Source organism: Cannabis sativa, chromosome 8, assembly GCF_029168945.1.
Source record: "Cannabis sativa cultivar Pink pepper isolate KNU-18-1 chromosome 8, ASM2916894v1, whole genome shotgun sequence".
In the NCBI taxonomy this organism is placed as follows: Eukaryota; Viridiplantae; Streptophyta; class Magnoliopsida; order Rosales; family Cannabaceae; genus Cannabis; species Cannabis sativa.
Genome location: NC_083608.1, coordinates 19027860 through 19099948, shown reverse-complemented (window position 1 = coordinate 19099948; position 72089 = coordinate 19027860). Strand labels below are relative to the sequence as shown.

General features: G+C 32.2%; 2 protein-coding genes and 1 long non-coding RNA gene across 3 annotated transcripts; all 3 read left to right on the top strand.

Moving 5' to 3' along the window:
• The first annotated feature begins 53199 nt into the window (after positions 1 to 53199).
• On the top strand, positions 53200 to 55030 carry LOC115699872 (uncharacterized). The gene has a single exon (XM_061103204.1). It carries the CDS (start codon positions 53720 to 53722, stop codon positions 55028 to 55030), a length of 1311 nt encoding a protein of 436 aa, XP_060959187.1. The 5' UTR covers positions 53200 to 53719.
• A 286-nt stretch (positions 55031 to 55316) lies between these two features.
• On the top strand, positions 55317 to 57104 carry LOC115699871 (uncharacterized). Its single transcript, XM_030627413.2, has one exon. The coding sequence runs from the start codon at positions 55317 to 55319 to the stop codon at positions 57102 to 57104; it is 1788 nt and encodes a 595-aa protein (XP_030483273.2).
• A 1411-nt stretch (positions 57105 to 58515) lies between these two features.
• On the top strand, positions 58516 to 59510 carry LOC133030042 (uncharacterized). Its single transcript, XR_009683944.1, has 3 exons — positions 58516 to 58789; positions 58872 to 59038; positions 59122 to 59510. It is a non-coding gene; the product is annotated as an uncharacterized LOC133030042 (long non-coding RNA).
• Positions 59511 to 72089: the final 12579 nt, after the last annotated feature.

Below are 72089 nucleotides of genomic sequence, written 5' to 3'. Positions count from 1 at the left end.
GTTTGCCCCATTGGTGTTGTTCATGGAGAATCTCTCTAAAACTTTGTCAATATAGGTTGTTTGAGAGAGAGCAAGAGATGTGTTCTTCCGGTTTCTGATAATCTGAATACCAAGAACATAGGCTGCTTCACCCAAATCTTTCATATCTAATTGAGTGTTGAGCCATTCCTTGATGTGAGTCATTTTCTTGACATTGTTTCCAATAATCAAAATCTCATCAACATAAAGGACCAGGAATACTACTATTTGGTCTTCCTTGAGTTGGTAAACACAAGGTTCATCTTCATTCTGAAGAAAGCCGTAGGTCTTGATGATTTCATCAAACCTTTTGTTCCATGAGCGAGAAGCTTGCTTAAGTCCATAGATAGACCTATTTAATTTGCAAACTTTCTTTTCCGCCTGTGGAAGAACATAACCTTCTGGTTGCTCCATATAGATAGTTTCTTCAAGTACCCCATTAAGGAAGGCAGTCTTGACATCCATTTGCCAGATTTCATAATCGAAAGCAGCAGCTATGGAGAGAAGAATTCGGATGGATTTGAGCATGGCAACAGGACTAAAAGTTTCGTCACCGTCCACGCCTTCTCTTTGGGTATAACCCTTGGCTACAAGTCTAGCTTTAAAAGTTTCGACTTCGCCTCCAGCTCCTCTTTTCTTCTTGTAAACCCACTTGCATCCTATCGGATGATAGTCATCAGGTGCGTCCACATATTCCCAGACTTTGTTCTTTTTCATGGAATCCATTTCTGAATCCATGCCACCGGCTGACCATCGTTTTTCTTTGCGGACTAGCCATTGCCTGTTTATAGGTTAATGGGTCGTCATCAATTCCGTCACCAACGACCATATTGATTTCACCATTCAAGCCATAACGAGCTGGTTTTGTTGAAACCCTCCCACTACGACGAGGTGCGGTGATCTTCTGAACAGAAACTTTAGTAATAGATTTCTCAGTTTGTTCAACTGAAGGAGTGGGATTGTCCTCTTCACGAGTTGAAGAGGACGGAACATTGGAAGGACTTAAATCTGATAGCAATTCCTCTAGAACAACTTTACTTTTCGGTTTGTAGTCTTTAATATAGTTCTCTTCAAGGAAAGTAACATTTGTAGAAACAAACACTTTGTTATCCTTGTGACTATAAAATAGTCCACCCCTAATCTCTTTAGAATTTCCGACAAACATGCATACTTCGGTACGTGATTCAAGTTTGCCTTCTTTCTTTTTTAAGACATGAGCAGGGCACCCCCAAATTCTGTAATGGCGTAAACTAGGTGTACGACCATTCCAAAGTTCGACGGGTGTCTTAGGGACTGCTTTTGATGGAACAACATTTAGAATGTCATTTGCCATCTGAATAGCATATCCCCAGAAGGACGTAGACAGAGTTGAATAACTCAGCATAGACCTAACCATTTCCAAAAGAGTGCGATTTCTTCTTTCTGCAACTCCATTTTGTTGTGGAGTGGCTGGGGCAGTGTATTGGGATTCAATTCCAAGTGCAATTAAATGATCTTTGAACTGCATATCCATATATTCTCCACCCCTATCAGTTCGCAAGATCTTTAATGATTTACCTAATTGGTTTTGGGCCAAAGCATGAAACTCCTGAAATTTTTCAAACGTTTCAGATTTCTTTTGCATTAGGTAAAGAAAACTGTATCTAAAGAAATCGTCAATGAAAGTGAAAAAATACTCATAACCACCTCGGGCTTGGACATTCAAAGGTCCGCAGACATCGGAATGTACTAACCCTAGAGGGATTTTGGCACGCTCTCCCTTTGCAGAGAAAGAACGTTTAGTCCTTTTTCCTTCTAGGCAGGACTCGCATACTGGCAGTTCACTTAAGACGACATTTTTCAATGGACCGTCTTTGGTGAGCCTATTGAGTCTATCAATGCCTATATGACCTAAACGTAAATGCCATAGATAAGTTTGATCATCATTATCAATCTCTTTTCTTTTGAGGTTTCTAGGTCTAGCTACACTGAAAAGTTCACTATTTAGTGAGATTTGAGTATTCGGTCTTAAAACATAAAGCCCTTGTTCCATTATAGCAACACATATTTGAAATCCATTACGAGAAATTGTACAATTTGTACTCGAAAAATTCAATATATAAGATTGTGTTTGCAAACATGAGACACTAATCAAGTTTCTACTAAAGTTTGGAATAAATAAAACATTTTCTAAAATTAAAAATCTTTGTTGAAACTTGATGCGGGCTTTTCCTCTAGCTTTGACCGATACTAATTCGCCATTGCCAACTTTAAGCTTTAACTCTCCTGGAAGCAGATTTTCCCAAGTTTCAAGCAACTGCAGTGAAGAACATACATGGTTAGTAGACCCAGAATCAACAATCCAGACAGATTTGTCGTTCTCTAAAACACATGATTCAAAGACAAAAGCATTACCTTCGTTTGAATTGTTTAGAAGCCTGGGACATCGTTCTTCATGATGTCCCTTTTCATTACAATTCGAACATAGAAGATTATGTCTGATAATTGTACTTGAAGAAGCAGCTTTGCTAGATCCTTCATACTTAGTCCTTTTCCTTCGATTATGAATTGCAAACCCAGGGGGACCTATTGCAATCAGATTCCGTTCATGGGCTCGTAATTCTGCTTCGAGCTTGTCCATGTCAGAGGAGTTAGAATTGTTGATCATGTAAGAGATAACAAATTCATTATACTCTGGAGGAAGACTATTAAGGATGAGTTGGACCCATTGTTCTCTTGATAAATCAATTCCCAGTAGATTTGCCTTTTGGAACTTCAGATTCATCATCAACAGGTGCGAGTTTATGCAACTACCAGAATGCATTTTCACACCATAGAGTTCTTTTGCTAAGATATTAACTAGGAGAGGATCGGGGTGAGGGTTATTCATAATGACACTACAACACATCAATAAAACAGAAGTAAGGTTTTGGCTCATAAATTCATACACAGTTCAGAAAATAACAAGTAATGACATATGTTATAGAAATACTAAATCTAACATAGTTTATTTTCCAAGGTCTTTCAACAAACTGATACAGTGTCCCGTTTAGGCGAGAGTCAAAGCATCATCCATTGAATAGAGTTGTCAGCTCATCTAAAATGATAACCATTCTAGCAACCTTTTATTCGATCAAGATTGGAATTCAGCGTTGTCCCGTTTAGGCGAGAGTCAAGGCAATTCTATCTTGTGAGCTTCCACCATTGTTTCATAATTTGCAAGTCAAGTATGGTCGCCACCATTAGGGTGATCTATACCATACAAAACACTTACAAACTACTTATCTTTCGAGATTAAACGGTGTGAAATTGCTAATGAACGTTCCTCCATTAGGGAGGATTACTCACTAAAACAAACGCGGTGTAAAACCAACAATGGAGATCGAATGTCTCTTGATTTAAAGCTCATTATTTAAAATAATATATGTATTTTGTATAATCATTTTATTCGATATTATAATAATGAAAAATTACAAACTAAAGTTGGTTTAATAAAAAAAAATCAACTTCAATTAATTTTCAATTATTATTTAATTCGAAAAATAAAATCGAATAAATATCGAACAAGTTCCATAATATAATAATGAAAAATTACAAATCAAAATTGATTTAAATAAAAAATCAACTTTAATTAAATTTCAATTATTATTTAAATTCGAAAAATAAATTCGAATAATAAATGGAACAAATTTGAAAATATCTTGTTTAAGTTGTTTTAGAATAATCTAAAAAATCAACTTAAATATCTTTCAAATCAGATTTAATTAAATTAAAATTAAATTATAACCACTTAATTTGAAGATATTCCATTTTAAGTTAATATTCGAAAAGATATTAACCTAAAAAAAATATCTAAATATTCCATTTTAAGTTAATATTCGAAAAGATATTAACTTAAAAAATATCTAAAGAATCTTAATAACCAATGTCTAAAATTCCTCAACTTAATTTTGAAATTTTAAATCCAAAAGATATTCAGATTTAAGTTGGTTAGTTGTAGATAACTAAATTTCAACTTAAATAGGAATATTTAATGAAAAATTTAAATTAAGCTTCAGAAAGAATCTAGATGGTTATAATTCTATATTTAATTAAATACAAGAAAATACATATAGTTTAGCTTAGAATATAAAGTTCTTTAAACTATGGTTTTCTTAAATTAATTTAAAAAAGAAATGAAATTAATTATGTTGCTAATCAATTTTAATAGGTTAAACTATTGTAATTAGCCTAGTACAGTTATTCAAATCAGGCAAATGGGCCTTCACAATTGGGGTGGTTCATGTGAGGGTGTGCTGGGTTCAGTATGTCGTACCCACTTCTATGGCTCCCAACTCTCACACAAGGCCCAAAAGAGAGGAATTTAACCTTAAAATGAACAACTGTTATTAATTGAATAGGCCCAAAAACTAAATGAGCCTAAATAAAATCTATCAAGAACTATGATAATTTATTTAGCAACAGCAACCTATATGCATCTATAATGAAATTAAACACATAGGCTCACACAGGCACACTTTGGATGGGTCCTATCATGTTGCTAGGTCATACACAGATGAAAGAAGATTGTAAATTTACCTGTTACAAATTATTTACTTGACCAAGGGAGCCATCAGATCATTAGATTTGGCAAAAAGTAACCATGGCTATTTGAAATCAAGTAATAATAGGTTTTGAAAACTTACACACAAGCTAAAACACATACTCCTGCAACAAGGTTAGTTGGATAGTTGGATGTAGGATTTATTTAATTTTAAATTAAATAATTAATTTCGAAATAATTAATTAAATAAAAAAAAATATTTTCGAAAATTTAAATAAAAAAATTTGAAAAAATTCGAAATTAAAAAAATTTAAATTTAAAATTAAACCTACAATTTTGAAAAATTAGGTTTCAACCAACCTAAATATCATTTCAAAATTTGCTAACTACTTTTAAAATTTAAATGTTATTTTATAAATAAAAAATTAAAAAAGATAAATGAATATCTTTTTCAGATTTTAAATGTAATTTAAATAAATAAAATAACAAAATTTAAAAGTTAGCAAAATATCTTACATCTATTTAAAATTATATGATTATAGTTATCTTATTTTAAATTTAAATAAGGTCAAATTATTTTAAAAAAAAAATAATTTAAAATTTAAAATCTGACCTTAAATTTAAAGATAAGATAAGATATAATCAAATTTAAAAATAAGATAGATTATTAAGCAAAAAAAGATAGATACTAACTATTTTTAAATTCAAATTACACTAATATCTTGAATTAAATTTAAAAAATATCAAATTAATTCATTATGATAATTAGAGTTGAATTAGGAATAGTAATAGTATAAATACAGAACTACACAAAAAATTGGAAGTTAATTCCATGAAAAAGCATGAAAAAACGAAGAAAAACGAAAAAAAATTGCAAGCTGTACGGACGGGATGCAGTGCATACCCGTCCGCGCACGTATGCAGGGTGCTGGGCCGAGTTTGCTCGGCGGATGCGTGTCGCGCATGATTTCCGCACGCGCAAGTGGGTTTCAGCACAACCCCGATTTTTTCGAATCTTCAAAAAATCATAACTAATTCAAATTAAATCGAAATTGAGTTCTGTAAAAAAGTAACTTGCTTAATTTTTTCCATACTATCCAATAAAAATAATTCCAGAAACAGATATTCAATTATTTTTCACGAAAATTCACAAACATCAATCAATCATCAAATAACACTCAATACAACATGATACCATCCAAAACATCAAACAATCGTTTTAAGTCCAAATTTCTTGCAAGCAAATCAATTACCATGGCTCTGATACCAGTTGTTGGAATTTATTTTACCAGGATCTTAGATCTACTCACAAGTATGTTTATTAACACCCTAAATATGAACTTTATAAAACGATGAAATAAACACGTATAAAGTTTAAGAAACCTTACATTGGGTGCAGCAGAATTAAATGACTCCTTCCGTTCAGATCTCTAACCCTTGTATCCTTTCTGTAGCAAAGTATTATCAAGATCTGAACCTGGATCTCTTTCTCTGAATCTTTGATGCTGAAACTCCTTTGCTGATGATCTTTCTTCACGATCTTCCTCACTATGATTGAGGTATTGCTTGCTATGTGTGGGCACTACTCTAATCACTAAAGGAATTTTGAAATATTAAGGAAGAAGAGAGAGAGAGAGAGCGTGGCGGCCAAGGTAGAGAGAGAAAGGCTCAGGTTTTTCTGATTCAGAAGTGTAATTTTCTTGAAGCCTTCACTATCTATTTATAGCATTCCACTAGGGTTAGGTTTGAATTATTTGGCATTAAAATAATGAAAATATCAGTTTAAAATGCCTACAAAAGTGGCCGGCCATGGCTTATTGGGTTTGGGCCTTGCTTTTTGCAATTTTGCAATTTTAACACTTTTTGTATCTGATTTTTTCAAAAATGCCAATTTTCTAATTCAACCATTTAAATGCCAATTCTAACTATTTAATAACTATAAATAATTATTAAATAATATTGTCATTTATCATATTTATTAATTGAACCATACAAAGTATCATAATTAACAAATATGCCCCTAACAAGTCTTTCTTTACAATTTCGCCCTTACTTAGTGAAAATTTCACAAATAAACATAGTCTAATTTGATCTAGGATCAACTAGGCGATATTAACTTGGATAGATTTTACGGTAAGTTTAATAAATCTAAGTCAAATCTCAATATCGGTCCCTTTCGATGCATACTCCATGCATCCAACCTGAGCTTTACTTTAACCAATGTTCTAGAAAGAACATAGCATTTCTCCAAATGCAAGTAAACTCTTGTTGTAGATTATCATATCAGTAAAACCCTCTGTCTGATAAATCTAGGAAACTTTATTCACATAGTCATGTTTACTTTCCAATGTGATGACAACATAATAAACAGGATCAAGTATGTGAAAAGGGTTTAAGATGAATTTATAAATCAAATAGACAAACAATCGATAGAGTGAACCAAAACATACACAAATGAATGAAAAATACCTCTGTTTCTTTATTGATGTTGAATAAAATAGATTACATTGAAATGGAGTTTTATTTAGGGCATAAAACCTAACAATTCTTTCCTGGGTTAAGTCGTTACAATTAAGTTCATGGCCATTCTCTGTACCAGTGAAAATTCCTGTAAAGAACTCCATGAATTCATTGACAATTAGCTCTCTTTTGGTGATCCACATATTGCCTTTATTCAGGATGCTCTGAATGGCATTCCTTCTACCTCTGGTAGATGCGGAGAGGAAGAAAAACTTGGAACACTTATCACCTTCCTTCAGCCAAGAGACCCTGGCCCTTTGTTTCTAATACAAATCTTTCCTCACCCGTGCCTCATTAACAGAGCGACGTAAGTCCCTTTCAGTCGCCCACTCTCTCGATCTCACAATAAATTTTTGAATGAGATTAAGTCTCCTTTCCAAATCGTTGATAAGAGTGTCAATTTTACTAAATTGGGTTATATTCCAATGCATGAGAGTAACCCGAGTAGCCCCAATTTTCTTAAAGATCCTGGCCGGGGCCCAAGAGTGAATTACAGACTTCCAAGCAGATTTGACCACTAATTTTCTCCTCTCATCCCTAGTCCAGGCTTCCTCAAACTTAAAACATCTTCTAATTTTTTCTTCCAAACCACCAGAAAACAGACACAAAGGACGATGATCCGAGTTGGAGGTCTGGGAAGAGCAAAGAACAGCCTTCGGCTAGCATGTAAATTCAATTAATTTCTTTTCTTTTTGTCATTTTTTAAATTCAGCTAGCATGTGCAGTGTTATTTACAATATATTATTATATATATTTATAGAATAACGACCCACGAATATGATTACTGGTCATTCAATAATTGTATAATATTAATATTCTTAGACATGTCACATGTGAGAATACATATATATAGAGTAGCACACACATAGATTATTTATAAAAATACTACTCTTATTACTACTTGTTAGTATACTACTTGTTTATATCTTTTCTTTCATTTTGAAATAGGGAGAAATTAAACTCATTTGAGTCATACATAGCTCGACTATATATGCCTTAGTCTTTGTAGCTTACACATTGCATCCATTCTTCAAAGGTTAATTGTTATAATATATATAGCTTGGATAGCCAAACTTCCACTCTAAACTTTCTTGGAGTCTTCCATAGTATAGTATTAGTGTATTGCTATTTCAAGTTTGATCCGATCATTTTAGTAACAGTGGGTCATAGATATTAAAGTATCATAGGTTAAATGTATAAATACATTAAAGGATATTTCTAAATTATTGAGGGGTTAAATTAGAAATACTTAAAATTAATAACCTAGCTATGAGGTTATATATTGGTAGTGGTCCCCAAGAAACAAGAGCCAATCTAATCTCTTCTTCCCCCATTAAGAGAGAAAATTAAAAAACCCAAGTCTTATGGAAAATCATTACTCAAAATTACCACATAAATCACCTATATCAATAGATTGAGGTATACTTCTGCTATTTGAGTTATTTTCTTTGAATCAACAAAAATTTCATTTAGATCTATGCTTATAATAACATGTGATATGTTTGTCCATGAAATCAATTTTGATATTGCATATTTTTATGAGTGATAAAAAATTTTAACAAATGATGTCAGTGCCACCTTTAGTTGATTTTTAGAAAATTGAAAGTTAATGTTAAAAAAAATAGGAATTTTGATAGATAGAGTTTTAATTTTTCATTTTATTCTTGAGTTGTGATTTTTCAGCACAACTTTTATTTAGATAGAATAAAGAAAATATTTACTCTGTTCACTTTGATTGGACTATTTACAATTTCTTTCATAATAGGATTCAAGGTGAAAGTATTATTGATTGATAGATATGTTGTACTTATAGATAATTTCTTGTCCATTTACAAGCCTTACACAAGCCATAACATAGCTGGGACTACATATAAATATTAGGGGTGAACATTCAAACCGCAAAACCGACACCGACCAGTAAACCGACTGTTAAAAAATCGAGAAAATAGCGCCACGTCATAACCGAAACCGTTTAAAAAAAAACCGACCACACCGCTGTAACTGGCGGTCGGTTACGGTTTGGCCAATAAGTTGGCGGTTATAACCGTAACCGACCATTTATTTCACATTCCTTTACAACATATTATATCTTCAATATATATATTACATAATATTAATATATATTAAAGGTTTTCATTTATAATTATGTATATATATAGGGATATTATTTTGTCCCGTTATTGTACTTTCACGGATTGTAATCCGTGATGTACGTCAGCCGTCAGATGAGAGAATTATTTGATCTGACAGCTGAGATTGATCTAGGAATAGTTAAGGTTAAAAAGTGAAAACGTACTCTAACACTCATTTAATGTACCCTGAGACCCATTTAATGTACCACGAAATACATTCCGTGAAAGTACATCACGGGACAAAATCATATCCCTATATATATATATAAAAATAGTTTTACTTTTTTCTTTGTCAGGAGGAATCTTTTCCTTTTTTCAAAAATATTACTTTATTTATATTATTATTATATATCACACATTCACATCACTCACCTCACTCACTCCACCCACCCACGCACCCCACCAAACCAAAGCCAAATTAATTACTCCTCCTCAACTCAATATTTATCTCTCTATTAGGTTACCACTTACCACAAACCAAAAGAAAGAAAAAGGAAAGAGCAGCCAGAGGAGGAGCGGCTGGACGCTGGAGTGGGAAGAAAAAAGAGGGTTTTTTCACCTAAATTTTTTTAGCAACCCCCGAGGCCCAACAAACTGGTATGTGATCTATCAAATGATTCAAATCTAATGTATTTTTTTTTTCCTCTTTCTTTTTTTTTCTGTAAATTTTTTTCCTTATTTTTAAATTTAAATTAGAGTATGATATGTATTATTTTTTGTATTTTCTTGTATATTTTTATTTGTTTGAAAGATTTATTGAAAAATATTAATTAGTTTAAATCCAAGCTTGGTATGTATAATTGATTTGAACTCTTTAATTTTGAGGATTTTTAGTTGATTAGCAAAAATTAGTAGTTTTGGCTATACATGATAATGATGCTAATTAATTAGCTTATTAGAAACTAGAGGAAGTGTTGAAATGAGAGTTTCTAATGTAGGCTCGGAGAACAGAGGTGTAGGAAGGGTTGGCTTCGTTATAGATTATGTCCTTCACATTAATGCTTTTTGTGCCATTTTGCATGCATTGAAGGAATGGTAAGTAATATGATTCATTTGTTGGTGTTGATCCTTCTAACAATGAAGATGAATAAAAAATGTTAAGAAGAAGAAAAATCAAAGTTAGAGGAATCATTTTGATAATCTGTATATGATAATTAGGTGGAGGACAAGCCAACCCAACCCCTTAATATTGGACAGTCAATAGTTTCATGATTTTACAAGTTTATATTTAAAGATAAATTTTTTCTTATTTTTGGTAAGGATTACAGATACACAAGCTATATAAAGTAAAGGGTGAGATACTTGTGGACCTTTCCTCACAAACTGCCAGGGATATATAAATGTATATATATTTATGGTGTACTAAATTTGTGTAATATACCAAATTTGGTACAAAAGATTTATTGTGTCAAATTTAATACACAATTAATACATATCTTTTTATATAATATTGTTATTTTATATAATGGGTCCCTTAAATACACTTTTTCTAATTAACATATTTAATAATAATCAATAATAATTACTTTTTATGTGTATATTTAAAGCACAATTATATGCTAAATATAGTATTTACCCAATTTTTTTATACCAAATTTATCACATCTTTTATAACAAATTAGTATATGTAATGTGTTTTGTTATTTTATTTTGTTTGTTTAGTATGCTTTATTGTTTGTTTAGTATGCTTTATTGTATGAATTTTTAGTAAAGTTTTTTTTTTAGAATAGGTCATGATGAGTTTAAATAGAATAGAAGAGCATGTTGAAGGTGATTCAAGTACTGACAATGGGTGTAGTAGAAATGATGATGATAATAGTAGTGATAACTCTGTTGATTCTGGAGTTGGAAGAACAAAGAGACAAAGAAATGAGAGAAGTAGGAGTAAGAGTATGAGTAAGAGTAAGACAAGCAAGGGGAAGATGAGGGAGAAGGGGAAGATAGAAAAAAATGAGAGAGTTGAGTCAAGAAAAAAACGATTGACATCAGATGTGTGGGATCATTTTAAGATGATACCAAAGAAACATCCCAATGACAAACCAAGAGCTGCTTGTAATTATTGTGGGATAGATTATGCAGCAGACACAAAATTAAATGGGACTAGCACACTGCGTAATCACATAGAAAATCAGTGTAAGAAGTACCCACTAAGTGTAAGAGTGGAAGATAAGAAACAAAAACTCTTATCACTCACTAAAAAATCTGGTGGGGAAGATACTGAGGAGTGTGCTAGTAGCTTAGTTGCAGTTTCATGGAGCAAAGAAGGAGCTAGACAATCCTTAGCTAAGTATATTATTCTAGATGAGTTGCCCTTTATACATGTTGAAGGGGAAGGGTTTCGACAATTTGTGAAGTATATGCAACCAAAGTTCGACCCTCCTTCTAGGATAACAGTTGCAAGGGACATTTATCAAATGTTCTTATCTGAAAAAGAGAAGTTGAGGAAGGTTTTGAAAGGCCAAAGGATATGTGTTACCACTGATACATGGACATCAATCCAAAACATTTGTTATATGTGTGTAACAGCACATTAAATTGATCGAAATTGGGTCTTACAAAAGAGAATAATAAGCTTTGTTCAAGTTCCTAACCATAAGGGTGACACTATTGCAGTAGAGTTGGTTAATTGCTTCAAAGATTGGGGAGGGTTAAAACTTTTCAGTGTAACTGTTGATAACGCTTCTTCAAATGATGTGGTCATAGATAAGTTGAGAAAGAAAATATAAGAAGAAGAAAGACGTCATGGTTTTAAATGGGAAGATGCTACACATGAGGTGTGTTTGTCATATTATAAATTTGATAGTGGGGGATGGGTTGAAAGACGTGCATACATCAATTTCAAGTATTAGAAATGCTGTTAGGTATGTTAGGTCCTCACCTGCAAGGTTACAAAAGTTTAAGGAGTATGTTGCCGAGGAAAATATTGAGTCTAAATCTCTTCTATGCTTAGATGTGCAAACGAGGTGGAACTCCACTTATTTGATGTTGGAAGCTGCGTTGAAGTTTCAAAAAGCCTTTGAGAGATTGGAAGATGATGAGAGCTACTCCAATTACTTTAGTGATGGATTTAATGAAAAAAGAATAGATGGTCCACCAAGTGATGATGATTGGACAAATGCCAAGGTCTTTGTGAGGTTCTTGAATACATTTTACACATTGACACTAAAGTTTAGTGGATCTTTGTATTCTACTTCAAACTTGTATTTGGATCGAATATCTGATGTTCATAGACAATTGAAACGTCTAGTTAATTCTCAAGATCCCATACTGAGTAAGATGGCTGGTAATATGCATAAAAAGTTTAACAAGTATTGGGGGAAAAGTGAGAGAATGAATCATGTGTTGATACTTGGTATGGTGTTAGATCCAAGATACAAGTTGGCATATTCAAGACATTGTTTATTAAATATATATATGTTTGGAAACAAAAACCTTCCTTTGTTGATGAGGTTCATGTATTGGCATTTACAACTCTTGATCATTGGAGAAAAGCTCAAGATAAAACTTCTTTATCATCTACGCTTCTTAGAAATGTAGATAATCAAATTGAGCTCTGGGTTCTACTGACTACAGAAAAAATCAAGATCAATATCAATCCAGCCTTGTTCGAGAAGGAAAACTCATATGGGTTTGGTATTGTGGCTCGTGACCATCTTGCTCGCCCCATTCACATCAAGGCAAGTACCATGGAGGCCTTTACCCAACAAAAGTTGTTGAAGCAATGGGTATCAAAGAAGCTCTTAGTTGGACCAGTTCTAAGCAGTGGAAAGGTGTTGAGATTGAGACTGATAGTATGCTCGCTGTTCAACATATTCGTTCTACCCAACAATTGTCTTCTGTCTTTAGTTTGATTGTTAACGATTGTAGAACTCTTTTGTCTTCTCTTTCTAATGTTCAATTACGTTTTGTTAGACGATCAGTAAATTGAATTTCTCACTATGTTGTTAGGCACGCTCGATATTTATCTGATCATAGCATTCTTAGGCATAATATTCCCTATGATATTTAGACTATTATGTATTCAGAATGCTAATTTAATGAAGTTGCAATTTCACGTAAAAAAAACTTAGAACCAAATTAAATTTCACGTGAGGCGACCCACTTAATTTGCATGTGGCTTCGCCGGTGATGACATGCCATGTGCTATTGTAACAATCCATATGTTTGAGTGGCCTTTTGTCTTGTACTCGAGTTGTTAGACTTTATCTTTAGTTTCTAAACTTTTGTTTAATTTCTTGTCCATTTACAAGCCTTACACAAGCCATAACATAGCTGGGACTACATATGAATATATATATATACTAGGCACCGAAAACGTGTCATAGGCACGTAATCCCTGTTAAAATTTGTAAGTTGTAATTATATTTGTTATTTTCACTAATTATGTTTAAATAATTATTAAAAAAAGAGGAGTGCTACCGTCAACCCAGAGTCGACCATAGACATAGGGGGGCTAGGCCAGTGCCTAGGGCCCACCCCTTTTGGGGGTCCAAAATAAAAAAAAAAATATTAGGCTTTTATTTAAGTAAAATTAAGTGTATTGTGAACAACAAATATTCATAGCTTAGTTGGTTAAGGTGTATGACATATTATACAATGTCATGGGTTCAAATCCCATAATACTCTTTTTCAATATTTTTTTTATATATATATTTTGGAGGGCCCCAAAATCAAATTTACCTCAGGCCCATATATTCTCAGAGCCAGCCCTAAGTCAACCTCCACGCTTAAAGGCACATGCTGGAATATTTTTTTCACGATGGTGTTCGTTATGCTTACAACATCATCCTTGTAAATTGTTGAAAAATTTCGAATAGTTTACAGTGTTAAAAATACGTTTGAAGTTTTTTGAACACGAGTCGTAAACTGGAATATTAGGAACTCTGTTTTCGGCACTGTAAACTATTCAAAAAATTTCAAAAATTTATAAGGATGATACTGTAACTATTACGAATATCGCTATGAAAAAAATATTCCGACATGTGATTTCGAACGTAGAGGTTGACTAAGGAGGTTGTAATTAACACTCCTCTTAAAAAAATAATGTTTAAATAAAAATATAGTGTAGTATAAGTTCATTTATTGAAGCTAATATCATCATTCTTGTATATATGTAAGCCCATGTGATTTGTTATATATGTAAAAAAAATTTACACCAAGTTTTGTAATTATATATTGGAGCATAATGCTAAAAGTTGATGCAAATGTATCACAAGTCATTTTTTTTGCCAAATGCAATACAATTTTTACATATTCCATTAAAGATGTTCTTCCAACTTTCATATAATACTAACAAAAAATTGAATTCTAATCGAAATTAATAAAAATATGTATATAATAATAACAAAAATATTAAAGATACATTAAGGTACGAAGCACTACAAAAAATACCATCATTTTATATTAATTTGATGTTATCAATTATTAAAGCACTAAAAATATCTAATTTAATAATAAAAAAATATGTAGCAATATTGCATATTACAAGAGTGTAGGCATCCGATAACATCATTTTATTTTTATCAATTATATTTAAATAAAGATAAATAAAATATCTAATTAAATTAGCAAATTAAATGTAAAAAAAAAATTAAAATTCTAATTACAATTACTAAAAATATGTACATATTAATAATAAAAATATTAAGATAGCATATCGTTATTGGTCACAAATTTTAATTTAGTAAATAATTTAGAAAAATGCTAACTAATTATTGGTTACCACGTCAGTATGGTATTGAGCATCTTAAAATTTCACATAGCTATGATAGACAAAAAAATCATTTACCAAAAAAATAAAACAAAAATTATTCATAAAAAATAATTAAAAAAATTACTAATCAATTATTGGGTACCACACTCATATAGCAGTACATTAAGAGTACCAATAGCAAGTACAAAAAAGCATTGTAAAAAAATAAAATTAAAAAAAACATAAAAGATTAAAAAAATAATAAATAGTAATTAAATATTATAAAAAATTACTAACTAATTAGTAATTATTTACAAAAAATAATAGTAAATAGTAAAAAAATTATTCATACAAAAGAAAAAAACACAAAAGACAAAAAATATAAACTAATTAATTATCGAGTATCATACCGATATGACATTTAGTACATTAAGAGTACCAATAGTAAGTAAAAAAAACCATATACTAAAAAATAGAATTAAAATAATTTTAAAAATATACGAAAAAAATGGTACTATATCGACATAGCATTAAGCACATTTTTGATGACATTAAACACATTAAAAGTATACCAGTAACAAGTATAAACAATTATTTATCGAAAAATAAAATTAAAATAAAAGAAAATATAATTAAAAAAAGATAATTATAAAAAAAATATTAAAATATAAAAAACAAACTTTAAATTAAAAAAAAAATCACAAAAGAACAAGTCATATTCATCCTTGTTATAGATATAAAAATAATATTATAATAATATAATAATATAATATTAATAATAATATTAATAAAAACTTTATTATTAATAGTTATCTCATTATTTTTTAACCACTAAGAAACTTTTACTTTTAAGGTATTTGGCCAACTTCGAGTACCCTTAAATATCCCAGTACTTCTAAAATTAACTTATCTCAATAATCTCATCAATATTTTTAACTAAAACCATTGTGACATTTTTGGCCTCCAATCGGATTTCCAGGGTCGTCGAACTTGAAAATATTTTTATTTCACAAATAACTCATATTATATCGACGTATTTCAAATAAATCTCCGTAATTAACAAATTACGCTTATTTATCCACTTATCAGGTTTTCAGGGTCGTCGAACCTGAAAATATTTTTATTCCATATATAGCTCATATTGCATTCACACATGTTATATAAATCTCCGTAATTTATAAATTACGCTTATTTACTCACTTATAGCAAAATTTAAATTTTATGCTTAAATAAATTAGTAGGATCATAATCCTACTTACTACCTGATTAATCCATAATATAAATATAAACCCTAATTATTTACCATTGGGCTTATTAGGATATTACATTTCCCATGGGTACTAGAGTAGTCTCGTTGAATCCCATGAGTTATGAACCACTCGGGGAGAGGTCGTGATCAGTGAGTCTGATGGCAATAAAAGCATCTTTAAACAGGAGGTTCACTGAACTCCCATTGTCTACCAAGATCTGGTCGACAATCTTGTTGGCGATGGGAGTTTCAATTACCAAGGGGTTGTGATGAGGAAAAGGTACCATCTTGGCATATGTTGTGAAAATTGTACACGCAAGTGCACACAATTGTCAACAAGTAATAAAGTGATAAATCAAGTATCGTCTCCACAAGGATTGAAAATTAAAAATTAATTTACAAAACTAATTACTCACAAATTGGTTTCAACAAAAAAAAAAGGGTAATATTCATGCATCATTTAAGAATATCAATTTAAGAATATCAATTTAACATATTCATCTAAGTCATACAAGGTAAATAACATATTCCTATGTATTTACACATCACACTTTTTCAATGTAATATTCATGCATCATTCAAGCAATTCCACTGATTTATTTTTTTCAAAATCAAGATTTGCTAGTACTTACTAATGGTGATCAAGCAAAAGTAAGCAATTACACAAAATACTCTTGAATGAACAAAATCAATTCACTAAACATAGCAATAAAATATCAAATCATAATTTTTAGTCAACAAAATAACTCTAACAAAAAGAAAATTAACTCATAATAAATTGTGCAAAAATTATAAAGTTAAAAAAGAAAAAAGAGATAGAAAAAAAAAATCCATATGGAATTTGTCAGTTGTCACAATAATCTAAGTTTTTTTTTTGCCAAAATCCTCTTCTTCTTCCTTTGAAAATTTGTCAATCTCCAAAATAAAAATAATAAGCTAAGACTTAACACTCAAATAACACTATTTCTTTTTTCTTTTTTTTTCTTCATTTTGTTTGTTTTTTCTTATGCCTGGAGTAGCAGCCACCCCTTCTTTTTTTCTTTCTTATTCACGCCTCCGTTTCTTTGATTATATAATATACGTAAACTCTTTCATATTGATTTCCTTGCCAAGAAAAATCCTCCTCATGTGGCCCATGTTATGTGGTCTCTTTGCTTTTTTTTTTTTTTTTTTTTTACTTTTCAACTAGTAAAGTAAAGGCCCAACAAACATAGCCAATTAGTGAATAAAGTGTAGAATATTTGAGTTTAAGTCTATTCTACTTTACACAAAATATTGGTGGTCATTAGTGAGTCCATCCATGAACATTAATGTTCTCCATTTTGATACATGTGACAAGTCCAAAATGCGCATTTAAACATTCTATAAAATATACAACATTGAGACTAACACTTATAAAATGAGAAACTAAATAAAATTGATAAAATATTACAAAATTAATTACCATTAATCTAAAAATACTAAAATTAATATTTTGTAAAACTAAATAAAACTAAGTAAAAGTAATTTTAATAAGCTAAAAATACTTGAGAACAAAGCTAATTTAATGCACAAAAGAGCTAAATAACTCTATTTTCATAGAGTTATCATCATCCTCTTCCGCAAAGGTAATAGGTTGATTCATAAGTCGGGGCCTTTGCGTCGGGAGTTAGTCAACTTCTCATATTTCTTCATCATGATCTAGAGCTTTAGCATAACACTTTAACTCATTCTGTGTAGTTCCTCCAATATGTGGCCCTCCAAAAATAATGGCCACCCTCCCATTTGGTCTAATAGGTTGTCTGGGCACTGGATGATGTGGAGGGAGGACTCCTGGAAGGACTGGCTTATCCGAGACTTGGGCTGGTACTTTGGGAGGCGCTGGTGCTCCGACTTGTCCATTCATGTGTGGTAACCTATCTTTGATCTATTCGTACAAGTGACCTAACTTTATTAGGCTCTCAATTTCATCTTTCGAATTCTAGCACTCATTGGTGGTGTGGTCAATATCAGTATGATATTCACATCTTTTGTTAAGGTCTCTTCGCGAGCTATCCCGATATAAAGGAGGCGATCTCCGATAGTGGGTGTTTTGCCTTGTGGCTAAGTACATGCGTTCGTGGGTGTCCACTAAATCAATATACTGGGTATACTGAGAGGTGTAACCTTTCTTTTGCCTCTTGTTCGTTGTCCGCGTGCTTCCTTTTAAATATCTCTTGCTTTGGGAGGTCTCAGGAGCATCTACTGCACTTGCCGCGGGAGGTGCGAATTAAGAGGGATATTGCGAACTTACTCCAGGAGTCAGGTTACCCCCTAGTGCTCCAAAACTGGATTGAACTGGGATAAGAGCAAGGTTGTGGGTGTACCCCAGTGTTGCTGAGAATTTCAAACTAGGCATTCCACTGGCATGTGATGCAACTAGAAGGGTAATTTCCAAAAACTGCATTCCGGGAACATACCACGGTCTGCCAAAAAGGGTAATTCCCGGATAATACCCTCCAAAAGCAGTTATTTGCGCTTCCTCTAGGTTGATGTATTTTTTAGCCTTTTTCTTAAAAGTCTTGAAGACTAGCAGCTCCTTCCTACTAGAGCTCATTCCAAAAAAAGGTTCCCGTTCAAATTCCCGCTTGAAGCAATGCCAATTGCTGTCCATCATCCACCCTTTTAGTCTTGGAAGCTTCTTCCTTAAATCTTTTTATAAAAATTTTTAGAGTTTCAACTGGTAGTTACTTGATGTTGGTCAAAATACTGACTTCAAGGTTTATTTTTTTGGCCGCCACGAACTGCCTTTGAAAGCTAACTTGCAACTTGTTCCAACAGTCCACAAACCCAGGTTCTAGCTTCTTAAACCACTCCTCAACGGACCCTCCTAATGTTAGCGGGAAACACAAACACTTCGTGTCATTGCTGACTCTCATGACTATCATCACGCGGTTAAACCGGGATAAGTGGTTAATAGGGTCTGAGTCTCCTACATACAAAGTCATTTCAGGCATTTTAAAATTCTTTAGGAGCTTCGCTTCAAAGATGTTTCTAGCGCAGGGTTCTCGGTCCTCACAATCAGATTCTGAATCATCTCCCCTTTGTCTTCGGGAGACTTTAGAAATATCTTTATGAAGGATAGCGAGTTCGACCAAGATTCCCTCGTTCAAGGCACTTTTCGAGACTATTATTGCTTGTTTTTTTTGCTCCAAGCGAGCCTAAGATCACCATGTTTGGCGTTGAGTTTTTGTCTCGAATCAACATGAGGGTCTTTGCGGTTTTTCCCCCTTCTCTCCCCCGACTCTTGGTGCATGGATACGCTTTTTCGGTATCCCCGGTCTTGAGGGATCATTTTCCTTTGGGAACCTGCCCCTCTGTGGACCTTTTCCCTTAGGGAGATCAGAGTAAACTTTCCGCGAATCCTGAGCCTTTTTGTTCTTTTCAGGAATGGTTGTGGGGTCCACTTTTGGGGAGCCTTCTGAAGGGTACCAAATAGGGCTTGGCTCTCAATTTGTGTGCCTTGGATTATTTGGTGGTGGAGACTCCTCTCTTGTTTTTTCTGACCCAATGGGTCCAGCATTTGGATGCCTGCTATTTCCATAGCTTTTTGCATGGTGACCATTATATCTTGTATCCTCATATTCTACTCCTTTTGCTCTGCCAACTCGGCTTCATGGTTAATGGCTTTCTGTCTTAACGCCATGAGTTCGATGCAACTACCATCATCATACACGTTGTACTCCTCTTAGTTTTGGTCGTATTCCATATCATTAGTTTTGTCTTGTTCTTTTGCTTCTGTGTCTACTTGCGAAGCCATTTCTTCTTTGTCTGGCCCCTTAGGGCCTTGAGATGGACATGGTTGACGCGCAAAGTTTCTAGTTTCCACCATTGTAATGAGAATTTACTTTTGATATTCTTCTTACGTAAGGTCTTCTACAACTCTCAATGAAAGCACCAAAATGTTGATCGAGAATTTTGAAAACTAATTAATGAAAGTTATTTTAATGATTAGAAGAGATTAGATGCAAATTTTTTTACATGGTTGGGGTATAAATGAGCCTTAGTCCACAAGTCACTGGTATTTAATGTAGTAGTTTTTCTTACAAGGATGTGTTACACCATTTTTCTAACCCCTTTCTCAGAATATGGTTGGGGTATTTATAGCTTCATATAGAAAGTCAAAAGATCTCTATTGTCGCAAGTGTTTGAAGCATGGATTGCACAAGTTTCTAGGTTCGAATAATAGAGTATATATGTCTGCACAGTAGGTTACATAGGTTTTAGCTAGGTGTCAGGTAAGATAAACCCTTAACCTTCCTTGATTGATGTGATAATTCATTATGCAGCTGTCATAAATCTCATAGATTAGAGTGTAATCGCTAAAGATTGGGTTTAATTAATGCCTCTGACACGTCTTTTCAGATCCATTCGCAAACGCTTCCTCTATACCGCATTTAATGCACTCATATAAGTCATGTCCGAGACTTAATGACCGACCATGGAGGCCTTGCATAGCTCGTGAAGATGAACAAAATACCTTGGCATCAGGATGCAGTTGAAGCTCTCTAAGGGACCTCCCGGAGATGACCATCCAATCTAGATAAGTTATCTTAATATTTATCTTAAGTGCTTCCTAAATTGCTTATGTGTACACTCTTGTACACATGTCACATTTATATTGGTATACCTAATATGATTATTTCAAAATTATAAAAAATATTTTCCAATTAATAAAAAATTAAAAAATAATTATTTTTTCTTTTATTCTTTGTTTTTTTTTTTTTCATTTCATCAACTTTTTTTTTCAGTTTCTATATTACTTAATTCTTCATCTTCTTCACACTACTCCACCACCAATCACTATTGAAACCACCATCCACCACCCATCTCAATCATATACAGCAAGAAAAAAAAGTTAAACAAAATTTGAATTTTTCACAAAAATCAAACCCAAATATCACAAATCTGAAACACAAATATCAACATCCACAAATTTAAGCTCCCCCTTTTTAGATTTGAGTTTTTCATGCACCATCATGTTTGTATCAAAACGATAAGAGGAGTTGGCTCCATCAACCATTAAAATCGACGAGCAAGGTCACCCACCGAGCTGCACTTAGAGCCCACCAACCAGAGATTCCAGATCTGTAACTCGACCCACACCATCGAGCACAAATACTTCCCCTCATGGATCAGACACACACTAGCAACCACCGTGTATTCAACGGACAACAAAGATCTCAAATCTGAGATCTCCATAACCCTAAATACAAAGACCGTTTGAGGGAGACCATCTATGAGTTGCACATTTCGACAAGACTCTAAATGCACGGCCAAACTTCGATGACGACCATGGATGCCAGACGCACGGCCAAATGCTGACGACGATTCCTTAGTCGTACAGCTGTTCACGGTGCGGCTGGTGTAGTTTTTGACCATTTTTTTCAAACCAACCCGCACATGTGATTTTCTTTAATTTTCCAAACCGCACCCACACCGCAAAACTTAAAACCACAGAAACCACACTGCAAAAAATAGTGCGGTGCGATTTTTGCAATTTTTACGATTTAGACTATCACCAAATAATTAAACTATCACAAATATAACAAAACTTGAGCAACACCTGTCAAAAATATCATAAGGCATGAAAATAAATATGAAATTTTTTTCAAGTTTTAACAATATAATAATTAGTGGGCTTTGGGCTGGGCCTTCAAATATTGGACCTAAATAAATATAAAAATTAGTATTTTTATAATGCGGTGTGGTGCAGTTTCAACCACATATTAACAATTTAAAATCGCAAATTGCACCGCATTGCGTGGTTTAAAAAAATTCAAACTGCAACCGCACTACAAAGAATTTCAAATCGTATTTTTTTTTGCAGTGCGGTACATGTTGGAAATATTTTACGAGGATCTAGATTTACTACCAAGTATGTTTCATTAACATCCTAATGTGAATTCTAAAACAATGAAATAAACACATAAGAGTTTAAGAAAACATTACATTGGGTGCAGCGAGATATAATGACTCATTCCGTTCAGATCTCTAGCCCTTGATTCCTTTCTGTAGCAGAGCATCACCAAATTTGAACCTGGATCTCTTTCTCTCCTTCCTTTGATGCTGATTCTCCTTCTTGTTGTTTGGATTCTCCTACAGTCTTACACACTATGATTGAGATACCACTTGATGTGTGTGGGCACTACTCTATCACTCAAGGATTTCGAAATTCAAAGAGAAGAAAAGAGAGAGGAAAGTGGCGCGTGGCTTTTTCTGAAAGGAACAATATGCAAAGTCATGTGTTTCCTGAAGCCAATACTTTCTATTCGTAGAATGCTTTCTAGGTTTAGGTTAGAATTGTATGGCATTAAAATAATAGAAAAATAAATGGTAAAAGGCTTTGCATAGTGGGTGGCCATATAAGGAAATCGGGCCTCACTTTGCAACTTTTCCATTTTGTTATTTTTCCAATCCCATTTTCTCAAAAATGCCAATTTTCCAATTTAACCATTTAAATGCCAATCCTAATTATTTAATAACTAAAAAAAAATTATTAAATAATATTGCCATTTAATATATTTATTAATTTAGACATGTGAAGTATCTTAATTAATAAATAAACCTAGAATCTCTTTTCTTTACAATTTCGCCCTTGCTTAGTGAAAATTCATAAAGTAGACATAGTCTAACTTTAGAATTATAATTGATTAATTAAAATCAATTAACTGAGTCTTACAAGCAGTATGGTCTCAACTAGTATGGGGACCATGGGCCTATATTTCCGAGCTTCCAATAAGTCGAACCGAATTTACCAAGTAAATTCCCTAACTTATTAATTCCTTATTGAATCCACACTTAAAACATGGAATTGCACTCTCAGTCATATAGAACACTCTATATGTTCCACGATATAGATACGTCATTAGTTATCCATTGTTATAATCCTAATGTGATCAATGACCCTCTAATAGATGATCTACATTGAATAGGCACTAAGTTACCGTTACACATTCAATGTATTTTATCCTTAAAACACTTAGCTCCGTATAAATGATATGTCAACGAAGTGAAATAAGATCTCTACCATTTATCTCTGTTTAGCCAAGCTCGAAGGATATCATCGTTTCACTAATAAATTCCTATAAAAGTTATAGATTCTATATTTATGTTACCGCTCCCACTCAATTATACTATCATGTTCCCAAAATGTACGTATCACCCTGACCCAAAAGTAGGCTTAACTAACAAATCAAAGAACATGTATAGTACTCTTTAGATCGAACCTAATCATATCAGGATTAAGATCATTTGATCTAGGATTAACGAGTGATATTGAATTGAATAGATATTACGGTAAATTTTAATATATCTAATCAAAGTTCAATATCGGTCCCTTCCGATGTATACTCTATACATCCGATACTGGTAAACTTTGCCAATGCCCTGGAAAGGACATAACACTTTTCCAAGGTGTAAGAATACCTATCGCTGATTATCATGTCAGTCTAAATCCAGTGAACTGACAAATCAGGGAATAAACTTTCGAACATATAATTAAGATTATATTCCACTGTGCTGACAACACTATAATCATTAACAAATTCATTTGTTCTGGACTTAAATAGAATTCATACATTATATATATATAATCATGAAATAAATCATGTGAATCATGCAACATAAAATATTATTTCTGATCTTTATTAATAATTAAATCTGATTATATTGAAATGAGTTTTATTTAGGGCACAAAACTCAACAGTACACTGCAGGCGGTTTGATGAACAACCCTACTTAGCCGTGAGGAGAGAGAGAGAGATATGAAAATAAATTCATTAAAAAAAAAGGTTTTAGTGTGAGAGAGAAAATGAAAATAAATTGTTAATGGTATTTTTTTTTTATTTTTTTTATTTCAAAATATTTTTTAATTTTTTTTTATAATTATATTATGTGTACTAATATAAATGTGTCATGTGTATAATAATGTATACATAAATAATTTAGGTTTGCATTTAACTAAGAGAAATAGATGACACCTTAAATTTGCTAACAGATTAGTAGTTTAGAGGGTTTTATCGTCAAGATTTGAGCTTGAAGGGTTAAGTGCTAGTAAAATAATAATTGGGAGAGTTTAACCGCAAAAAACTCTAAAATTTAATACTTTTCCTAGATTAAATAGATTGTTTGCTTCATGGATCTATTACTTAGTAAAAAGATTTAATTATTGAGCACTTTGTCGTAATTAATTGTAATAGGGAGATTAAGATAAATGATTATTTATGGGGTTAATAGTTAAATTCTAGAATAAAATATATTATTTATCATTGTTGTTCTTGATTGATTGTTGGAGGTAGAGAATAATTCTTAACTGCGTTTAAAATCATAATTGTCATTCGTTATTTGTTTTCTTTTTATGCTATTTAATCATTCTCTTAATTTCTTACAGTTCTCTGATCTTATTATTTTATTGGTTGTCGAAAACCTCGGTCAACATTTTGGTGCTTTCATTGAGAGCTGGAGAAAGCTTCTACAAATACACTCACATTACAAAAATGGTGGAGACTAGAAGCACTCGTCAACCTCGCCCTCTAGAGTATGCTCAAGATCCAAATGAGGAAGACGTAGCCTCAAGAGCAGCTGAGGGCTCCGAGGAAGAAGAAGGAATTCCTGATGATGACTACGAGGGAAACCTCGATGAGTATGCCTACGATGAAGGTAGCTACTCAGAGTTGGTGCTTCTAAGGCAAAAAGCTATCGATCACGAAGCTGAGATCGAAGCCCAAAAAGCACAAAACCAAAAAATGCAAGAGGTAATGCTAGCCATGCAAAAAGCCATGGAGGCGGCTGGCATCCACGTGCATCCCAAGGCAATGACTGCTGGACTTGGCAAGGAACTAGAGGAATCCTCGCCTAGCACCCATCAGCAAAAGTCTAGGGAACCTAGCCCCATAAGGTATCCCTCTAAGGGGAACCAAAAGAAAAACCCTACCTCTACCCCTGGGAGAAAGAAAAAGGCGCAGGATCCGCGAAAGGTCCGCTCATATTTCCCGAAGGGAAAGGTCCGTAGAGGGGCAAGCTTCAAAAAGGGAGTCTTGGCCCTCAGGATCGAGAGGACCGAAAAAGCGTTTCCGTGCACCAAGAACCCGGAGGTAGAGGAAGAAGAGGACAGAGATGTCCTCCCGTTGATTTGAGAAATCAAATCAATGGGAATCAAGGTGACCTCTGGGATCACCTCGACCAAAAGAAATACGGGCTCGCGGTCTCCACGGGAACGTTAAATGAAGGAATCTTGGCGGAACTCGCCATACTCCGAAAAGATATCGCCCGAGTCTCCCGGAGACAAAAAGGGGACGACTCCGACTCGGACTGTGAGGACCGGGAGCCATGTGCTAAGCCCATCCTGGAAGCAGAGCTCCCCAAGAACTTTAAGATGCCCGAAATGGCAGCTTATACCGGGAACTCTGATCCAAGCGACCACTTCTCGCGGTTTAACCGTGTCATGACGGTCATGAGAGTCAGCAATGACGCAAAATGTCTGTGCTTCCCGCTTACTCTAAGCGGGTCCGCGGAGGAATGGTTCAAGAAGCTGGAACCAAGATCCGTGGGCTGTTGGAACAAGTTACAGACCAACTTCCGGAGACAGTTTGTCGCCGCAAGAAAGGTCAACCTAGAGGTCAGTGCCTTGACTAACATCAAGCAACTGCCCACAGAGACCTTGAAAAACTACATAAAGAGGTTCCGCGACGAAGCCTCAAAGACCAAGAAAGTTGATGATGGAAAACAACTTGCCCTTCTCCAGGCAGGCATCCGTTCAGGGACTCCATTCTGGAACGAACTGCAACAGGAAGGAGCTACAAGCCTTCAGGACTTCCAGAAGAGAGTCCAAAAGTATATCAACCTTGAAGAGGCCCAAATAGTGGCCTATGGAGGATACTATCCCATCGGGATAGCAGGGTATATGCCTGGAGCACCGCCCTCGGGTACTGTCCCGACCGTGGCTACACCAATAAGCGGCATACAGTTCTCTGCTACTCCCGGATATAGTCAGGGCCAGGCCTTGGCCCCCGTATTGTCCCATCTTGGAAATCCCTCGGGGATAAATGGACAAGCTCCCTCGCACTTCGCTCCAACCGCCTGTTGGAAATTATTTTACCAGGATCTATTTACTATCATGTATGTTGGATTAACAACCTAATATGAATTCTAAAACAATGAAAATAAACACATATAAAGTTAGAAAACCTTACAGTGGGTGCAGCGGAATAATATGACTCCTTCCGTTCAGATCTCTAGCCCTTGATTCCTTTCTGTAGCAGAGCATCACCAAGATCTGAACCTGGATCTTCTTTTCTCCTTCTTTGATGCAGATTTTCCATAGTCTTACATACTATGATTGAGGTACCACTTGATGTGCGTGGGCACTACACATCTCACAAGGATTTCGAAATTTTCTCTCTTTTTCTCTCTTGATTTTCGTGGCTTAATCATACAAAGACATGCAAGAGAAGAGAACAAGGGTTGCTTTATATAGGGAAAAGGGAGAGCACAACTTTCCAAATAAAACAGTTTCCTATTTTACTGTGTAATTGATTAACTGCCTTATTTAGTGTGATCCACCACTTTCCTATTATTGCTAGGCTTTGATTAGCAATTACATGGCAATTAAAATTGAAAATAATAATTGGGAAAATCACAAAGAGGTGGCCGGCCATAGGGTATATGGGCCTCACATGGAATTTTGCAATTTCCTCAATTTTATTTCTATTTCTCCAAAAATGGTATTTTTCCAATTCTAATCATTTAAATGCCAAAACTAATTATTTAATAACTAAAATAGATTATTAAATAATATTGTCATTTAAAATAATTATTAATTAGACATGCAAAGTCTCTCAATTAATAATTAAACGTAGAAACCCTTTTATTTACGATTTCATCGTTAAACTGTGAGAATTCATAAAGTAGACATAGTCTAACTTTTAGAATTATAATTGATTAATTAAAATCAATTAACTGAGTCTTACAAGCAGTATGGTCTCAACTAGTATGGGGACCATGGGTCTATATAACCGAGCTTCCAATAAGTCGAACCGAATTTACCAAGTAAATTCCCTAACTTATTAATTCATCATTGAATCCACACTTAGAACTTGGAATTGCACTCTCAGTCATATAGAACGCTCTATATGTTCCATGATATAGACACGTCATTAGTTATCCATTGTTATAACCCTAATGTGATCAATGATCCTCTATATAGATGATCTACATTGAAAAGGCACTACTGTTACCGCTACACCTTCAATGTATTTTATCCTTAAAACACTTAACCCTGTATAAATGATATTTCAGCTAAGTGAAATGAGATCTCCACCATTTATCTTCGTTTGGTTAAGCTCGAAGGAAATCATCCTTTACTTCTATTTGCCAAATAGAAGCTATAGATTCCATATCTATGTTAGCGCTCCCACTCAATTGCATTACCCTGTTCCCAAAATGTACGTATTACCCTAAACCAAAAGTAGGCTTAACTAACAAATCAAAGAACACGAGTAACACTCTTGAGATTGAACCTAACCATATTAGGATTAAGATCATTTGATCTAGGATCAACAGGTGATATTGAATTGAATAGATATTACGGTAAATTTTAACATATCTAATCAAAGTTCAATATCGGTCCCTTCCGATGTATACTCCATACATCCGATACTGGTAAACTTTGCCAATGTCCTGGAAAGGACATAACACTTTTCCAAGGTGTAAGAATACCTATCGCTGATTATACCATGTCAGTCTAAATCCAGTGTTCTGACAAATCAGGGAATAAACTTTTGAACATATAATAAAGATTATATTCCACTGTGCTGACAACACTATAATCTCTAACCAACTCATATGTTCTGGACTTAAAAAGAATTCATACATTATATACATATAATCATGAAATAAATCATGTGAACCATGCAACATAAAATGTTATTTCTGATCTTTATCAATAAGTAAATCTGATTATATGAAATGAGTTTTATTTAGGGCATAAAACCCAATAAACTCTCACTTGCAGTAATATAAAACAAAAAGTGCATTTCAAATAATCATTAACACCTTGATACACAAATCAAGTGTAATAGTAGTAAACTCCTCGAAATGGGATCTGACAGGTTGAATTAAACACAACCTATTCTCCACCATTACTCTTCCTTAATCACAAAATCCTTGATAATGTGAAATTCCTCTCTATATGTCTACTATTTTGGGATACTGGATTCTATACTTTTGGCAACTACTCTTTGGTTATTCAGGAAGTAACCCTAGTAGTTAAGGCAAGTTGGAACGGTGTCATAAAAGTATAGAACTTTCCTTAGACTGAATAAGTATCTTTCCTGCAACTTTTAACATTCAGTCTCTTTCTGGTAGACTAAGAGATTTCAGATAGGTTTTTACACTTCTCCAAAATCACTACTCCACCCCCAAAGTAATCACCATCTCATCAGCAGACTTTCTAGCACAAAGGCAAGTCTCGAAATCTGATGTGGTGTAGTCTAAGAGTTTCAAAACCACCCTTATTAACTAACATATAGTTCCTCTTCTTAATCTTAAAATTTACTTGATTGTCTTCCAATGTTCTTCTCCTGAATTAATCTGATACCTGCTCATTACTCCCATTCAACAGCAGGTGTCTGGTCTAAGGCATACAAAAGCATATCTGAGACCTCTCACTGTTGATTTAAGAAATTCTTCCATGGCTTTTATCTTCTCTGGAATAGTTGAAACTTTTCCTTAGATAACTAAAATCTATGCTTAGAAGTTGTGAAGCTTCTATAGATTGCCATTGGAAAGAAAATGCTCCAGCATCTCATGCTTGCATTAGAGTAAGTAATTTCCAGGTATACCACAAGCCATAGGTTTAGATAAACTCAAGCCTATAATACTAGGAACAGGAAGTTTTGTTAAGTCCATTGAATAGACTTATGAACGAAAATTTCCTTTCATGTCCTTGTAATAGAAAATTTAGGTTACTCCATGTGAATGGATCAAACCATAGTTCTCTTGGCTTTCTTCTTAGTTTCTTATCTTGACAATCCATTACTTGTTTAAACTCACAATGGATTTTAATCACTAGTATCTTCCAAGTCATGAGAAGGTAAAGTTCCTTGAAACTCTCCCACTACAACAAGGTACCGTGAATTATGTCTAAGAAAACTAAATGGTATTGACCTCTTCGGTTATGTTAAGACAACAGAGGCAGTGGGATCATCTTGTAAAATAAGATAATAGAACACTTTTGGAATCAAGAAAAAATATCTCCTTTATTTACTACTTTACTTTCAGACTTAGTCTTTTTCTTAGAAAAAGTGGTATTTGTTTAAACAAACACTTTCTTATCTAATGACTATGGGATGCTCCACCCCTAATCACTTAGAATAGCTAACAAACATGCAAACCAGGGTTAGCGGTTCTAGCTTTTCTTAAGATTAGGTCATCCATGAATCTAGTAATGATTTACATTAAGTATACAACCATTACATCATTCTGAAATTTTATTACCATAGAAGGATTTAGGAAACTACTAGTAACTAATCATCAATATGCAACTCGAATTTCTGGGAGGTAAATTTGGATATTATTCAAAATCAAATTAATGATCTTTGAACTGCATATCTACTAACTTTTTCTCCACCCCTATCAGTTCGCAAGATCTTTAACCACTTACCTTCACCATTGTTAGAAATTCATGAAATTTTTCAAACATTTCAAATTTCTTTTGCATAAGGTAAAATCTAGAGTTATCGTTTTAAGAATACAACGAAAACTCATATCCACCCCTGAATGTACATCCATCTGCGAATGAGATGAAATTACTTTCAGTGGATATAGGCATATTAACTCGTTGCAGAGAATGATCTTGTCAAAACCACTATGAACAAGATACAAATGCCATAGATTTATAAAATGTGGTGGTATCTTTTAGTTACAACAAAGAGTTCTTAGAATAGTGCAAGTGGATTCTGGTCACAGAATACTAAACTCATACAGTTTAAATCCATTGAAAGAAAATGGTTATGAAACACTTATGAAAGTGTAACTGTATAATTAGTAACTCTTTCTTGGACCACCACTACTAATCTAACTCTATGATTTGCCTATACAAGTAGGAGATATCTAAGATTGAGGATTTATATCATTTAGGGATAGAATTCCGGGAATATAATCATATGCGTCATCTAATTTCTTAAGAGAAAATATGACTTTATATGATTTATAGACCATTCATCCAATGATATGTCATTAAGCTAATTCAAAATGAATAAGCTAAGAGGAATTAGGATAATTTCGTTTTAAATAAGAATCCAACGATGCTCCGATTAGCGAGAGTCAAAGTAATCTTATTTATACAATCTTCTTGTTTCATATTGTAAGATACTAGTCTAAGGTGTCATCAATTGATGAACACCTAGATGTTTCATATACAATATTTATCTTTCGAGATCTAACACTATTATGTTAGTCTAATGGTGAAAATCCATTAGGGATTTATCTCATTAGAAAAACAAACCAAGTTAGACCAACAATGAAGATTCGAAATTAAACTACAATTTAATAACAGAAAATAACATGGTTCAATACAAATTCATACACAATTCAGAAATTATGAAGCACATAGCAAGTAGGAATGACAAGTGAAAATACTAAAACATACAATCCTAAATAATTTCCAAGGTTTTCAACAAAATGATATCAGTGTCCCGTTTAGGCGAGAGTCAAAGCTACCATCCATTGAATAGAGTTGTCAGCTCATCTAAAATGTCAAACATTCTAGCAACCTTTTATTCGATCAAGATGTGAATCCACGTTGTCCTGTTTAGGCGAGAGTCAAGGCTATTCTATCTTATGAGCTTCCACCATTGTTTCATATTCTTTCAAGTCTTATACAGTCGCCACCATTAGGGTGAGCATAAACTATATAAAAAACTTACAAGATTACTTATCTTTCGAGATTAAACGGTGCTAACTTGCTAATGAACGTTCCTCCATTAGGGAGGATTACTCACTAAAACAATAGCTATGTAAAACCAACAATGGAGATCGAATATTCTTATAATAATAAAGCTCATTATTTAATGAAGGGTTGTATTTTCTTCTAATATTTATTTTAATCCATTTATTTTGAATATATATTTAATTAAAATTTCCAATTTAGAATGAAAAATTCTAAATATAAATTTTAATTTAATATTTATAAATTATACTTAGATGGATAAATAACGTGAATTATTTCCATCTTAGTAATAATTTCCATAAATATTTAGAAAATTATTCAATTTAAGTTGTTTCAAAATTAATTTAAATTAATTTACAACTCAAATTTAATTTTCTATAAATATATATTGCATTTTCGAAAATGCTTTAAAATAAAATAAATCCTAGAAAATTACTCTAATATTATGTTGGCCCAAAATTAATAAAAATTAATTTTCAACAAAAAATATAATTTCCCTATTTAATTAAATATCTAAGAAAAATTTCAAATATTTAAGTATCATGATTAAAAAAAATCAACTTAAATATTAATTTTCTATTTAATTAAATACACTAGAAAAATACTTCAAGCAAAACAGATAATATCTATCTAGACTTTCATGGACTAATTAATTCAATTTCTAATTATTATATATTTTAGTTCATTTATTTTAATTAACCATTAAATGAAAAAGTCACTGATTTAAGTTGGTCCAAAATTAAATAAATAATTTTCAACTCTAATCTATTTTTCAAATAAAATTCGAAATTTCTGCATTAAAGAAATGCAATTTCAAAATTTTGGGAAATGATTAATAAAATAAAATAAAATATATTTTGAAAATTATTCAAACTTAAGTTATTCTGAAATAAGATTCCAAACTTAAAATAATTTTCAACTTTAATTAAATAACATGAAAATAACAATATTAAAGTATCATGATGAAAATCAACTTAGATATTGAAATTTTCAATTTAATTAAATGTATTAAATTCAAGAAACAAATAATTAAGTAAAGAGGAAACATAATTATTAATTCTAGTTTAATACTAGGAAAATATTTTAAACTTATATTGTACCAAAATTAATTATGAGACAATTAATTTCACAATCAATGATATTTTCCTATTTAATATTAGAAATAATAATTAGTACTAGAAATAACTATCTAGAATATATCATTGACTAAGTGTTTTTCTAAAATTAACTTTAAAATATTACATGAAAAATAAATTTCATATATTTTAAAAGTTAATTATGTTGCTAATTCAATTTTAATTAGGTTAGATTAATATAATTAACCTAATACAATTATTTAAATAAGGCAAATGGGCCTTCACAATTGGGGTAGTTCATGTGAGGGGGAGCTGGGTTCAGTATGTCGTGCCCACTTCTATGGCCCCCAACTCTCACACAAGGCCCAAAAGAGAGGAATTTAACTTTAAAATAAACAATTGTTATTCATTGAATAAGCCCAAATCTAATTGGGCCTAAATAAATTTCCTTATATCAAAATTTATTTTAGCAACCTAGTCCATTTACTTAGTAAAAACTTAAATGGGCTTCCTATATGCATCTAAGCCCAAAAGCAAACATATAGGCTCACACAGGTCAAATGATTTGGATGGGCCCTATCATGTTACTAGGTTTACATAGATGAAAGAAGTACAAAATTTACCTGTTACAAATTATTTATAAGATCTATCGTCAATTGAACTATGATTAAAATCAGATCATTGGATCATGATCTGTCAACAAGTTAATCATAGCAATTTAGATCAGATAAATAATAGGTTTGTTAAAAAATTTTGAATAAACAATATAAATAAACAAACATTGTCCATGTAACAGATGTGAATTAAGATATTAATATAATTAAATTATTATTCTTAAACTAACCAGATAAAGGAAACTAATTTTAAAATATCTAGGTTTATTTGAATCAAATTAAATTAAATATCTAATAAGATCAATGATTTAAAAGGAAAGAATCTTCAATATCACTTTCAGATCTTATAATTTAATAAACCAATTTTAAAATAGATTTGGTTAGATAATTATTATTTTAGGAATAAAATAATAAATGAATAATAATTACCATAATTATATGTCAAAATATCTCAAATTAAGCAATATTCAAATCTCTACAAAAATATCTATGTTATTTAAATATTTAAGATATGATTTATAAATTTCTAATAAGGAAAAAATGATAGATATATATATATATAGAAAAAAAAATCATTTTTATACTTCTAATTTATAAATAATTAAATATTTAACAAAATAACAAATTTTTGAATTTGAAAAACATTATGGTAAGTATATCTATAAAAATATCTATGTTAATTTCAAATTTATTAATTATTTAAGTTGTCATATAAGATAATTTTAATATAATATTTCAAATAAAAAGACAAAGTTATCTTTTAATTTAAAATATCTTAAATATCAAAATATTCAATCTTATAATTAAATAATAAATAAATATTAAAGAAGTTAACAAATTTTTAAATCTGACCATAATAGGAAATATTTAAAATTGGAAACATTCCAAAATAGAAATATTTAAAATTGGAAAAATTTCAAATTGAAAATATTTAAAATTGGAAACATTTCAATTTAGAAATATTTAAAAAAAAGGAAAAAATGAATTTTGGGAAACAATCCCATGAAAAAATTGGATTTTTGGGGAAAAACCCCAAAAATCGCAACTTTTTGGGAAACTGCTGCAAAGGAGGCTGCATGCAGCAGCCCAGAAGGCTGCCAGCAGCCCCTTACGCGCGCGGAGGAGGGGCTCACGCCGAGGATCTTCGGCGCCTGCAGCATGCCTGACCGAGAAAACTCGGTCAGCTGCAGGGTGCGCACGGGCGGAGGTGCAGGGTGCACACGGGCTGGATCCACAGCCCACGCGTGCGATTGAGCACCCATGCATACCCGAAATTTGATTTTTCCAAAAATCATAACTTTTTCGTTTTTCATCGGAATCGAGTTCCGTAAAAACGAAAATTACTCAATTTTTCACAAGGAATCCAAATAAAATATTTTCAAAAAATTGAAAAATATATGTCATGGAAAAATTTCGTACAACACATACATTCATCACCTAAGCACATAAACCAACATGAAACCATCCAAATCAACACAAAAACATGCAAATCATCGTTTTAATTCATATTACATGAAAGTAAATCATTACCATGGCTCTGGTGCCAGTTGTTGGAAATTATTTTACCAGGATCTATTTACTATCATGTATGTTGGATTAACAACCTAATATGAATTCTAAAACAATGAAAATAAACACATATAAAGTTAGAAAACCTTACAGTGGGTGCAGCGGAATAATATGACTCCTTTCGTTCAGATCTCTAGCCCTTGATTCCTTTCTGTAGCAGAGCATCACCAAGATCTGAACCTGGATCTTCTTTTCTCCTTCTTTGATGCAGATTTTCCATAGTCTTACATACTATGATTGAGGTACCACTTGATGTGTGTGGGCACTACTCATCTCACAAGGATTTCGAAATTTTCTCTCTTTTTCTCTCTTGATTTTCGTGGCTTAAGCATACAAAGACATGCAAGAGAAGAGAACAAGGGTTGCTTTATATAGGGAAAAGGGAGAGCACAACTTTCCAAATAAAACAGTTTCCTCTTTTACTGTGTAATTGATTAACTGCCTTATTTAGTGTGATCCACCACTTTCCTATTATTGCTAGGCTTTGATTAGCAATTACATGGCAATTAAAATTGAAAATAATAATTGGGAAAATCACAAAGAGGTGGCCGGCCATAGGGTATATGGGCCTCACATGGAATTTCGCAATTTCCTCAATTTTATTTCTATTTCTCCAAAAATGTCATTTTTCTAATTCTAATCATTTAAATGCCAAAACTAATTATTTAATAACTAAAATAGATTATTAAATAATATTGTCATTTAAAATAATTATTAATTAGACATGCAAAGTCTCTCAATTAATAATTAAACCTAGAAACCCTTTTATTTACGATTTCATCCTTAAACTGTGAGAATTCATAAAGTAGACATAGTCTAACTTTTAGAATTATAATTGATTAATTCAAATCAATTAACTGAGTCTTACAAGCAGTACGGTCTCAACTAGTATGGGGACCATGGGTCTATATAACTGAGCTTCCAATAAGTCGAACCAAATTTACCAAGTAAATTCCCTAACTTATTAATTCCTCATTGAATCCACACTTAGAACTTGGAATTGCACTCTCAGTCATATAGAACGCTCTATATGTTCCATGATATAGACACGTCATTAGTTATCCATTGTTATAACCCTAATGTGATCAAGGATCCTCTATATAGATGATCTACATTGAAAAGGCACTACTGTTACCGCTACACCTTCAATGTATTTTATCCTTAAAACACTTAACCCTGTATAAATGATATTTCAGCTAAGTGAAATGAGATCTCCACCATTTATCTTCGTTTGGTTAAGCTCGAAGGAAATCATCCTTTACTTCTATTTGCCAAATAGAAGCTATAGATTCCATATCTATGTTAGCGCTCCCACTCAATTGCATTACCCTGTTCCCAAAATGTACGTATTACCCTAAACCAAAAGTAGGCTTAACTAACAAATCAAAGAACACGAGTAACACTCTTGAGATTGAACCTAACCATATTAGGATTAAGATCATTTGATCTAGGATCAACAGGTGATATTGAATTGAATAGATATTACGGTAAATTTTAACATATCTAATCAAAGTTCAATATCGGTCCCTTCCGATGTATACTCCATACATCCGATACTGGTAAACTTTGCCAATGTCCTGGAAAGGACATAACACTTTTCCAAGGTGTAAGAATACCTATCGCTGATTAGACCATGTCAGTCTAAATCCAGTGTTCTGACAAATCAGGGAATAAACTTTTGAACATATAATAAAGATTATATTCCACTGTGCTGACAACACTATAATCTCTAACCAACTCATATGTTCTGGACTTAAAAAGAATTCATACATTATATACATATAATCATGAAATAAATCATGTGAACCATGCAACATAAAATGTTATTTCTGATCTTTATTAATAAGTAAATCTGATTATATGAAATGAGTTTTATTTAGGGCATAAAACCCAATAAACTCTCACTTGCAGTAATATAAAACAAAAAGTGCATTTCAAATAATCATTAACACCTTGATACACAAATCAAGTGTAATAGTAGTAAACTCCTCGAAATGGGATCTGACAGGTTGAATTAAACACAACCTATTCTCCACCATTACTCTTCCTTAATCACAAAATCCTTGATAATGTGAAATTCCTCTCTATATGTCTACTATTTTGGGATACTGGATTCTATACTTTTGGCAACTACTCTTTGGTTATTCAGGAAGTAACCCTAGTAGTTAAGGCAAGTTGGAACGGTGTCATAAAAATATAGAACTTTCCTTAGACTGAATAAGTATCTTTCCTGCAACTTTTAACATTCAGTCTCTTTCTGGTAGACTAAGAGATTTCAGATAGGTTTTTACACTTCTCCAAAATCACTACTCCACCCCCAAAGTAATCACCATCTCATCAGCAGACTTTCTAGCACAAAGGCAAGTCTCGAAATCTGATGTGGTGTAGTCTAAGAGTTTCAAAACCACCCTTATTAACTAACATATAGTTCCTCTTCTTAATCTTAAAATTTACTTGATTGTCTTCCAATGTTCTTCTCCTGAATTAATCTGATACCTGCTCATTACTCCCATTCAACAGCAGGTGTCTGGTCTAAGGCATACAAAAGCATATCTGAGACCTCTCACTGTTGATTTAAGAAATTCTTCCATGGCTTTTATCTTCTCTGGAATAGTTGAAACTTTTCCTTAGATAACTAAAATCTATGCTTAGAAGTTGTGAAGCTTCTATAGATTGCCATTGGAAAGAAAATGCTCCAGCATCTCATGCTTGCATTAGAGTAAGTAATTTCCAGGTATACCACAAGCCATAGGTTTAGATAAACTCAAGCCTATAATACTAGGAACAGGAAGTTTTGTTAAGTCCATTGAATAGACTTATGAACGAAAATTTCCTTTCATGTCCTTGTAATAGAAAATTTAGGTTACTCCATGTGAATGGATCAAACCATAGTTCTCTTGGCTTTCTTCTTAGTTTCTTATCTTGACAATCCATTACTTGTTTAAACTCACAATGGATTTTAATCACTAGTATCTTCCAAGTCATGAGAAGGTAAAGTTCCTTGAAACTCTCCCACTACAACAAGGTACCGTGAATTATGTCTAAGAAAACTAAATGGTATTGACCTCTTCGGTTATGTTAAGACAACAGAGGCAGTGGGATCATCTTGTAAAATAAGATAATAGAACACTTTTGGAATCAAGAAAAAATATCTCCTTTATTTACTACTTTACTTTCAGACTTAGTCATTTTCTTAGAAAAAGTGGTATTTGTTTAAACAAACACTTTCTTATCTAATGACTATGGGATGCTCCACCCCTAATCACTTAGAATAGCTAACAAACATGCAAACCAGGGTTAGCGGTTCTAGCTTTTCTTAAGATTAGGTCATCCATGAATCTAGTAATGATTTACATTAAGTATACAACCATTACATCATTCTGAAATTTTATTACCATAGAAGGATTTAGGAAACTACTAGTAACTAATCATCAATATGCAACTCGAATTTCTGGGAGGTAAGTTTGGATATTATTCAAAATCAAATTAATGATCTTTGAACTGCATATCTACTAACTTTTTCTCCACCCCTATCAGTTCGCAAGATCTTTAACCACTTACCTTCACCATTGTTAGAAATTCATGAAATTTTTCAAACATTTCAAATTTCTTTTGCATAAGGTAAAATCTAGAGTTATCGTTTTAAGAATACAACGAAAACTCATATCCACCCCTGAATGTACATCCATCTGCGAATGAGATGAAATTACTTTCAGTGGATATAGGCATATTAACTCGTTGCATATTAACTCGTTATTTCTGATCTTTACTAATAAGTAAATCTGATTATATGAAATGAGTTTTATTTAGGGCATAAAACCCAACACCGCCAGCCTGGCAGGCCCCTCCCAGGACTCGAGGAGTAAACGATCCTCCAAAGGCAGCACCCGGACGGAGGAGAAACGTCAAAAGAGGGGGTAGACTCCACAGTACACCCAGTACACGGAGCTGACGGACTCCCAAGAGCGTGTGTACTTTGCTACTAGGCAAAATACGCACTACCCGAGACCACCTCCCTTGTACAAGGATAGCTCCCGGAGGGACCCCAACAAAAGATGCGAGTACCACAACGACATTGGGCACAGCACCAATGAATGCAAAAATCTCAAGGATGAGATTGAAAACCTGATCCGATTGGGCCACCTCTATGAGTGGATCAAGAATCGGCTGCCTCACCTCAATTCGGGTCAGGCGACAGGGGTTGTACCGCAGGGAACACCAGGGGGTGCAGTAGGAGTATTGGCTCCAGTTGCTCCCGCCGGAGATGCCCAGCACATCCCCGGTCAGCCACCTAGACCCAATGGGAGAGTGGCCATGATCTCAGGAGGACCCCATATTGGAGGAACCACCCGCAAAGAATTGAAGCGGTACGCGGGGGCCGTAAAACACAATGAGGTCTGGGAGATTACTCAACTCCCAGCTCAAAGGCCCCGGCTGATGGATCAACCCATCACGTTCACGGAAGAAGATGCCAAGGCGGTGCACTTCCCTCACCATGACCCGTTGGTCATCGAGACCCCCATCGCCAATAAAGTGGTGGCCAGAGTCTTGATTGACAACAGAAGTTCCGTGAACCTACTCTTCAAGGAGGCCTTCACTGCAATAGGCCTGACGGACCGAGACCTCTCACCCAGTGGTTCCCAACTCACAGGGTTTAACGGAACGACACTTATCCCAATGGGAAAAGTGAGACTTCCAGTCACCTTGTGCCCAGACACCCCCCCAAAGCATGTTCAAGTACTGCACTTTCGTGGTGGTGGACTGCCCGACCGCTTACAACGCGATCCTCGGCCGACCGGCCCTGGTAGATTTTGGCGCAGTCACATCCAGGAAGCTGGAATAGGGACGGTGAGAGGAAATCAGGGGGGGCAAGGCAATGTTACAATGTTGCAACCCACTTGCCCATACTAATGGTCCGGGAAACCATCGAGCCAGAAATGGCTGAAGAAGATGAGTTGGATCCCCGAGTGGGGTCCGAAAAAATTGTAGAACCGATGGAGCATGTCGAGGAAATATCAGTGTGCGACCTCAACTCCACCAAAGTACTCCGGCTGGGAAAGAGCCTAGATCCGGAGGAAAAAGAAAAAATAATAAAAATACTGAAGGGCGCCATCGACGTTTTTGCATGGCGCCAAGAGGACATGACCGGTATAAGTCCCCATGTCATCACCCACGTCCTCAACGTCAACCCGGACATGCCGCCAGTTCAACAAAAGCGATGCCCCCTCGATTTAGTAAAGGTCGAGGCCCTAGAGAAAGAGGTGGACAAGCTTTTGACAAACAACATGATCCGCGAGGTATACTATCCGGAATGGCTAGCCAATCCGATCCTGGTGCCCAAGCCGAACGGGACTTGGCGAGTTTGTATAGATTTCACCGATCTAAACAAAGCTTGTCCGAAGGACTGCTTCCCGCTGCCCAGGATCGACTAGATGGTAGATGCCACTTCTGGATTCAAACTTACGTCGGGTATAATCAAATAAAGATGCACACGGCGGACCAAGAGTACACTAGCTTCAGGACCGATAAGGGAGTATACTGTTACCTGGTCATGCCTTTCGGACTGAAGAACGCCGGAGCAACCTACCAAAGAATGGTCAACCGGATGTTCAAAGGCCTCTTGGGGTGAAACATGGAGGTATACGTGGACGATATGCTCGTCAAGTCTAAAGCATGCAATAGCCATGCGGACGACTTAGAAGAGTGTTTTGAAGTAGTCTGGAGATATGGCATGAAGCTCAACCCAAAGAAATGCACCTTTGGGGTCAAATCAGGAAAGTTCCTGGGCTTCATCGTCAGCCAGAGGGGGATTGAGGCAAACCCAGAAAAAATCCAAGCTCTCCTGAGCATGCCGTCCCCCAAGAAGCATAAAGACGTGCAGAGCCTAACCGGAAAGGTTGCTGCCCTGAGCCGTTTTATCTCCCGGTCTACAGATAAGTGCATCCCCTTCTTCAACATATTGAAGAAGTGCCAAAAGTTTGAATGGTCAGACGAGTGCGAGGAGGCATTCAAAAAGTTGAAAGAACATATGGCCAAACCTCCGATCCTATCAAAACCCGTTCTCGGAGAGGACCTATTTCTATATCTGGCCGTCTCTGAGAACGCGGTCAGGGCTGCCCTAGTCCAGGAAGAAGAGAAAACTCAACATCCTGTGTACTATGTTAGCAAGCGCATGATAGGAGCGGAGACGCGGTACCCCATCATCGAAAAACTGGTTTTCTGTCTCCTGATGGCCTCAAGAAAATTAAGGCCATATTTCCAAGCACACCCGATCAAGGTACTGACCAACCACCCACTCCGGCAAGTCCTCCAAAAACCAGAAGCATCCGGAAGGCTCCTCAAATGGGCATTGGAGTTAAGTCAATTCGACTTACACTACATCCCCCGCATCTCCATAAAAGGCCAAGCCTTGGCAGACTACATCACCGAATGCAATGAAGCCGAGGCAACCGCGAATGCGCCAACACCATCGATCCCCACATGGAGAGTATTTGTGGACGGAGCCTCCAATGAAAATGGATCCAGAGCGGGGGTGGCAATGATATCCCCGACCGGACTTCGACTCCAGGCAGCCCTACGGTTCGACTTCTCAGCTTAAAACAAGGAGGCCGAATATGAGGCCTTGATAGCAAGGCTGAGACTAGCGAAGGCCGTAGGGGCCAAAAGAGTAGAAGTCTACAGCGACTCCCAGCTGGTCGTAAATCAGATATCGGGAGAGTACCAAACACGCGGCGAGCGAATGGCCGCATATGTAACAATAGTCCGGGAGCTGCTCCACGAGTTCACAAACTACAAAGTAGAAAGAATCCCCCGGGAAAAGAACGCTCACGCGGACTGTCTGGCTAAGTTAGCTTCAGATAGTGAGATCGAAGGGCTGGGGGTAGTACCAGTGGAACGCTTGGCAGAGCCAAGCATCAAAGTAAAAGAGGCCATAATAACGGTTGGGCAAGAACCCAGCTGGATGGTCCCCATTATAGAATACATAACAAAAGGTGAGTTGCCCCAAGAAAGGGCACTGTCTCGAAAGATTCAGTATCAGGCTCATCGTTATGTAATGATGGATCAAATTCTCTACCGAAGAGGACTCAGCATGCCTTATTTAAGGTGTGTATCGGACCCTAAAGCTAGACAAATTATGTTAGAGGTCCACGAAGGGTTCTGTGGAGATCATACAGGAGGACCCAGTCTCTCAAAGAAAATATTGAGACAGGGATACTTCTGGCCAACAATGAAAGAAGATTGTATGGACTACGTCCAAAAGTGTGATTCGTGCCAAAGGTTCGCGAACATAGCGAGAGCTCTTCCCAATGAAATTACCCTGATGACTAGTCCCTGGTCCTTCGCGGTTTGGGGAATAGATCTTATTGGGTCCTTGCCAACAGGAAAGGGAGGAGTAAAGTATGCAATAGTAGCAGTAGACTACTTCACCAAATGGACGGAGGCTGAGCCCATGAAGACTATAACTGCTAAAAAAGCATTAGACTTTGTTATCAAAAACATAGTATGTCGATATGACTTGCCTCACAAAATAGTCTCTAACAATAGAAAGCAATTTGATTGCGAAGAATTTACTGACTTTTGCAACCAACACGGAGTAGTAAAAAGCTTCTTCGCGGTGGCAAGACCGCAAACAAACGGACAAGCAGAAGCAGTCAATAAAATCCTAAAGGTTACCCTAAAGAAAAAGTTGCTGGCCTGCAAAAACAACTGGCCCGAAGAGTTGCCAAGAGTGTTATGGGCCTACCGGACGACCCCTAGAACCACGACCGGCCACTCGCCTTTTTCAATGGCGTACGGTTGTGAAGCGATGATCCCGGTAGAAACGTTATTCTCGTCCCACAGGAGAACGACTTACGATCCAGTTATAAACCAAGCTTTACTTCAAGATGCTCTGGATCAAGTTGAAGAGCTCCGGGACGAGTCACAAATACGAATGGCAGCTTATCAAAAGAAGGTGACCAAATATTTTAACTCCAAAGTTAAAAACAGAAAATTTGCTATTGGGGATATGGTCTTAAGAAGAGTCTTCCTAGCCACCCAGGAACCCGGAGTGGTGTTACTTGGGCCAAATTGGGAAGGACCATATGAAATCGAGGACGAAATCGGTTCAGGCACTTATAAGCTAAAAAGGATGGACGGAACCATTGTGCCAAGGGCCTGGAACGCCGATCACCTCAGAAAATATTACCAATAGTCCAAAAGTGTAACTTAGGCTTTGTTTAAAGGGTTTGTACCGTCTAAGTGTATGCCACCTCTATAATTTAAATAAAACTGAGTGCCTTAAAAACAAAGTTTCTATGCCACTCAGGGGGGTACTAAGGCACACCACACGGACAGACAAAAAAACAGGCCAAGTAAAACATCCTGACCCAAAGGGCAGGTCAAAAAAAAAGTATGCACAAAAAAGAAAAAAAAAGCATATATATAAACATCCTGACACAAAGGGTAGGTCCAAAAGAAAGATATGTGTATCGAATAAGATCATATATATAAAAAAAATCCTAGCCCTAAGGGCAGGTCAAAAAATAATTATAAGTATATACAAAGGGCACGGGGACAGGCCTTAACCATTGTTTCCCCTTAAATAAAACAGCTATATAAATAAAAATTGTCTTAAATATAAGAGAATTAGTTGTAAATAATAATAAAAAAAAAGATAAGAAAAATCTTGGTTGAATTCATAAATGGCCTAGTCAATTCGAGGAGGAAGGCGAGGACCAATGCGCGCCTCTAGCATGGCGTCAAGCTTCTTCTTCTTCCCCTGGAATTTAGCAATCATCTCCGCGGGTTTGGGGTAGAAGTCGAGCTTGATATTCTGGCCATTTGTTGACCAGGCCATGCAAACGCCATCGTCGAAGTGCTTGACGCACCGGCTGCAAGAGACGGGAGAAAGGAGCTCATCTTTCTTAGCCTTCTTCAAGGCTTGGTCTTTGAAGTCCTTGAGCTCCTTCAGCTCCACGGCCAAGTTGGCCCTAGACTCCAAGTCCGCCTGGTGCACTTCCTCTAGGGACTTCACCTTGGCGGCCATTTCATCTAAGGCTTCCCTAGCCTCCCGGAGTTCGCGTCTGGCCTTGGCAACAGCCTCGCCCTCTGCCCTCAGCTCCTCCTGGTGCTTGGCCTCCAGCTTGTCCCTCCGAAGGGCCTCCTCCCGGATCATTGCCTCCGCTTGGGCTTCCCTCCGCCTGGCCTCTTCCTCGAACTTGGCCTTGGCAAAGGCCTCCCGTCGCTCAGCATCCTCTTGGTACGTCCGCCTTTCAGCAGTCAGATCCTGCAGGGTCTTCATGACTTCGTCCATGCCCCCAAATTCGGACAGGACGAAGCCATGGTTAATTTAGTTCTTAGAAAGGCAGCCGGCCTCGGCACCAAGCTGGAAAAGGATGCAAGAGTGAGTAAAGTCCTTAAGAAAAAATAATGAGAAAAAAAAATAAACTACGAAATACTTACCACAGTCAAGGAGTGGCTGAGATCCTGGACTTGAAAGATGGAGTTCAAGGATGCACAAGCAGCGAACCGCTTGGGCGCACACCGGGTCAGCTGAGACACAAACTCGCCGGTCATCTCCGCGGCAAAGGGGGCCAAGGTAGGCCCGAGGAAACGATTGAACCAATCCGACAGGGGGTCCAAGTTCAGATCCCACGGATTCTGGTAGTTCTGATCGTTAAGGGTATTTTGCATTTCATCACGCAAAACCCTCCTCAAAGCCTCCACATCGGCATGCCCCCGGGAGTACTCGTCCATGGCGTAGTTATGTTTGGCTATCCGGAGCTCCTGCCTCGCCTCGTCTCCAGGAACCGAAGTCAGCACTATGTTGGGAGGCACTGTATATTCCTCCGCCTCGGAAGGGATCCCGGAATCAGGGGCGGGGGCCGGAGTGTCCGCTCTACGCTACCGTTTGGGCACCTCCTCGGCTACCATCTTGCCCTTGCGCTTGCGAATCAGAGCAACCTCTTGCACTTCTTCACTTTCTTCAACTTCCTCAGGAAGAGCCCATTGCTCTTCTTGACCTTCTTTAGCTTCCTCCGGAAGCGCCTCCTCCTCATCCACTAAGTCAATAGTGTCTGGAGGGGCACTGGAAGAAGCTTTAAAGGGAGTGGCCACTTGGGAAGACGTTAAAGGAAGGGGAGCGTCAGGAGTGTGAGCTCCAGCAAGGGCGGCCAAAATGGCATCCATGGAATTAGCTGCCACAACAAAAGAAAAGAGTCAAGTGTTAGAATATCTGTGAAAGCAGTAAACGCTCAAAAAAGCAATCAAGCTAGTCCTACCCTGACTCTCTAATTCGGCCCTAGCAAAGTTCCGAATCTTAATGCTGGCTGCATCATCCCCGAGATAGATGTCCGAGGGCCGGAACCAGCTAGAAGAAAGATAGGCCGAAGGGTCCAAGGGAACGGGCTCCGGAGGTCCAAAACCCATCCGGGACCGACCTAGGAAATCTCCTAAGTTGGAAAAATAATAATCCTTGGCATGATCTCCCCACCGGGTCAAGGGCATCCTAAACCTAAGGAGACGCTCATCGAACCCTATAGGCCTAAGGCTGGCATATTCGCTAACGGAAGGAACGTAATGTACTACTAAAGGAGACTTACCGGAGCCGGAAATGCTGGCATCATGAGCCCCTGTATTCGGCACCTGAACCGAAGGCTTTGGCCTGGGAGCCCTCCTCTCAACTGGGCTCCCAATGCGAAGGGACTTCCCGGCAATCGTTTGGCTTCTCCTCTCGACTGGGCTCCCCACGCGAAGGGGCCTCCCGGAAGCCGCCTGGGCCTTGGTATAAGCCTTCTCCTGGGCCTCCCGGTAGAGATACTCCTGGTACTTCTTCTCCGCGGTGGCAATAAGCTCATCCCGGAAGGTCTTCTCCGCGGCAGGCACCCTCACGTTCGGACAAATAACCTTAGAAAGGTTAGAGTCCTCCACTGAATGGTGCGGCAGGATCAGCTTGGCCTTCCGGCAGTTTTCCGTCGTGACCAAGCCCCAGACGTCGAGATCCGCCCGGTCATAAGTCGCAAAGACCTGAGCCCGCTGAAGAAAGACCTGAGTAGGCGCGGTCCGCTCGTATGGAGGAATCCTGACCCACTTCGTGAGAAGCTCCGGGTGCTCCACAGCTCGGAACCCAGAGGAGAAGAAAAAGCGATGGCGATATTCCTTGACATGGGTTTGCCGATTGTAAGGGACCACCCCATCATTTGAAGGGTGGGCCCGAAAACCATAAAAACCGTCTTTAAGTTTGTCCCCCTTTTTAGGGACGGAAACAAGTTCATAAAAATACAAAATCTCTGCCGGACTGGGAGAGCCCCATCCCCGGGCAGAGTAAAAAATAAATAAGCCTGAAAGCAGGCGGTAAGCTTGGGGAATCAGTTGGTATGGCGCAAGGCCGACAAATACAAGAAAGTTATTAAAATAATCTTGAAGGGGAAGCATGGCCCCGGACATCAGGTGCTTCTGGCTCCAAGCCCCGAAGACGCCGTAGTTATGGTTGGGCGTCTCCGCATCTCGGGGCGGCCGGTGGTACGTCCCGGATGTCGGGGGCTTAATTCCAGCCACCTCCACGATGTTCTCTAACTGGTGAGGGCAAGTTAGAGTGGAGTGAAGCTCAGCCGCCTCCCATCCGGTAGCGCAAGGTTTGTACCCCTCCTGGGCAACGGGACCCAACATGACGTCTTCTAGGGTAGCCAGACGCTTACCCCCCTTCTTGGAAGATTTTGAGCCAGATGCAGACATTTTTTATTCTGAAAAAAGAGTTAAAATTCCAACAATTAGGCCTCATACCAAACCCTAAATCAGAAAAGGGAATGGGGGTCCCCTAACCGCTGGAAAGAGGCCCCCTCCGGACATCTGTCAACAAGAAGCCTTAGAAAGATTTTCTGGACAAAAGTCGAGTGCAAAGATCTCACAAATGGTGACATCGCGCATGAAAGAAAAAGAAAGAAGGGCAGAAAGTCGAGAAAAACGAAGTCTTCTCTATGCCCTTGAAGGCCACCACACGAAGAGTGTATGGTTCTTTACAAAATATAACAACAGTGCGTAACAAGCGTAACCCTAACACCAGAGAAGGTGAAACTAGACCTATTACGTGAAAAACTCAAGGGAATACATTCCCAGAAACTTCAAACACAAACCCAGAAAAACAAACAGATAGTAAAGCATGCCATAAACACAAACAGTAAAGTGAGGGATGCGAAAAACTTACAATGAAGTGTTAGAACTGGGGGTGTGCTGTTGATCAAACAAAGAAGTGTAGACTGACAGTAGTGAGCGAAGGATAGCAAAGAAATTTGTAAAGTGTTCGAAGGTTTTTTCTTGGTCTGAGGAATTTTTTTTTTCTCTCTGGAAAACTCGAACAAAGTTGGCGAAAAAAGGAAAGTAACCAAATGAAGGAAAGGTGGTGGCTTTTATAGGCCAAAGTGCATGAGGAACAGGCGCTATCACCTACCAATCGAACGGCTGGGGAGGCGCACGATTCGAATTCCCAAGAATCAACGGTTGGATTGATTCGTAATTCAGGCGGTGGAAACATTTGAGTATCCGTCTGACACCATTAATGCGCCGTATCAATCAATGAGCAAGAAACGAATCGACGTCTGCAAAAAGTGAATTGTTGCATTAATGGCGATCATTAAATGCAACCTTCACGCGCTCAAAGCTCGTGCTAGGAAACCGAGGAGTCAACCGGAGGCACTTAAACAAGCCTTGTTTTATTTTTCAAATAAACAAGGCTTGGGGGGTAAATGTTGCCCCTGATTTTGCCCAATATAAGTGGACCAATCAGACAGAGACACGTGGATCAAAACATCTTAATGCTTGAATTATTTGCTAAGTCTTTATGAAATAAGGCAGCATCCGGGACATGACTCCCGGAGAAGGCATACGGAGCCCCCTATGCTCCCGGAAGCCTAAGTAACATTAAAGCATCTCCGCGAGGTGTCAGGCTTCCCCTGAGCAGTCATTTCGCATTTAATGCCGCATGGGAGGAAACGTGTTGGGACTGCTACACGCAATAAAGTCTGACGGCAGAACCCCCAATTCGCACCTGCGAAGTAATGATCATTTAAGTCTATTGACGGCTACACTGTGAAGAGTCACGTCAGTCAAAAGACAATAAGGACATTCCACATAAAAGTCCTACAGCACCTAGGGATTTGACCATGCATTACTCATGGTATATTCATTGGGAATACCCATCTTTATGGATATTTACAGAGACATATGTACAATAATCCTGGGGATCACCTACCAAAAACACTATAAATACCCCCTCAAAGCTCATTAAATGGGGTCGAGAATTTTGGGTTGCATAAGTGCAAGAAGAGTAAATACTCACCAAGAACATTCTCTGTATTTAATACATTCATAAATACACAGACTCGTGGACTAAGGCTCATTAACGCCCCAACCACGTAAAAATCCTTCTCTTAATTTCTTACAGTTCTCTAATCTTATTATTTTATTGGTTGCCGAAAACCTCGGTCAACAATAACATATAATAATTACTACTATTTACTACAAATAATAATAATAATAATAATAATAATAATAATATTATTATTATTATTATTATTATTATTATTATTATTATTATTATTATTATTATTATTATTATTAATAAATGACTCAAACAATAGTCAACACAACCACAAATCTTTGTTCTTTTAGAAGTCCATGCCTTTTTTTCTTCTTTTTTGAAAGGGGGAAAGATCATGATTTAAGTTCCAAAATAACAATACTATCAAGTCTCATAAAAAAAATAGATCTAATTGATACTGTGCATTCATAAAAATACAAAAATGAATGATTGATATATTGTACCATACTATTTATAAAAATAAAAATAATACAATACTTAGTAAACTGTGAGAGAGACGTGGGCTTTACTTTTGGTGAATTAAGATTAGAAGACAAACTTCTTTAGATAAACCTCTTAGCAACTGACGACAATGAAGTTTGTATCATCAATTTATCTTGTTGAATATTAGTATATGAGACATTCATCATTTGGATAAATAAATATAACTAAAAAGAGGATGAGATAGTTGGAGAAAAAATCAACATAGGTGAGAAACTCTATCTTGAATTTCTGAATACACAAATATTTGCCAAAATTAATTGAATGATTACTCATTTCAATGTACATATAATATAACACCAACAAAAAATTAAAGATAATCATGAAGACTATAATCTTTTTTGCCGTATGGACATATGTATTGTAGAAAATTTTAGATATAAATAGTATGTGTAAATATTCAATAAACATATGGCTTAGATATGTTTGATAGTAATGTGTGCATTAATTATATTTTTAATTTTTTTTAATCATAAAATGTACTTTAGTTATCTTTCAAATAAAAAAGTATATAAACTATTTATGTTCATATATGTAATAAAGAGACACTAAATTATTGCACCGTATTTAAAATATATATATTAAAATTAATTTTTTTTTATTTCATTGTATGAGCTATTTTTGATTGAGTTATTTGAACTTATTATTTTCATAAAATAATAACGGGCTCTTATGAGTTTCTTTAGTACTCCATTAGTACAACAATTACATAAGAGTAATTGGCTCTTATTTGTTATTAGTTTCTCTAATACCCATATTAGTACAACAATTGTTGTGGTAATTTCATTAGGGGTTAGCTTTTTGTTTTAAAAAAAAAAGAATTACTACTTCAAATGTTTACAATTAATATAAAGAGAAGTGAAAGGAAAAAAAAAATAACTGTATGTGCACTTATTAAATCAATATAACTTATAAGATAAACTATATATGCATTTCACTTTGAAATAATATATGTTATGCTACTATTATAAATTAGCTACCGTTACATAGTTTGCACTACATGTTATAAATTATATTAGTAAAAAAAATGTAGAAAATAATAATTAATTTAGAAAAACCACAAACTAAAGACATTGCAACATTAGAAATATAGAGTGCCACTTCACATACCCTAATAAAAAAATTATATAGATATATAAATAGATTGATAGTTTTTATTTTTAAGTGCATATATATTAGTTCAATTATTTAAAATTATTAAGGTTAATATTTTATTATATTTTCTGTAATAGTACTTTTAATAAGTTTAAAGTTAAATTAATTTTCAACGTTTCAAATATATTGTTAATAAAATATATAAGGGTGTACGTAGTAAAAAAATATATGAGTTTGGAAAAAGAAAAGTGCTTCAAATTATATTTGTGTACATATTTTAAATGATGAAAATTATTGTTGTCATTATTAATTATTATTAATATTAATGAAGTATAATTGATTGTAAAATTTATATATATATATATATAAAGGAAAGCACAAAGGAATTTAGGTGGCAACTTATTTTTTTTTTCTTCCTATTTTTTCTATTTTATGACATATTCTCTTATTTTATTTGAGAAATACACTATACATATAAATAAAAAGTCCCACATCATTTAAAAATCGTTTAGATGTTATCCATGTAGGTTATAAGTAGTAGTTTTATCATTTTACTTTCTTTTATTTAAAAAAATATTATTTTTTATGAGTGATTGAATAATTTCTTACCTAATAATTTTTTTATATACATATTTATATAAGTAATTATTTATTTTTTTATAATTAACTTTGTAGTAATAATATTTAATTTTATATATATTTATGAAATGAATTTTAGTTTAAAATTTTTATTTTACTATTCTAGATTTTTATATGTTCGAGTTAAAAATAATTTTTTATAACTAAAATCAATTTACCAATCATCAATATATCAATATAAAGGAAAGCAAAAGAAGAGTTTATGTGGCAACCTATTTTTTTTCTCCCTATTTTTTCTACTTTATAATACATTCTCTTATTTTCTTTGAAAAAATACTACACATACAAACAAAAAGTCCCACATCATTTAAAATGGTTTAGATGTTATCCATGTAGGTTATAAGTAGTAGTTTTATTATTTTACTTTTTTTTTATCTAAAAAATATTATTTTTTATGGGTGATTGATTAATGTCTTACCCAATAATTTATATATCTATTCTATATAAAGTATACCTATATAACTGAAATTCTTGGTTTTTGAGAATTTTATGGGTGACTTTTAATTTTTATTTAATAAAATAATAAAATATTATTTATCTATAATAAAATAATAATAAATATCCTAAATTAAATATTTGAATTTGAACTGATATTTATCTATAAAGCAAAACACACTTACCGGCATGAAACGTTTGGGCCACATAATTATCTTTAGTTCCAAATATCGAAAAACATAATAAATTTAAGAGGATAGCAAATAGCTATAAATGTATAAATGTGATGTATTGTTATTTTTTAAAATATTTTGCTAAAATTGAATTTTAATAACAATATAAAAGTATTTACAGAGGAAAGATGGGTTGGTGGCTAAGAGTCGGCTTATAAAAGACTATGTTGAGAAGATTATATCATATAAAAGACTGATCATGAATTGTAATCCTTTTAGCTCAGTTGGCTGGGTTTCTGCTTTGAGTAAGAGGTCTGGGGCTCAAATCCCCGCTGGGTTATTTTAACAAAATGGGTACTAATTGTTTCTTTTTGTTTTTGGAGCTATTATATTAATTTTGTTTTTTATTTCTGCAATATAGTTCTTGGAACCTCTTGAACTATGCTACAGATCACTCTGCTCTTGTGGTGATCGTCCTATAGCCGATGGAAGCCTTCTGGATTTCATGAGACAACTTTCTACATTTGGGCTTTCGCTTGTCAGACTTGACATCAGGCAAGAATCTGATAGGCACACCGATGTCATGGATGCAATCACGAAGCACCTTGACATTGGATTAAAATGAACAATATGATGCAATGATACGATAAAATGAACATTTAAGTATGGATTAAAATGATACGAGCTCCTATTTTATTTTTTATCTTTTTTTTATTTATTATTTTTTTTTGTTATTTAGTTTTTGTTTTATTTTTTATATTTTTTTTTATTTATTATTTAGTTCGCCATAAAGAATTTAAAAATTAAATATCTATGTATTCATTTTCCTATTATAATTTGGACATTCTTATTCTAATTTATATCATAGCTAGCTGAGAATAATAATATATGTCATCAACCCAAAACCTATTTATATTTCATCTCTTCTCTGTCTTTTTTCATTCCAATATATATAACAAAATCATATACCCTCTAATTTTTTTTGTTGGCCGTTACACCGCTTCTTTTCTTCTCCAAATTTTTCTCTCTGCTTATTCTCCCAAGTAATGTTAATATTCATCACTTTAATATCATAATTTTTTTTTAATAAAGATAAATATGAAATTTTAATATTAATATTCATCGCTTCTTCATTTGTTTCTTTTAAGAAGAATATATCTTCATCATGCATCTCTCATATTTCGTTTTCGTTTCTATTGCTTCTATTAAATTTCTAAAACAGTAATAACATTGATTGATTGTAAATTAAAAGAAAATATAAAAAGAAAGTAGTTGTAACAATTTATTGTGAATAATGAATATTGTCCAAATATTATATTCAAAAATAATGAATATTGTCAAAAATAAAACTCTATACTATATTTAATCATATAGAGTTTTTCTTTTTTGATCTAACCGTTTCATGTAAGTATGGATTTTATGAATTATTATTATTTAAATTTAATGTCTGCAATTACTTTATTACACCATCTTTTCTCACTTGTGTAGATTGGATTCTTACAACATTTTCTGCATTAGCATAATGACACATGGTAAGATGTCATACACAAAATACCTAAAACTTAAAAATGTATTTTGTTTAAGAGAAACTAATACATATGAAATTAATGTTTATAATTTAATTTTACAAGATCGTGACAGAGAACCTTCAAAGCGAATTCCATATAAAGATTTACCAATCGAAAAAAAGAAAGCAATATGTAAAAAACAAAGAGAGAGATATGCTAGACAAAAAGCATTTAAGATCAATAACATTAGTGTAAGTAGTAATCCCAGTCATATTGATCTTCACACATATATTGCCGAGAATACGACAACGTCAAGTCAACAACAAACAAAAAGACTGCGAAATGACTCCACTCACACTACCATAAATGAAGATGAATGTTCTTGTGGAGATAATGTTTCTACCAATGTCGATTGTGAAACTAATTTATTTGTAAATTCATCATCTTCGAGCAATGTCAATTTCAATCAGGTTTGCATTTGTCCCATATTTTTTTTTTTCAAAACTCAGCTACTTCATTCACGTGATGAAACTCCCTATGATTATTTTGGATGTTGTTTTTGATAAATATTAATATATATAATCAGAACCCAAATGAATTTGCTGGGGGATCAACCTACAATAAAAGAGTAACAAGACCTCGTAGCGGTAAGGGACACTTTAAATTTATAATTAAAATCAATATGTTATGTGAGTTGGAATTTGATACCTAATTATTATTTTACAATAAAAAAGGTCTACATCTTCATTCCTCACCTCGATTTCGTCAATTGCTAAAAGAGGTGCCATGTGAAGCATTTTCTCTACCATCCGTCCCTCGATGCAAACATTGCAAAGCGAAGCGTTTCATTCATGAAACAACAGGCTTTTGTTGTGCCGATGGAAAAATTTATCTTGCAACAAACGATGTGCCGAATGAACTTTATGAATTGTTTACTTCCAGTAGCGAAGAATCTACACATTTTCGAACATACATTCGAACTTACAACAATAAATTTGCTTTTACATCAATGGGAGTTACTTACGACAAATCAATGTGTCGAAGGAATAAAGGAATATATACTTTCAGAAGCCAAGGGCAAATCTATCACACAATAAATAATTTACTACCATCTGATGGACGTCCCTCTAATCTGCAACTATATTTTTATGACACCGAGAATGAATTGGAGCACCGACTTAATGATTCAAAATGCAGATTGGATCCATCTGTTACAACTCAACTTATGAATATCCTTCGAATCAATCCGTATTCTATATTCTTTCGTTCACTTGGAGATTTGCCAGATTTGGAAACACAAATAATTCAAGTAAGAGAAGATGCTGGGCTAGATCAGCGTGTATTCAATGCTCCTACATCCTCACAAGTTGCAGCAATTTGGGTGGAAGATGATGAAGGGTATCAACAACGAGGGCGTGACATTTTTGTGTATAATCATGATGGTGGAAAACATAAAGTTCAATATTACTACGGCTGTTACGATCCATTACAATATCCAATTTTATTTCCTCACGGAGATTGTGGTTGGCATCAACACATAAAACGAATTGGAGGACACACAATCAGATCCAATGTTTGTAGCCCAACAATAGATCCTCAACAGTCAACCACTGCAGAAGAATTACTTGCCGCTGAAGAACGAGGTTAGATTGTAAAATTTTAAATCTCATCAATGTTTTATTCACTGTGCACACCATATTTAGTAACACTTCCTTCTCACTCAACTCCTGTAGTATCAAACCGACAAAAAAAGGAAGCAGTAGTTTCGTGTCGCGAATATTATTGCTTCAAGTTACAAATAAGAGAAGATGCACGATCAATTTTGCTACTCTCAGGACGACTGCTACAACAATATGCCGTAGATATGTATGTCAAGATTGAGACATCAAGATTAGACTATTACAGAAATGAGCAACAACATATTCGGTCTGAGTTGTATAAAGGTATAGTTGACACAGTAACGCTTGGAGAAAGAGATGCTTCTAATGTTGGCAAAAGGATAATATTGCCCTCTTCTTTTATTGGAGGTCCACGAGACATGAGAAAGAGATACATGGAAGCTATGGCGTTGGTCCAGCGATATGGAAAACCGGACATTTTTTTAACGATGACTTGCAACCCAAACTGGAAAGAAATTACCAATGAACTAAGCCAACATGAAGAAGCTCAAAATAGACCCGATTTAGTTGCTCGAGTATTCCATGCCAAACTGGAAGAATTAAAAGATAAATTATTTAAACGTGAAATATTCGGCAAGGTTGTCGCATACGTCTATGTTATTGAGCACCAAAAAAGGGGCCTACCACACGCCCATTTTTTAATTATCCTACAAAGCGATTGGAGATTACATGCACCCGAATCTTTTGATGAGATAGTATCAGCGGAGATTCCTGATAAAAATACAAACATGCACTTGCATAACGCTGTTGTGAAACACATGATGCATGGACCATGTGGAGATTTGAATCGATCAAATGTTTGCATGAAGGGCAATCCTCCACGTTGCAAAAGTAATTATCCAAAAAATTATGCACCTTTTACGTCTGTTGGAAATGATTGCTTCCCAATATATAGACGCCGAAACAATAGAACGCACGTGAAGGTGAGAGGCACACACTTAGACAATCGTTGGGTCGTCCCATACAACTCGTATTTGCTTGCAACCTTTGACTGTCACATTAATGTTGAAATTTTCTCTACAATAAAGGCTGTCAAGTACCTCTACAAGTACATTTATAAGGGTCATGATCGTGTTGCTTTCAACTTAGTATCTGAACCAAGAAATGACGAAGTTGATGAAATTCGCCAGTTCCAAATGGCCCGATGGATTGCAGCACCTGAAGCTATGTGGAGAATATATGGGTTTATTGTTAATGAGATGTACCCATCAGTTTATAGTTTGCATCTGCACCTCGAGCATCAACACCCAGTAACTTTCAGAGCAGATCAAGACCTCGAACATTGCCACTTCAGAACATTTTAAAAAATCAATGCTAACAAAATTTTTTGTATTGAATCGAACTGATCAAAATGCAAACGCATTACGATACAAACAAATCCCATAAAGCTATGTTTGGAACCAACAACACAAGATATGGTCTACTCGGAAAAAAAAAACAGTCATAGGACGTATTGTAACAGCAAATCCATTTGAGGGTGAGAGATATTATCTACGCATATTGTTGAACCATGTAAGAGGGCCGTTGTCATTCGAAGATCTAAGGACAGTGAACGGAGTTCTGGCCCCAACATATCGTGAGGCAGCGACGATGCTTGGGCTGTTACAAAGAGACAACTGCTTGGAAGATTGTTTACATGAAGCATCTCTATACCAAGCGCCTTCGAGTCTGAGACGACTATTCGCAACGATATTAGTTTATTGCAATCCAACGAACCCTAGAGACCTATGGGAACGTTACGAGGAAGAAATGTCTGCCGATTTGAAATCTGAAGAAGATTCTCTATCTATTGTGAGAAATAAAGTTCTAAAGTCCATCTCTTCTACAATAGAATCCATGGGAAAAGACATCAATTCCTACCAGCTTCTTGACGAGGACATCTTGTTCGATGACGATGAAGAATTTCAATCTAGAGAAATCAACGATGAATTGGGAGTTGAAATACCCGAAGAAGATATAACAGCTTCCCACTCCCTAAATGCAGAGCAACGACAAGTGTATAATGCAGTGATGGAACATATTTCATCAAACAAAGCACAAGCGTTCTTCGTAGACGGGCCAGGAGGGACAGGAAAAACATTCTTATATAGAGCTCTATTAGCAACAGTAAGATCGAGAAACCTTGTGGCACTTGCAACTGCTTCATCGGGTGTTGCCGCTTCCATTCTCCCAGGGGGTCGTACAGCACATTCACGTTTTAAGCTTCCACTTGATGCCAACGAAACAACCTCATGTTCCGTTAGCAAACAAAGTTCTCTTGTAAACCTTCTACGAGCATCAAAATTAATAATATGGGATGAGGCTCCAATGACAAGAAAACAACACATAGAAGCATTGGATAAAATGCTACGAGACATAAATGATTCGGACACACCTTTTGGTGGAAAGGTAATTATTTTTGGAGGAGATTTTAGACAGGTATTACCAGTTGTCCGAAAAGGAACAAGACAGGAGCAGGTAAATTCTAGCTTGGTTCACTCATACTTGTGGCCCACCTTCACCAAGTTCCACCTAATTGAAAATATGAGAGCAAGACTGGACCCAATATTCTCTGACTACATATTGTCGGTCGGCAATGGAATGCCACCGATCACCGTCAATGACACCTTACAAATCCCAAGTAATATGCTCATTCCTTATCACGACGACAACACATCTTTAAACCTCCTAATAGAAAATGTCTTCCACAACATCCATCACTACCCAGAAAATGTGTCTACCATGATGAATCGAGCTATATTAACACCAAAGAACTCTTTTGTCGATGAAATTAATTTGATGTTAATTGCACGTTTCCCGGGAGAAGCACATCACTACTACAGTCGAGATGAGGCTATAGATAGCACCGAGCAATCAGTTATGGAGGATTTCTTAAACACTCTTACACCAAACGGCCTTCCTCCACATGAATTGCAACTAAAGAGGAATTGTCCAATAATGTTGCTTAGAAACATTAATCCTTCAGATGGACTCTGCAATGGAACCCGTTTGATTTGTCAAGCATTTGAACCAAATGTGATAGATGCTGAAATTGTTGTAGGACACCATAGAGGAAAAAGAGTCTTTATACCAAGAATACCATTCTTACCCAATGTGGATGAAAATAGCGGCTTTCCATTTAAACGAACACAATTCCCCATAAGATTAAGTTTTGCTATGACAATAAACAAATCGCAAGGCCAAACGTTAGATTATGTTGGAGTTTATTTGCCACAACCTGTCTTTTCACACGGTCAGTTATATGTGGCATTGTCAAGGGCAAAAACATCGTCTACAGTGCGTGTATTAATACGACCTGTGACCACAGGCCAGCACGATGAGGACTACACCAAAAACATAGTCTACACAGAGTTATTAGAATTATCAAGTTCAAACTAATTTGAAGCAATAACCCGTACTTATTTTTTATCTATGCCTTTACTTGGGCTTTTTGAACCAAGATGAAATGAACATTTTTAAGAGTATCACCTTTTTTGAAATGATATATAATACAAAAATCTTCACAACAGTTTTTGATTAGAATATCAACAGCTCTTTAGCTGAGTAGCAAAAATTAACTTAAATAAGTATATAAAAAAAATATTATTATAAATGGATAAAGTTAGAGTTAATCGCACTCGGCTAACTGTAACTCACACACATTTTTATTTTTCATTTATTTATTTTGATAAAAAAAAATAATTAATATTTTTATCTTTTAATTTTTACATTTATTTATTAACTATTATTACTCGTCTTATATTAAAAATAGAATATAATGTATAATATGATAAATAGTAAATGAATAGAATATGATAAATATCAAAAGCTTATGTTAGCAGATAAAAAGGTATACAATTAGTTTATTTACCGTTGAAATTGTAAATACTCTACTAATAAATGCTATATTTACCGAATTTTGACTATAAACACGCTCCAACAGATTATTATTTCATAAATATATTTTTTTCCTTAAAATGAACACAGGGTAATGATGTTGAAGCAGTAATATTTGACACTGAAATTGATGCTAGAGAAAACACTTTGGAAGTGTTCCACACTTACTACATCAGCAACGCTTATGTAAAAAAAACAGCCCCACCTTTCGATAAAAAGCGAGACTACAAATATTCTTGGACATTGAACTCAAGAACAGAAATCGAAGAAATCCAAACAGAAGACAACCAGATATCAGCACCAAACTATGATTTCATTCCGTTTAGCGACCTGCATACACCTAAAGAATTCAGCAAACCAATAGGTATTTACAATTTGATTTTTATATATATGTATTCCTCATTGACTAACTATTTAATATTTCAATTTATTAGATATTTTGGTTATTGCTCTTAAAATGAACCCACCAAAAGAAGTCAACACTCCCTATGGACTACATACAATTCAAGAGATATATTTAATTGATGAAAGGTAAACTATACATTTAATCTACCACTATAAATACACCCTTGTGTTTATTTTTATTGTGATATATTAAATACTATTTAACAAAATTTTTGCTAATCAATTTTTTTATTTCTTTACAAAGTTGTAGCTTCAAACCAGTATGTTTGACGATGTGGGGGCATAAAGTTCACGATGAATGCTTACAAATAGCAGAAGTAATCGAAGAAAGACCCATAATATTGGGATCAAAACTAATTGTTCAAACCAAGAGAGGTTTGCATTAATTAAACTACTGATATTTAAAAGCGAAAATTCAAAAATTCAATTAACACATACATTTTGATTTAGGAAATTTTGTCTATCGTCACGCGACACGAGTACCTTCAAAATCAATCCTCCACTCCCCGAAGCAGAAGCACTAAAGGAATGGTAATACTCATAAAATCAAATACACATACTATTATAGCTACACATTTTACAAAAAAATTTAAATTTTTGTATACTATATTTATAATAATACTTACTCTATTTTAAGGGCGGAGAGCAACGAAACAGAAATTAAAAACGCAATAGCAAACTGCTTGACATACGAATCTTCTCCAAAATCTTTTGTTGGATTACACGAAATAGTGACTAACATCCAAATTTCAGAGTTGACGAAAAATCTGCAACTGAATGAGGTAAAAACTACTATAATATTTACTTTATGAAAGTTTCGTTTCAATATCTTACTATTATTAACACCATTTGATTTGAATGTAGAAAAAATATTTTTGGATTGAGGCGGCAATAAAAATAACTGACACTCTCCAGAATTTTTATTACATGTCATGTGACGCATGTCATAAAAAAATAGATTTATACAATCGCGATGAAAAAATCATATGTGACAAGCCAACATGCGGCCAAGAAGGATTTCCTACACCACGGTATATTACAAAAAACATATGAAGTTATTGAAATTAAGTTAAAATAAAAAAATATACTAACAATCTTATAATGCATTTTACAGTGCTATAGCATATGTTGAACTTGATGACAATACAAAGAGCCTATCTGCTGTCATGTTCGCAGATATTGTCGAAAAAATATTTTCGTGTAATGCTGCCCAGCTAATGAACTATACTGCAGAGGTGTAGTTTTTAAATAATTAAATAGTTTTACATGCCTTTCATAAGTTGATAAATGAAAATACATCAATGTTTGCAGGAACACCGCCGCTTTGTCGACACTACCATAATCAATTTATCAAAGAAAAAATGGATAATCCAGACATATGCGGACCCGGCTAGAATGAAAAGTGCAAAATACAAAAATTACACTATTGTCTCTATCAAAGAAAATGAAGATTGAAATCCACCAATGACTATCATTAGTTTTCTTATCTACAATTTTAAGACTAATGCTATCTTCAATTATTAACAATTTAGAGATTGATTTTTAATTTTCTTTTTATCTTACCCCCATTTAAGTAATATTTCTTTAATTATTGGAACATCAATTTTTAGTTTATTTTTGGATTAACTTAAGAACATATTTAAATCATTAAGCCTTCTTAAATACTAATATAATGCATTCGATATTCACTTTTAATTGACAACATTATAAACTATAATATTTAGATACACATAATAATAATCTCACCTAATAACTAATAATATTTTTTCTTTAATTTTTAATCGTATCACTTTCAAATAACATAGAAAAAACTAGCATAAAATTTACTATACGTGCCTCGCACGTTGCTTTTTGCTAGTATATATATATATTTGTATAAGTAGTTATTTATTTTCTAATAATTAACTTTGTAGTAATAATTTTTAATTTTATATATACTAGTGGAGTCTCACGTGCTTCGCACCTGTAGCTCATTTAGGCACAATTATTTTAAAAAAAATAATTAATATTTTATCTACAAAATTTATAATACTATCAAATTGTATACTCTAAAATATACATTGTGGTGATAAAATTTTGTGAACTCTTCAATTTACAAACATATAGTACTTTTGTTAATTTTTGTTCTTTTTTATCATTTCACAGTTCATGTGTCGTTGTAAATTAATTACTTTTCTCATGAACATTGACCACTACTAAATTATGCCTCTTCTTAAAAAAATTAATTAAATATTTTTTTCTAATAATTAAAAAAATCAAACCTAAAATATATTATTGTTGATTCATATAAGAAATTTGCACCTTCAATTCTTATGTTTTGAGAATAGCAATTTAGTATGTAAAGAATATGAATATGATTGGTAAATATGAAAAAAATTAAATCTGATTTGTTTAAGTGAACTTAATTTTTGAAAGAAAGAATTTTAAATATTTAATATTACTTTTTAAAATAATAGTTATTAGATATAATAGTATTATTTTTAAAATCTTATATAATTTCTAATACTAAAAGGGAATATAGGCTTTTAAAAAAAATATTCATAAATCACAAAATATATATGTGTTATCAATTTAATTATATATACACATATATAATTCTCTTTTATTATATTATATGCTTATTAATATATAGGGTTTCATTCAAAATATATATATATATATATATATATAAATAGACATGGTTATATAAATAATAATTATTAGTGAAATTAGCTTAAAAAATAAAGAGGCATTATTTATTTGAAAATATACTTATTGATAGCAACAAAAAAAGAACATAAGACAAAATAATCATTTTCACAAATATTCACAAAAGATAAAATGTTAATTAGGGAGAAGCTTAATTTAGAAAAAAAAAAGTAAATAGTGTACATGTTTCAATTGCTTAGTTAAAATTTTATAATTGAATATATAGTAAAGGCTAATTATGTAATTCAATTAGTGAAAGCCCAAAAAGCTATTCTCACTTTTATATAGGTTATAGATTTATGAAATGAAATTTAGTTTAAGAATTTTATTTTACTATTCTAGATTTTTATATTATTAAGTATTCGAGTTAAAAATAATTTTTATAACTAAAATATTTTCTCTTAAATATATATAAAGGAAAGCATATTTTTTTTCTTCCTATTTTATTTTATTTTATGACACATTCTTTTATTTTCTTTGAAAAATACACTATACATACAAACTAAAAGTCCCACATCATTTAAAAATTATTTAGATATTATCCATGTGGGTTATAAGTAGTAGTTTTATTATTTTACTTTCTTTTATCTAAAAAATATTATTTTTTATGGGTGATTGATTAATGTCTTATCTAATAAATTTTTTTATATATTTTTTTGTATAAGTAGTTATTTATTTTATAATAATTAGCTACTTAAAATATGAATTTTAAAATAAAAAATATTCATAAATTAAAATTTATTTTTCAAGAATTATAACGATCGCGCTAGGCACACGATATTTATAACGATCGCGTGATTGCACAACCAATTTTATAAAGTACTTATCATTTTAATTATCACAGAATAATAAGACAAATAAATATTTTATTGTGGAAATAATTAGTCATATGTATCATGATCTCCCTCTTTATCACTACAATTTATCGTATAAATTTCACATTCACAAAATTTATTAAAATCAATCCTCTAATCTAAACATTTCGTATGGAAAAACTCTATCACTAATAGGTAAAAATAGTAATGTTATGACAGCTCCTTTTTGTAGCTGTCATATTACATTCACCTTTGTGGAGAAAATATTCTAACGACACCACAAAACAAAATATAAAAACTTTAATGAAAAATAGTAAAACCATTTATTTTTATTAAGCAGAAAAAGTCTAGATAGTCTTTTAAAACTAACTACATCATCAGATACAAGATCAGTTTATTAAATTTAGAAATGGTGAACTTTTTTATTTATTTTAATATAAAAGTACATGTAATTCTTTGTTAATTTTACAATCTTTAATATTTATCATAAAATCACTATCTTTCTATATATTTTAAAAATAGTAAATTATATTTATAATTTCAATACTACTTTGTTTATAATAACACACATCAAAATATTATATTTTAGATTATATCACTCAGTATAATTACAATATATATAAAGATTACAAAAATTAGATTACAATATATAAGTAAATAAATAAAAAATAATCAAATCTATAGAAAAAAAAATATATTAATTTTTGGATATTTATGTAAAGTTGATCAATTGAATATATATATTTATATATAAATATATAAAATTAATTGAGTAAGGTATTCAATTGCCCCTACAACGAGAAATATTAATTTTAGACAAATTAGTGTGAATAAAAAAATATTTTACTTGTAGTATTTTCTTAATGAAATATAATATATATTGTGTTTACTTGTAGTTAATGAGTATAATACTCACATAGTTTGTAAACAATGTGAGACACTTACAAAATATATGTATATATACATTACTTAGAAGACATATTATAAATAAATAAAATATTAATAGATAAATAGTAAAAAAATGTTCATAAGATGACATCTCATTTGATTTATATTTTTCTTTATATATTGAGAAAAAAAATAACGTTTAGTTTCATTTTAAATAATTTAGTTTGAATATTTTTTGGGCTATTATAAATATAGAATTATATATATAATCTTGAAATAAAATTAACTCATAATAAATTGTATATTATTATTATATATTACATCAAATATAAAAAACTTATAAAATAAATATTTATTAGATAATTACTTTTAAAAATATAAATTATGAAATGTATATTAAATGAAAGATAAAAAAGACATTAAAAATAAGATAATAAAAACTCATAGGGTAAGAAATTAATCAACCGCCCATAAACAAAAATACTTTGGGATGAATTAATATGACATAAAAAGATTAATATTTATAACCTACATGGATGATGCCAACATCATTTATAAACAATGTGGGACATTTAGTTCCATGTGTTTTTGTAGTTGTTTTCTAAATAAAATAGAAAAAATTCACAAAATTTTAAAAATAGAATAAAAAAAAAAATTGAAGTGTAAAAATAAAAAAATTCCTAATATAAAATTATATAATATATTTATGTAAAATTTTTTTTATTTGTAATTAGCACAAATATTAATCATATACAATAAAAATAAAAGCACATTTCGAATAAAGTTATTTATAATAATTAAAAGGTATTAAAAATATAATTTTTTTAAATGAATCAAATATTATAATGGTATAAATTTTTCTGTAATTAAAAAAATGATATTCATTTATAGTAAAACTTAATTTGTTGTTCATATATTTAAATTGAATATTTTTATAGTTTTTTTATTTATATAAAAATATTAATTTAAGTATTAATAATTTAAATATTGTAAATTTTTAACGTTTTTATTGAATGAGAGGCAGATATTTTAAAATATTATTTATTTTGTTGCAGCGCTTCATTAAATTAATGAATCATGATTTGTTATCTTTTTTATTACTATTATTATTTATAATATTAATTGTTTGTATCAATTTTTTAAGTTAGAATAATATTATTATTTTAATTGATGAATATTTTTGTCTCTTCTCTATCCTAGTGCCATATATTTTAAACTCAATTAAGATGTATATATAGATAAACTAATTAAGATGTATATTCAAAGTAATTATGAAATAAAAAAAATTACAACTATTATAAGTAAATAAATAAAAAATAATCAAATCTATAGAAAAAAAAATATATTAATTTTTGGATATTTATGTAAAGTTGATCAATTGAATATATATATTTATATTTTATATATAAAATTAATTGAGTAAGGTATTCAATTGCCCCTACAAAGAGAAATATTAATTTTAGACAAATTAGTGTGAATAAAAAAATATTTTACTTGTAGTATTTTCTTAATGAAATATAATATGTATTGTGTTTACTTGTAGTTAATAAGTATAATGATCGCGCTAGGCACACAATATTTATAACGATCGCGTGATTGCACAACCAATTTTATAAAGTACTTATCATTTTAATTATCACAGAATAATAAGACAAATAAATATTTTATTGTGGAAATAATTAGTCATATGTATCATGATCTCCCTCTTTATCACTACAATTTATCGTATAAATTTCACATTCACAAAATTTATTAAAATCAATCCTCTAATCTAAACATTTCGTATGGAAAAACTCTATCACTAATAGGTAAAAATAGTAATGTTATGACAGCTCCTTTTTGTAGCTGTCATATTACATTCACCTTTGTGGAGAAAATATTCTAACGACACCACAAAACAAAATATAAAAACTTTAATGAAAAATAGTAAAACCATTTATTTTTATTAAGCAGAAAAAGTCTAGATAGTCTTTTAAAACTAACTACATCATCAGATACAAGATCAGTTTATTAAATTTAGAAATGGTGAACTTTTTTATTTATTTTAATATAAAAGTACATGTAATTCTTTGTTAATTTTACAATCTTTAATATTTATCATAAAATCACTATCTTTCTATATATTTTAAAAATAGTAAATTATATTTATAATTTCAATACTACTTTGTTTATAATAACACACATCAAAATATTATATTTTAGATTATATCACTCAGTATAATTACAATATATATAAAGATTACAAAAATTAGATTACAATATATAAGTAAATAAATAAAAAATAATCAAATCTATAGAAAAAAAAATATATTAATTTTTGGATATTTATGTAAAGTTGATCAATTGAATATATATATTTATATATAAATATATAAAATTAATTGAGTAAGGTATTCAATTGCCCCTACAAAGAGAAATATTAATTTTAGACAAATTAGTGTGAATAAAAAAATATTTTACTTGTAGTATTTTCTTAATGAAATATAATATATATTGTGTTTACTTGTAGTTAATGAGTATAATACTCACATAGTTTGTAAACAATGTGAGACACTTACAAAATATATGTATATATACATTACTTAGAAGACATATTATAAATAAATAAAATATTAATAGATAAATAGTAAAAAAATGTTCATAAGATGACATCTCATTTGATTTATATTTTTCTTTATATATTGAGAAAAAAAATAACGTTTAGTTTCATTTTAAATAATTTAGTTTGAATATTTTTTGGGCTATTATAAATATAGAATTATATATATAATCTTGAAATAAAATTAACTCATAATAAATTGTATATTATTATTATATATTACATCAAATATAAAAAACTTATAAAATAAATATTTATTAGATAATTACTTTTAAAAATATAAATTATGAAATGTATATTAAATGAAAGATAAAAAAGACATTAAAAATAAGATAATAAAAACTCATAGGGTAAGAAATTAATCAACCGCCCATAAACAAAAATACTTTGGGATGAATTAATATGACATAAAAAGATTAATATTTATAACCTACATGGATGATGCCAACATCATTTATAAACAATGTGGGACATTTAGTTCCATGTGTTTTTGTAGTTGTTTTCTAAATAAAATAGAAAAAATTCACAAAATTTTAAAAATAGAATAAAAAAAAAAATTGAAGTGTAAAAATAAAAAAATTCCTAATATAAAATTATATAATATATTTATGTAAAAATTTTTTTATTTGTAATTAGCACAAATATTAATCATATACAATAAAAATAAAAGCACATTTCGAATAAAGTTATTTATAATAATTAAAAGGTATTAAAAATATAATTTTTTTAAATGAATCAAATATTATAATGGTATAAATTTTTCTGTAATTAAAAAAATGATATTCATTTATAGTAAAACTTAATTTGTTGTTCATATATTTAAATTAAATATTTTTATAGTTTTTTTATTTATATAAAAATATTAATTTAAGTATTAATAATTTAAATATTGTAAATTTTTAACGTTTTTATTGAATGAGAGACAGATATTTTAAAATATTATTTGTTTTGTTGCAGCGCTTCATTAAATTAATGAATCATGATTTGTTATCTTTTTTATTACTATTATTATTTATAATATTAATTGTTTGTATCAATTTTTTAAGTTAGAATAATATTATTATTTTAATTGATGAATATTTTTGTCTCTTCTCTATCCTAGTGCCATATTTTTTAAACTCAATTAAGATGTATATATACATAAACTAATTAAGATGTATATTCAAAGTAATTATGAAATAAAAAAAAAATACAACTACTATAAGTAAATAAATAAAAAAATAATCAAATCTATAGAAAAAAATATATTAATTTTTAGATATTTATGTAAAGTTGATCAATTGAATATATATATTTATATATAAATATATAAAATTAATTGAGTAAGGTATTCAATTGCCCCTACAAAGAGAAATATTAATTTTAGACAAATTAGTGTGAATAAAAAAATATTTTACTTGTAGTATTTTCTTAATGAAATATAATATATATTGTGTTTACTTGTAGTTAATAAGTATAATACTCACATAGTTTGTAAACAATGTGAGACACTTACAAAATATATGTATATATACATTACTTAGAAGACATATTATAAATAAATAAAATATTAATAGATAAATAGTAAAAAATGTTCATAAGATGACATCTCATTTGATTTATATTTTTCTTTATATATTGAGAAAAAAAATAACGTTTAGTTTCATTTTAAATAATTTAGTTTGAATATTTTTTGGGCTATTATAAATATAGAATTATATATATAATCTTGAAATAAAATTAACTCATAATAAATTGTATATTATTATTATATATTACATCAAATATAAAAAACTTATAAAATAAATATTTATTAGATAATTACTTTTAAAAATATAAATTATGAAATGTATATTAAATGAAAGATAAAAAAGACATTAAAAATAAGATAATAAAAACTCATAGGGTAAGAAATTAATCAACCGCCCATAAACAAAAATACTTTGGGATGAATTAATATGACATAAAAAGATTAATATTTATAACCTACATGGATGATGCCAACATCATTTATAAACAATGTGGGACATTTAATTCCATGTGTTTTTGTAGTTGTTTTCTAAATAAAATAGAAAAAATTCACAAAATTTTAAAAATAGAATAAAAAAAAAAATTGAAGTGTAAAAATAAAAAAATTCCTAATATAAAATTATATAATATATTTATGTATAATTTTTTTTATTTGTAATTAGCACAAATATTAATCATATACAATAAAAATAAAAGCACATTTCGAATAAAGTTATTTATAATAATTAAAAGGTATTAAAAATATAATTTTTTTAAATGAATCAAATATTATAATGGTATAAATTTTTCTGTAATTAAAAAAATGATATTCATTTATAGTAAAACTTAATTTGTTGTTCATATATTTAAATTGAATATTTTTATAGTTTTTTTATTTATATAAAAATATTAATTTAAGTATTAATAATTTAAATATTGTAAATTTTTAACGTTTTTATTGAATGAGAGGCAGATATTTTAAAATATTATTTATTTTGTTGCAGCGCTTCATTAAATTAATGAATCATGATTTGTTATCTTTTTTATTACTATTATTATTTATAATATTAATTGTTTGTATCAATTTTTTAAGTTAGAATAATATTATTATTTTAATTGATGAATATTTTTGTCTCTTCTCTATCCTAGTGCCATATATTTTAAACTCAATTAAGATGTATATATACATAAACTAATTAAGATGTATATTCAAAGTAATTATGAAATAAAAAAAATTACAACTATTATAAGTAAATAAATAAAAAATAATCAAATCTATAGAAAAAAAAATATATTAATTTTTGGATATTTATGTAAAGTTGATCAATTGAATATATATATTTATATATAAATATATAAAATTAATTGAGTAAGGTATTCAATTGCCCCTACAAAGAGAAATATTAATTTTAGACAAATTAGTGTGAATAAAAAAATATTTTACTTGTAGTATTTTCTTAATGAAATATAATATATATTGTGTTTACTTGTAGTTAATGAGTATAATACTCACATAGTTTGTAAACAATGTGAGACACTTACAAAATATATGTATATATACATTACTTAGAAGACATATTATAAATAAATAAAATATTAATAGATAAATAGTAAAAAAATGTTCATAAGATGACATCTCATTTGATTTATATTTTTCTTTATATATTGAGAAAAAAAATAACGTTTAGTTTCATTTTAAATAATTTAGTTTGAATATTTTTTGGGCTATTATAAATATAGAATTATATATATAATCTTGAAATAAAATTAACTCATAATAAATTGTATATTATTATTATATATTACATCAAATATAAAAAACTTATAAAATAAATATTTATTAGATAATTACTTTTAAAAATATAAATTATGAAATGTATATTAAATGAAAGATAAAAAAGACATTAAAAATAAGATAATAAAAACTCATAGGGTAAGAAATTAATCAACCGCCAATAAACAAAAATACTTTGGGATGAATTAATATGACATAAAAAGATTAATATTTATAACCTACATGGATGATGCCAACATCATTTATAAACAATGTGGGACATTTAGTTCCATGTGTTTTTGTAGTTGTTTTCTAAATAAAATAGAAAAAATTCACAAAATTTTAAAAATAGAATAAAAAAAATCTAAGATGCTACATAAACTTATTTTGTGCTTTCCTTTATATTATACATAAACTCAATTAAGATGTATATATACATAAACTAATTAAGATGTATATTCAAAGTAATTATGAAATAAAAAAAATTACAACTATTATAAGTAAATAAATAAAAAATAATCAAATCTATAGAAAAAAAAATATATTAATTTTTGGATATTTATGTAAAGTTGATCAATTGAATATATATATTTATATATAAATATATAAAATTAATTGAGTAAGGTATTCAATTGCCCCTACAAAGAGAAATATTAATTTTAGACAAATTAGTGTGAATAAAAAAATATTTTACTTGTAGTATTTTCTTAATGAAATATAATATATATTGTGTTTACTTGTAGTTAATGAGTATAATACTCACATAGTTTGTAAACAATGTGAGACACTTACAAAATATATGTATATATACATTACTTAGAAGACATATTATAAATAAATAAAATATTAATAGATAAATAGTAAAAAAATGTTCATAAGATGACATCTCATTTGATTTATATTTTTCTTTATATATTGAGAAAAAAAATAACGTTTAGTTTCATTTTAAATAATTTAGTTTGAATATTTTTTGGGCTATTATAAATATAGAATTATATATATAATCTTGAAATAAAATTAACTCATAATAAATTGTATATTATTATTATATATTACATCAAATATAAAAAACTTATAAAATAAATATTTATTAGATAATTACTTTTAAAAATATAAATTATGAAATGTATATTAAATGAAAGATAAAAAAGACATTAAAAATAAGATAATAAAAACTCATAGGGTAAGAAATTAATCAACCGCCAATAAACAAAAATACTTTGGGATGAATTAATATGACATAAAAAGATTAATATTTATAACCTACATGGATGATGCCAACATCATTTATAAACAATGTGGGACATTTAGTTCCATGTGTTTTTGTAGTTGTTTTCTAAATAAAATAGAAAAAATTCACAAAATTTTAAAAATAGAATAAAAAAAATCTAAGATGCCACATAAACTTATTTTGTGCTTTCCTTTATATTATATATAGATATACATAAAATTATTTAACTTTTTAATTTTTTACCTTTTCTTCTTTATAAAAGAACGGTATGTTTTATTTTCTTTTAATTTTTTTATTTAATTTATATTTTTATATTTTAATAATTACTAATAAAATGAATAGGCCAAGTAGTCAAGTGAGAGACTCAACCTTAATTTATATAATGCTAATCTTTTATGTACAAATAAATAAAAATATACTATAGTGAACTAAATAAATTGATTATGACAAATACATTATCCCATCATAATTTTATGAGATATGATAAATATGTCTCAAAAATAATAAAAATATAAACACATATATATACACATCAAAACACACAATTCATTTTATTATGGTTAAAGATTAATTAGAACAAATATCATGATAAAAAATACATACTATAAAGTATATAGAGATCATCAAGAAAATACAGAACATAAACATAATACGATGTCCAAAAATATTCTAAGAAAATGAAAGCTTAACTGGAAAATAATTATATAGAGATTGGCAAAATGATAATTTTCACTCTTATACATGGCAGATTGAAGGTTGTGAAGAAAAGTATAACAAAATGAAATTAAATCTAAATACATATGTATTATGATGATATTTTTAGTGAAGATCTTTCAAAGCAAAAGAAACATTACCCAATAATTTTGTTGCAAAATATTTTCATTGAAGAATAACTTATCAATTGTCATTGTTATCTGTAAATTTCATGTCAAAAATTAGAAGAAATATAATAAAACTTTAAAAATAAATAATTATTGCCAAATAATATGAACATAGAACATCAAGAATTAGAGAACAAAAAAAGAGCATAACATAAACTTGAAACTTATGAGTGGACACAAAATTAAATTAAATCTAAATACATATATGTGTATTATGATGATATTTTTAGTGAAAATCTTTCAAAGCAAATGAAACATTACCCAATAGTTTTGTTGCAAAATATTTTCATTGGAGAAGAACTTATCAATTGCCATTGTGATCTGTAAATTTAATATCAAGAATTAGAAGAAATATAATAAAATCTTAAAAATAAATAATTATTGCCAAATAATATGAACAAAGAACATCAAGAATTAGAGAACAAAAGAAAAGAGTATAACATAAACTTGAAACTTATGTGAAAATATACAAAAAACTTCATGTGTGATGCCACCTCAACCTCCTTAAAACCTTCCTTTATATATATATATATATTGATGATTGATAATTGAAAGTATTAGAATAAAATCAATTAATAAATTTGTTGCGGTAAACGACACGTACCAAAGAACCAAAATATTGATAGGACTGTGGTACTAAGTACGCAAGTAGAGCCAAAATATTGATTAAAAAAAACTGTTTAATTTTTTTTTTTTTTGAAATTGATTATTCTTTTTAAATTGTGATCTCAATTAAAAACTTAAAAAGTGAAAATATTTTTTAGAACATATTTTTAATTTTTTTTGTTACTTTTTTAATTAAAAAGTAAAAAAATTAATTAAAAAGTGTTACCAAAAGTAGTCTTAATTTTTCTTTTGTGCCAAGTAGGGGTATTCGTCAATGGGATCCTCTGTCTCCTTATCTTTTTCTCATTTGTGCCGAGGGGTTCACTTCTCTCATTAAGCAGTTTGAAGTTGAGGGTCTTTTGAAGGGTTGTAAGGTTGCAAATGGGGCACCGTTAATTTCACATATGCTATTTGCTGATGATAGCTATGTTTATTGTCGTGCCAATGAAAGGGAAGCTTCTAATGTTCTGCGCCTTCTTCATTTGTTTGAAGCTGCTACTGGTTAGCAGGTGAATGTTGCCAAGTCTTCAATATTTTTCAGCTCTAACACTCCTCTTGCTATTCGGGATAGAATGTGTGCTATGCTGAGGATGCCCATGGCAGATGCGCAAAGTACTTACTTGGGTCTCCCTTGTACTATGGGGAGGAATAAGGATGCAATCTTGGGTTTTCTCAAAGATAAGATGCTCAAGCGAATACAAAGTTGGGAGGGTCGGTTGTTATCAAAAGCTGGCCATGAGGTTTTGCTCAAAACGGTTGCTCAAGCTTTGCCAACCTATGCTATGACTGTGTTTCTTCTCCCGCTCAAGATTTGTTCACACCTTGAGAGCTTAATGTCAAAGTATTGGTGGGGGTCCTCTACTAACAGAACAAAAGGTGTAAGCTGGTTTAGTTGGCGACGTCTTTGCAGAAGCAAGAATTCAGGTGGGCTTGGCTTTCGTAATTTGCGTGATTATAATCTTTCCTTGTTAGGAAAGCAGGGGTGGCGTCTTCTTTTGTATGAAGACTCTCTCGTGGGACGCATTTACAAGGCCCGTTACTACCCAAATGGAAATTTCCTTACAGCAGAGATAGGTGATAACCCAAGCTTTTATTTGGCGGAGTGTGTTTGA

Excerpts from the sequence above, each read along its gene's own strand:
- LOC115699872 (XM_061103204.1), top strand. The coding sequence starts at position 53,720 with ATGTTTTATTCACTGTGCACACCATATTTAGTAACACTTCCTTCTCAC.
- LOC115699871 (XM_030627413.2), top strand. The coding sequence starts at position 55,317 with ATGCTTGGGCTGTTACAAAGAGACAACTGCTTGGAAGATTGTTTACAT.